Source organism: Hypanus sabinus, chromosome 26 (assembly GCF_030144855.1).
Source record: "Hypanus sabinus isolate sHypSab1 chromosome 26, sHypSab1.hap1, whole genome shotgun sequence".
Classification (NCBI taxonomy): Eukaryota; Metazoa; Chordata; class Chondrichthyes; order Myliobatiformes; family Dasyatidae; genus Hypanus; species Hypanus sabinus.
The window spans coordinates 11,725,639-11,797,727 of NC_082731.1; the positions used below are offsets into that span (position 1 = coordinate 11,725,639).

At 42.5% G+C, this 72,089-nt stretch overlaps 1 gene segment (V, D, J or C); it reads right to left on the reverse strand.

Moving 5' to 3' along the window:
• Positions 1-12,885: 12,885 nt before the first annotated feature.
• LOC132381572 (Ig heavy chain C region, secreted form-like) lies at positions 12,886-32,364 on the reverse strand. The segment is given in 8 exon segments: positions 12,886-13,372; positions 13,547-13,867; positions 17,784-18,101; positions 19,781-20,083; positions 21,118-21,438; positions 21,671-21,743; positions 22,797-22,883; positions 31,792-32,364. Coding segments are annotated over 8 exon segments (2,379 nt in total).
• Between the last annotated feature and the right edge of the window lie 39,725 nt (positions 32,365-72,089).

Genomic DNA, 72,089 nt, shown 5'->3' on the forward strand with positions numbered 1-72,089 from the left:
TAGGGTATATTGGCCTTCATCAACCGTGGGATTGAGTTTAGGAGCCCAAAGGTAACGAAGCAGTTATATAGGACCCTGGTCAGACCACATTTGGAGTACTGTGCTCTGTTCTGGACGTAGAAACCATAGAAAGAGTGCAGAGGAGATTTACAACGATATTGCCTAGATTGGGGAGCATGCCGTGTGAGAATAGGTTGAGTGATCTCGGCCATTCTTTCCTTGGAGTGACGGAGAATGAAAGGTGACCTTATAGAGGTGTGCAAGGTGATGAGAAGCATTGATCGTGTGGATAGTCAGAGCCTTTTTCCCAGAGCTGAAATAGCTAGCACGTGAGGGCACAGGTTTAAGGTGCGTTGACGAAGGTCCAGAGGAGATGTCAAGGATTTTTTTATGCAATGAATGGTGAGTACATGGAACGGGCTGCCGCTGATGGTGGTGGACACGGATAGGATCGGTTCTTTTAAGAGACCCCAGGACAGGTACATGGAGCTCATGAAAATAGAGGGCTACGGGTAATCCTAGGTAATTTCTAAGGTAAGAACATGTTCCGAAGGGCCTGGATTGTGCTGTAGGTTTTATATATTTCGATGTTTCTAACCGATTAGGAGTTCACCTGTGATCTCAGTGAATAACATTTCGGGGGTCTGATTAGTCAACCCCTTTTTCTATCTTGTCTGCTCCTTTTTTTTCTCTTCTAAAATATTTGGTTGTATTCAATTTCTGAGCCCTCTGGTGAAAGTTTCAACATATAATTCACAAAGGCGTACTGGTTAGAGAAATGCTTGACAGTAGTAGCTCGCGGGTTTAATTTCTGGCGCTGTCCTGTATGGATTTCTGTACATTCTCCTCAGTGACTGCATGGGTTCTCTCCGTGTGCTCAGGTTTCTACGTGCAGTTCGGTTGGCAGATTGGTCCATTCCACCCGCAATTCCGTTGGTAGAAAAATTGGTCATTGTAAATTGTAGTGTGTTTTAGCCACGTGTTACGGGGCGTTGCGGCTGGAAGGAGGATTTAAGTTTAATGAATCAGGTTCCGAGGCTTAGATAAGAAATAATAGAACTAAATACCAAAATATGCCAACATCACAGTGAACCTGAAGTATACTCCAGCTTCCTTGCGTACAATTGGAAGAGCTGTGGGGTTTGTGATGAGACCCATAGAATCAAAGTGACTGGCTGCTACGATGATGTGAATCTATATTTTGGTGCAAAGTAGAAAATGTAAATAATGACAATAATGAAACCTATTAGTACATATATCACTATTAAAAATGAAATTTGATAGAAGCTTTCGTGTAAAATTATAATTAATAGATTTAAAATGACGAAATGTTGGACGTACTGAGCAGGGTACGTCCAGCGACGCATACCGCTAAGAAGCTAACGTTTTCAGTCCAAAACTGTTCCTCTAGGTGGTGGTGAATTGGTTAACGTGACAGCCTTCAGCCGATTGCGCCAACTTGCCATGGTTGTTGCAAATGGCACGGCCGTGGAACGTCCCCAGCAGGCTAGGCTATACTAATGGAGAGAGAAAATCTGAACGAAATTACAGGTGGATTAGTGATAAAAGTTATCAGTTCTGATGCAAAAAGAAATAAAGTGGCGAGTCACATCAAGCTGGATAATTTGACAGTCCAGGCCGCAGAGAAGATGATAGAGTAGAAAGGGTGGAATAAGTGTACTTTGCCTGACAGTGTGGAATAATGTTGTGTTTACGTCCAGACAATACGAACAGAAAATGAAGGAAGGAAAGGTATGAAATAAAAGGTTGAGTTCTAATGCACAGAAACGGGCCCTTTCGTCCACTTTGTTCTAAAAGAACCACCTATACATATCCGACATTTGTCACATTAGTTGCACAACATGCGACATCTTGTCTATTCAAGTGATTGGCCAGATGTTTACTGTACGTTGTTGTTTAATGTTCTCCACCACTTCCTCTGGAATTGTCTTCGTTTCCACGTTAAATGTCCTTCCTCTTCTTCCATGCAAAAAAACATGACAAACATTCCAACTAACTATCCCAAACATACTTATCATATTTCATTTGATTATATATCTTTGATATCTCCTTCGCTCCAGGAAGAACAAACCAAACCCATAAAATTTCTTCTGACAAACTCCAGTCAAGGGAATAGAGAAAGCGACAAATGTCTTTTACATTCTGTTCAGAGCGTTCAAGTGATTATAATATAATGGTGACCAGTACTGCTCAGAATACTCCAATCCCGGCCAGGTGAATCTTTTGTGAATTGGAACCACGTCGTTCAAATTTCGTTAATCTTTACTAGTCCAGTGAAGAAAATTGCCACATCCCTTCGTTACTGCCACATCCTCTTGTAATTCCGCCTACAGGGAACAATTGACTTGTACACCAGTGTGTCTCTGCTCATCAGAAGTTCGTAGTGTCTTATCCTGGCCCGCATATTCTCTAATGTCATTGTATTTCACTTTCCAAAATTCATCCCCTGATCTGTCACAGGACTAACTTGCTTCCGCCAACGTTCTGGTCAGCTCTGCTACTGATATCCTACTAGTATCCGTTAATAAACATTTTGGGCAAACTTACTAATAAGATATTCTACGTCAAATTCAAGTCATTAATAAATGGCATAGTCAACAATGGTTTCAGAGGTGACCATTGTGATGCACCACTCCGGAGATTTACAATCAGAAAATCACTACGATCTACCTCCTATCTCCAAGCCAATGATATATCTAGTTTTCCGGTTTGCTTTGGAGATCGTTATCAAAGGTTTTACGAAGGTCCATGCACACACATTCCAAGAGTGAGACCTGGATGCAGCATTAAATAGAGAGGTAAATGGACGTCGCACATCACTTTTGAGAATGAAACGCAGATATTCTGCAAAGTGATCATCCAACTTCAAGTGGAGGATCCATTGAGGAGGAGGCCTCATCGTGAACGACAAATATATTACACTATATTAGAAGAAGTTTGAAATAAACTGAAACTCTGCTTTACCTGCATTATGTGGGTCCCTTGATAACGGGATGAAAGGACTTACGTTCTGTAGTGGCATGAGGAAATGTCAGAGTGGTATCTGGGAAGCAATTGCGGTGTATGGAGGCGCAAAGGACTTGGTGCAAAGGAAGTATACGTATTAGTCTGGAATGTTGTTGGGGTCACCGGAAATAGTGAGGCATGATTTATTGACAAGGGCGCGGGTAAATTTGAAGCTAAGGATCCGATTTACTTAAGTCTTGAAATAGAGGCGAAGTGATTCCGAAACCAAAGGGAAAGGTCATAATTAGTCCTCGAGAAGACGAGAGCAAAATGATTCGGAAAGCTATAAACTTTATGAGCTCTTTGTCAACGCATGAAGCAGCAATATTGTAGTAGGTAATAACGTAGTTCTTAGTTCAGGAAAGCCGGTTGATGGAGGTGGTGAATCAAAGGCTGTACCATCTTTTCCTCGAAAAGACGTTCCTAAAGTACCCCGGTTTCATCTGAGATCTCATGATAATACCTTTCATCAAGTTACGGTAAGAGATATTGAAGGATATGTTGTTCCATGTGAGGCTGGTTTCAGCCGCCAGGTAAATGTGTGTATTAGAAACGCCCGTTCAAAGAGCTGGCCATAGTGTCCGACTTTTCCAAAGTGGATCAACAACATCCTTTTTGCTAAGTGACAGCCATGATCGGGCTGCAAGCTAGATTAAAACATGGCGGTATTGATAGTCTCCTCTCCTTTCAAAGAAATTCACAGGCAAACAGCAATGCTTATCCTGGGGTCAATACTGCAATGTCGGACAAAGCCGCAGTGACCTACGCACAACTTTTCTCCTACAGAGATGACGGGGAGCAATATACTGAGAGGATTAAAATGTGTCGGTACCTTGAGTATAGGTTCGCCACCTTTCTTCTAAATATAGAAAACAGAGAATAGAAAAGTACTGCACAATGCAGGTCGTTTGGCTCACATTACTCTATCGACTTTTAAACCTACTCTAAAATCAATAGACCGCTGCCCTCCAGCATAGCGGTGCACTTTTCTTACGTCCGTCTATCTTAAAGTTTCATAAATGTCCCGAATGTACCTGCATCTACCACCACACTACGGCAGCGTGTTGCGCAGACTGACCATTCTCTTGGTAAGAAACTTAAGTTTGAGATTCTCCAATCAGAAACAAGAGAGAATCCGCAGCTGCTGGAAACCAAAGCAACACAACAGGCAAGCCCTCATCTATGGGGAAGAAAAAACACAGTCAACGTTCCGAGCCGCGACCTTTCATCAGGTCTGAAGAAAAGAGTCCAAATGGTCTCGGCCCTAAATATCAACTGTACTTTTTTCTATGGATGCTGCCTAGCTTGCTGAGTACCTCTTATATTCTCCATATTCCTTCCTCCAGTCATCTTAAAAATATATCTTCTCCTGTTAACCAATGCTACTTGAAAAAGGGCTTTTGGCTTTGCACTTCGTCAATGTCTCTTAACATTTTTTTACTCTATACAGATGTCCGTGATTCCTTTGTCCACTCGTTACTCCCCACTGATCTTCATTCTGGCATTTCCTCTGCCTCCCTCCCGGGTTCAGTTATCATCTTGCGTTTCACTTTCCCCTCCCTCACCTTTTAATTCTACTCGTCATCTCTTTTCTCCTGACCACTAAAGGGTTTCGGCCCGAAGCTTCCCTCTACACGACCATTCAGGGCCCTAAACAGTCCTCTAGATGAGGCAGCAGTTCACCTGTGAGACTGTTCGAGTCATTCATTGTATACCGTGCTCCCGCTGTAGCCGCCTTTACAACATAAATTGGGGGATCACTTTGACGAGCACCAACCCCCAATCCACAGAAAACAACCAGAAAATGGTAGCCAACGATTTTACTTCTGATCCCTATTCACATTCCGCCGTTCGTTAATGGCCTCTTTTACAGTCAAAATGACGGCGCTCTCAGGTTGGAGGAGAAACACCTCATATTTCGTCGAGATATCCTTCAAATTGGCAGCATGAACATCGATTCCTCTGACCTAGTATTTTTCTGACGTCCTCTTCCTGCCTTTTTCCCATGATCCACTCTCCTCTCCAATCCAATTCATTTTTTCTTATGTCCTTTACCCTTTCCGCCTATTACTTCCCCGATTCTCACTTCATATTCCTTCCTGCAGCTACCGACCTTCCTCACAACCTAACTTTACCTATCACCTTCTAGCTTGTAAATCTTCCCCTCCACTAACCTTATTCTGGGTTCTTTTTCCTTCCTTTACAATTTTGATGAAGGGTCTCGGCCCAAAATATCGGTTCTTTACTCCTTTGCATAGATGCTGCCTGATATGTTCTTCCATCATTTTGTGTGTGATAGTTCTATTAAGTCACCATTCTTCCCCCATTCCAAAGAAAAAAAGTCCAAACACGCTGGGCCTTTTATCCGACGATATGATCTCCAATCTCGCCAAATCGTGGTAAATCTTTACTGGACACTCTAAAGCAAACACTTTATTACTATAGCGAGGCAATCAGAAATGAACACAACACAATCTGGTAAACCAGAGTTTTATTACACTGATAATAATCTCAGAGTTTTATTACTCCGCAAGATTACCTCGCGGCACTTGAGCTCAATCCTCCGACTAATACAGGCCAACACAACATACACTTTCTTAACCAATTTATAGAGATATGCAGGAACTTAACAACGTGGACACCAAGTCCCCTCTGTTCCTTCAAGCTACAAAGAATCCTACCATTAACCCAGTTTTCTGTCTTGAAATTCGACCTTCTGAAGAGAACGTCCTCACAGTTTTCTATATTGAATTCCATCTGCCACTTCTCAGCTTAATATCCAATTGTAACTTACGACAACTATCTGCAATATATACAACACCACCAATCTTCATGTCATCTGCCAGCTGACTAAAGCACCCTCCCACTTCTTCACCTAAGTCATCTGTAACAATTCCAAACTACGGTGATGTCGTAACAGTCCCTTGCAGAATATCACTACTCACAGCCCTCCAGTCGAAATACCCTCCACTTACTTACGACCACAGTACTTTTTCTCTGAGCGAACTAACTCTGGCTTATTCAGCAAATGTCCCAGGATCGCCAGTCTCCTGACTTTCGTAATTAACCTACATGGATAACCTTGACAAATGCCTTCCTAAAATGTATATTTACTGTATCCACTGCTCAATCTTTATTGTTTCTTGTTTTCACTTTGTCTGAAATGTTAATAACTCTCGTGAGGCACGACCTCAACCTCACAAAGGAATGATCATAACCCTTAATCAGATTTGGCTTCGCCAAATGCTCGCAAACTCTGTCTCGAAGAATTAGCTGTAATAGTTTTCCCACGACGGACATAAAACACAACGCTTTATAATCCCCGGAATAATGAGTTCGATACATTTGCGTAACGACTTTTCTGTCTAAATCAGTACTTGGTTGGTAGTATTGCCCCAGCTTGCCACTTTCTCCACTTACATTGCATTGATTAGAGGACACTCCCAGAAAACTATGCTGTGATGGTAAACCTGCTGAGCACTGCAGAGCTCTTACATTAATTTCCCGCTTAATCGTATCCCTTATTTGTCAGATTCCAGCAAGTATGGACCTTCTATCCCCGCTTGTCACCCTCCATCCTCTGTCTCCATTTTCATCCAATCCTTCCCATCTGGCTACATCTGTATGATTCGTTACTTTACCTTTGTATGCCTCCACCTGTCAAATTAAAACACCTTCTCTCCATTTCCCACATTTATCTCAAGCTGTCCATGTCCATCAACCCGTCTAGGTAAAATTTTCACCTCCAGCGTTTTGGGTCAACTTCCCGCTCTCTTCTTCAAAGAGGCTGCTTCCCTCCTCCACACTCAGTTCTGATATACTGGCTTGATATCCGAAACTCTCCCCTCACAATCTTGCATATCCCAGCGAATTCCTCCAGTGGTTTGTTTCTGTGCCAGATTCCCTCATCTGCAGTTTCTTGTGGCCCGTTCCTATCTCTGTGTACCTCTCCTTGCGTTCTAATTCTCGAACGGACCTCATTCACTCTTACATCAGACAATCCTGGTTATATCTTGTCATCGTGGTCATCACGCTTTTATTCTATTAGGAACACTAATTACTCACTATGCTTTACAAGTCTCTTTACCTCCTCTCGAGTTCTGAAGAAGGGGTTTCTACCTCAATTGATCACCGTATTTCGCTTCCCACAGATATAGCCTAACCTGCTGAGTATTTCCAGCGTTTCAAAGTTTTCTATTTTAATTCATCGCAGTTTTGAAGGTTAAGAAAATATGACACATTTCTTCCAGATTAAGATACTCCAATAAGATAAGAATAAAATTAAAATATTCCTTAGCCACTGGCACTGAGGTTCGCATGGAATACTTTCGCCCAGGAAGCTATTCCTGCTGCGGGTGAATGATTCAAAGATAATTGTTTAATTTGTATTAGTCGTGTAAACTACATAGGTTGCTCATTCATCCGAATCAAGAATTATTTAAAGATGTATGAAAAACCGAGAGGAATCAATCACTTGTGATCTGTCTCTATACAACATCCTCACATCCAATTTTACGATCACTCTGTTCTTTGTTTGTGGAGTAGGTGTTGTTAGATTATATTCAACTTTATTATCATTGTGCCGAGTACAGATACAAAGCCAAATGAAGTGCAGTTAGCATCTAACCAGAAATGTAAACGGTAGTTTTATTTAGAAAATAACTGCGAATAAAAATTATGTGCTACAGCACACAAATATAAAAGTACTACGACAGTACAATATGGGTGCAATACTGCTTAGCGCTGTGATGTGAGTTTCAGCAGCGTCACAGCCTCAGGGATGGAGTTCTTCCTGTGCCTGCCGGTGCGGGAGCGGTGGCTCCTGTAGCGCCTACCGGTTGGGAGGAGAGTAAAACTTCCATGGTTAAAGTGAGACGCATCGTTGATAATGCTTTTCGCCCTGCCCAGGCAGCGCTTGTGGTAGATGCTCTCAATGGTGGGCAATTGGGTGACGATAATCCGCTGGGCAGTTTTCACCACACACTCGTGTGCTTTGCTCTGAAGATGAACAGAATTCTATAGTGATTTCATTATAAAATTGGATTACCACTTTCCATTCGTTGTTCAGTTGTCAATCCTGTCAACGTCACCTATGTTGATTAGCATAGCTCAACTTTATTTGTTAAATACGAATTTAGTAGTCCCACCATGCAACTTTCTAATTACAATATTCCTCCTGTATTTGGACACGCTGATAACCTGCTGGAAAATTACTTTGTTTTCCCATCAGCTTCCCAACTGAGAAGTGTCCCACCTCTTCCCCATCCATTGCTCCTCGGTTCTTCACCACGAAGAAGTTTAAGCATAAATGATCGTTTTATTTACCAGTTCTAGTCTCCGTCCCAGCTCTTAATTCTCTCCGTCTCTCTCTCTCTCTCTCTCTCTCTCTCTCTCTCTCTCTCTCTCTCTCTCTCTCTCTCTCTCTCTCTCTCTCTCTCTCTCTCTCTCTCTCTCTCTCTCTCTCTCACACGCACACACACACACACTCACTTAAACTGACAATGATAGATGCACATGTGTGAGCATGTGTCCATACACGCTCGCGCGCGCGTGCGCACACACACACACGTGTGAATCAAAGAATCTAATGCATACGTATTCAAATAATTAATTAAAAAGTATCATTCTCTCAGCTTCTTCCCTCTCGTTTGTCGCATTTTCCCTGCAAATCCCGCTGACGTCTTCCTGCATGGTATTTTAGTTATTTTATGCAGTGACATCACATTCATTCGCGTTATTAGGTATGGAATGTAAACACTAGGGAAACTTCTCCGAAACCCAACCATACATTAGGGAAAACCTGAATTGCTTATGTTAGAAGAATTAATTCACAACTTGCACCGCGATAAAATGTGAAATATACGTCAAACATTCTAATGTGTTTGTTTCGGCTACTGGACCATTGAAAGTTGTTATTACCTTAATAGTCGTTGTACATGCGCTGTAAATCATACTCATCATAAAGAGAATCACAAAAACGAGAAGCGTTGAAGGAGAACAAACATCTTCATCTAAGTTTGCGAATTCTTTTTCACCACCTGAATAGTCATCCAGGTCTACCGGAATTTCACCGACATCTGAAATCGAAATATATGTTTTCTTAGGAAAGCAACATACACTGATGACCCACTTCCCTTGAAGCACTTGTTTATCAGACCGTTCTGAACTTCAGGTTTCAATTTAAAATTCGTTCAATGGCATTTAATAGGTACTGGACTCCAAACTTAATTCGCAGCGTGCATGACCCATTTGGTTAGATCATATCCTAACTAAAGAAAATAGTTCTGTGCGGTCCTTGTCAATTTTACCTGATGTGTTTTTTTTTATAATTACTGACCACGTATCCACTCGATCCAGATTTCGGATAGTACAATCCCAGACGGTGAAATCCCTTTCTCTAGTTTAACTTCTGGTAAATGCCTAGTGCCTAGAATTGGAGTTGGAACTCATTAGGTGTTGAGGAAGTGGAATTCATCTCCCACATATAGGAAGTCGATTATATTCAATTGATGATGTAGAGCTCTATTCATCATAATTACAGCTAAATTCATGAAAGTGACATCAAATGAACAAGAGCACTGTTCCAACAGGCTTTTACAATATTGATCTCCCCACTCCTAACATATTCCGAGCAGTTGCCTCTGTATCCCATCGCCATAGAGTAAAGGGAAGAGATAATTCAATAAATACTGTGATATTCCTTTCTTCTGGCGAGCTTTGCTTTATGTAGTTGCTGCTTGACTTCCACTTGAGCGTTTTATTCTTCTAAATGCAAACTTAAACGTCGATATTGGTGACTGCTTTAGTCTGTGACATTTCCGTAATCTGCATGCGTGAATTTCCTTCTTCTCTTTCGAATATCCACGATGCTAACACACTGTTGTTTTAAATATGCTTTTCGCTTACCCTCTAAACTCAGCACCTGACACTTAACAATATTTGCTGGAACATAGCCCATTCATTCATTCATTCATTTTCCTTCGTAAGATCACATTGTTTACTATGCTGGCAATATTATAGCCATCAGTCAGTTGCATTTCTCTATACGGTGAGCTGAGGGGTTAATAATTGAGGAAAGGAGTGCTAAAGTGAATGCAATGGACCTCACCAAGTAAGACCATATAATCCTCAAAACTCAGTACCTGCAGCCGAGCCAAGATAATAAGATATTGACATATATCACCACTCAAGATACGAGATGAAAGATATCACATCTCAAGAAGCATATTAGGGTTCATCTGGAATTCATAAGGACCGATACAGTAACATTGGATTGATTTCAATGGCAGATGACCCACCGATACTTGCATAACTACAAGTTGCATCTCCTTGAAAATCTATTAACTATGGACATGCGATTGTCCATTGCAGCTTCAGTCTGTGCCTTATTTATTTTTAGTACCTTTGCCGCTTTCGAAATAAATTTGTTGCACATTATTTTTCATGTATTCGCCAGTATTTTTCAGAATTATTGCAAGGAGTTGAAGGTTCCTTGCAAGGAATTAAAGGACACCAGCACAGGGCAGAAGTAGGACTATTAGGATAGGTCGTCAGAGATACAATTGCCGGTTGATGCTCTATTAGTCTCGCGCTGAAAAGGAAAGTGCAGGGACGGGTGGAGCAGTTAGATGGATGACAGTACACACTAATTTGTAGTTATTTAGTATAACACAGGACCATTCACCGAAAAAGCATCACGGGTAATATTTAATAGCATATACCTTGCGGTTTTAAAATGCATGATCTAAATGTCGAGATGTAAGTAGCATATGAATAGAAATAGATGAGAAAAGTTGCAAACAGTTTTTGAATTATTTGCAATGTTTGGGACTTTCACATGACTGTCCAAAAAGGGGCTCACCTTCAGATATCTGGTCGGGCACAACAAGATTGAGAGGACAAGGACGAGGTTGTGGAGCTCTGAACTTCAAGACAAATATGTTCACAGAGAGACTTTGGTAGATCTTTAACTCGTGTGTGTCAATATGCATAGGGAAGATAAGCCAAATACCCTATCTGCTGGAACACGATGACACACTCTCTGTTGTATAAAAGGGCTCTCGGGAGGGAATTGCCACAGTTGTGGGTTCTCAGAACTAATGCAAAGATAAGCTTGTAGTGGCAGTTCAGTTGAGACAGACGTAAAAGCAGGTGTTGAATAAGTGTGCGTTAGAGCGAGCATGGATATCTGTTTCCGTTTCAACAATTACAAGGAATAGGGATGGTTGCAGGTGAATGAGTTTTGTATTCGCTGATGTCGAAGGCTTCGGTCTTCTTGAGCACTGGATGAAGTATACTCAGCGTCAAAGGTCAAATTGAGCTTGGACGACATTGCTATTTACTTAACATCAGGTATGTTTCTGCTTGAAATCAGCAACCAAGCATCATGTACTGTATTCATAAATATTCCCCACGGAAACGGTAGAGATATAATCCGGAAGTAAGAAGAGATATTATGGAAGGAAACTTCTTAGCGAATTCTGGATAGACTTAAGTGAAATCTAAAAGAACAGCAGTTTAGTTGATCTTTTTGAATGCGATTTTGGCATAAACATGATTTATAAATTTGCCGATAAAACTGCTCTCAGCAGAATCTCAGGCTGTGATGAAGAGACGTACAAGAGTGAGATTAATCAGCTGGTTATGTGGTGCCACAACAATAATCTTGTTCTCAACATCAGGAAGAGAAAGGAATTTATTGGCGACTTCAGAAAGGGGAGGCGAAGGAACACACGTCAGTCCTAATCGAGGGGTCAGCAATGGAAAGGGTGTGAAGTTTAAGCTAAAGGACGCCAATCTCTCTGAATATCCATTTAGATCCAAAAATATATAGGCAATTGGGAAAACGCCCGCCAGTGTTACATGTCATTTGAAATTTGAGAAGAATTGGTATGTCACCAAAGACAATTTCTGCGGAAATCTAACATTCTAACTGGTGGAATCATCATGTGGTATGTGGGCGCTACCGCAAGTGATCAATAATAGCAGCAGAGGGTTTCATCTAACTAATTCATGGACACGAGACCCCAACATTGAGAACATCTTCAAAAAGCCGATTCCTCAAAAAATTGGGAAATGTCATTAAGGGCTCCCACCACCTAGAACGTGCCCTGTTTTCACTGCTGTCACCAGGGATATAGGGATGGTACGCACAGGAGATTTTAGGAAAATATTTTGTTTCCTTCACCAATAGATTCTAAACAATCCATGAGCTCATGAACATAGCACACTCGCTTTGCTCTCTTGAGTATCGCATTATTGTTGTAATTTTTAATAAGCTTGATGTATTGGATTGTGCTGATGCCACAAAATTCACGACATATGTACATGAAAATAAAATCCTCATCCATATTCCGAGCTGTTGTATGTGGACCTTTTGCTTTCAAAGTTCAGATGAGAGGTATAGATGCGCGAAGGCGTCCATCCGTCAAATTAGATCACGAATCTCATCTCTACGAACTGGTCGGATCTGAATAACCTCAGTAGTTTCCCCTATATCGTTGCCTGCCCCGTCTCCCTGCCATATTTGCAATATGTCAGAAGGAAATAGCAGTATACCAGATGCATTAATGAAGCTAATATATAAAACCGAGTCATGGATTACTCTTCGTTGCAAAGATAAGAGAACACACCTGGAAGGTAAAAGGTTTTCATTCTGAATTTATTTCAAATTAATGTGGCATACAGAATATATTACTGTCTGCTATCTATTCCGTTACTTACTAACATTTCCGAAGTACTATATTTTTTGAATTACTGTAAAGCTAAAATCATTCTAATGTTATCGAGAGCTCATCACAATGTTACCGAACAGATGACATTAATGGAATATTTCACTTGTGGGATAATCTGAAGAGTGAATACTATGCGTGGTCTTCTGTGAATCCGCAAAACGAAAATTCAAACAGCTACGCAGTAAGCAAGAAATACTTCCAAAGTATTAGTCATTGAATAAAGCAAAATTAGACGCACGATTTAAAGTTGTCAGTTAGTACAAGTGACACGTTAACTAAAGTAGGTTTACCGTGGGATTTATTAATACTTCTGACTAAATTTGTTGGTAGCGACGGATGTCCAACCAAACAGCTATAGGTGGTTCCCTTCTCCCAGTCTTCTGCGCTGATCCTCAGTTTGCTGGTGACTGAGTTAGAGCCGTTTTCCTTATCGCTGTTAAACTGGATGAAGTATCCCGAATCCAAAAGGGTGTCATTAGCCATCCAGCCGACGTATATATCTTCCGGATAAAAACCGGTCACGAGGCAAATTAGGGTAGCTGCTTCCTCAGCTTGAATCTCCTCAGCTGCTGGGTACAAGAGGTAGACTTTCGGACGGTGCACTTCAGTAACTGGAATAGAAAAATATATGCTCAATTAGTTTCGTCTGTGACGTGCAGATTACTCCGTAATCCTCCAGATTAGAGATTTTATTTACCATTCTATTGACTGGTTCATGAATGTCGCTGACCAGCAGTTTGTTTAATGCACTATGTGGCCTCAACACGGGGTTTAATTGCGCTTACCCTTGTGATTTTTGGTGGCGATTGTCAGTGGTGTTGGCAGATCACGGTCTTCTACGAAGCAGAGGTATTCGGTTCCACTGTTCCACTCCTCTACACTGACTTTCAGTTTGGTGACGATGACGGATTTACTTCCCCTCCTCTCTGGAACGCGAGTCTCTACTCCGTTCATTCTTTGACTTCCATTTACTCGCCAGGAGACTGTGACATTCTCTAAATCTGTGTAAACCACTTCGCACACAATGGTTGCTCTCCGAAGCGTCCAAATCTCTTCAAAGGAAGGCTTTTTTATGATGACATTAATATCAGCCTCATGGCAGTCTTCTGGCAAAAAAGTGGGAATGGTTATTTTCATGTTATGATACATGACATGTGGGTTATATCAACTGTAACCAGGCCACAGAAGCTCATAATCCCACTTTCTATGCATTTCTCTGTGTTATTTTCTGCTTCGCCTTATCAGATTGATTCCTCTATCTTCTTTAGGTGATATCCTAAATAGTCCTCCCATTTATTTATACCACAACGCAACGATTACATTGACATGAATTTAACCGTGGCTGCATTCGGGAATCCGAACGTTCACCCTCAGATCAACAGAATACTGAGGGAAAACGTGGCTCGTTGGCCTGGACGTGGCTGCATTGGAAGAGATTCACATAAAATGAGCAAAACGTTTGTCTTTCAGTTTCTATTGTGATTGTTGAAACAAATTGACCGAATAGGATAATTAAGTATAAAGCTATACTCAGTAAAAACTACAAAGTTTGAGAGCATTGTCTCCATTATGTACAGAGGGGAATGCTGTTCAAAATAAGGAAACAAAATATGAAATATCTATAAATCCTAATAAGAGCGCTGTTGTGTGTTCAGTACACCAACAATTTATGAACCCAGTACTGACTGCTATCTCCTCAATACTTTCCATAATATTTTTGCTGGAACGACTTCACTAGAAATAGGAAAAAGTGCCAGTAAAGTGAAACCGAAGTGGCCAAACTGTCTGTGTAGGTTACCACATGCCACAAGATATAATAGAACCACGTGTTCACAGCGAGCTCTTGCCACATAATTGATTTTGAAAATTACGAAAGTCTACTGCAATGTTGAGCCGACAGCTGCAATATTTACGATATCATGATATCTAATGTTAGGGAAATACTGTCGGAGCAGCTTAGGTGAATAAGAGCAGTCCATTTTGTGCATGTTAAACCGTACACCAATCATGTAACAGAAGCGAATGAAATAAGAGTTTACGGTCGTAAAAGCAGCGATTGGTACTGGGGCTTCGGCTACTCTTAGTCTATTTCAATGATATAACTATTGGATATGCTGTAATATGTCTGTTTGCTGGGACTACAAACTAGGCGGCATCGCGATCTGTGAGAAGGATTCCAAAAAAATTCAGAGGGGTGTGGACAAAAAAATAAATTGCTAATACCTAGCTGATTGAATGTAAGGTGGAAAACGTGAGCATATCAACTTGGGAGAAATGAATAGTACGGTAGTGCAAATATGAGGAAATCTGCAGATGCTGGAAATTCAAACAACAACACACAAAATGCTGGTGGAACACAGCAGGCCAGGCAGCATCAATAGGGAGAAGTGCTGTCGACGTTTTGGGCCGAGACCCTTCGTCAGGCCTGACCAAAAGGAACGATAGTAAGAGATTTGAAAGTAGTGGGGGGAGGGGAAATGTGAAATGATAGGAGAAGACCGGAGGGGGTGGGATGAAGCTAAAAGCTGGAAAGGTGATTGGCGAAAGTGATGCAGAGCTGGAGAAGGGAAAGGATCCAAATTGAGAAGCCCGAAAACGGATCCTGAAGCCAACTGGAGTCAGTTGGTGGCGGAGACACTTTCCAAGGAAGGATATGTGGCTGTAATAGCGGGTCTGGGTCAAAATATGATCGAAAAGTTTAAGGGCCGAAGGAATTATAGATGGGGAGCAGTGAGAGATTGTTTCACTGAAATCCCGTCGAAGAGAAGATTTAAACTTCTTCAGTGTGGACATCACTGGCAGAGGATTCTCAGTAGAATTTAAAGAGCAAACACAAGGAAATCTGCAGATGCTGGAAATTCAAACAACAACACACACAAAATGCTGTTGGATCACAGCAGGCCAGGCAGCATCAATAGGGAGAAGCACTGTCGACGTTTTGGGCCGAGACCCTTCTTCAGGCCTGACCAAAAGGAACGATAATAAGAAATTTGAAAGTCGTGAGGTGAGGGGGAAATGGGAAATGATAGGAGAAGACTGGGGGGGGATGAAGCTAAGTGCTGGAATGGTGATTGGCGAAATCTGAAAAGTGTTGGGGTTCATCGTGGTCTGTGTGCTCTTTTATGTAAAGAATTTAATATCAAGAGCAGGTTGTTTCAATTTCTTTCTGGAACTAATAATCGTAGAAATTCCATTTTCCCTTGCCACATAGACCATCCCGCAATAATACGTTAACAGTTTCATCTGATGAGGAGTTGTGATTAGATTTGAGCAATATGTATTCATAAGCAACCATCTGTCCTTATCATGGAAAGGAGTTAACATTCATGAAGTTCCTGAAGGGTATTTAAGAACTGCCCTGACAATCTAATACAATGATGTCCTTGTGCCTGTATAATGATTTTCATGGTTTCCTTGGTGCAATTTATGACTCCAACCGACAACACGACGACAAGGCAGCGCAGAAGTAGAGCGACGTTATTACAGGCCGGAGCGTTCTGGATTTCGGAGTTCAATGCCCGTGTCATTCTGCAAGAAGTCTTTAAGTCCTCCCCGTGGAATGTATTGGTCGTCCCGGATGCTTCATTTTCCTCACACAGGCAAAAGACCGACAGGGTAGTCATTGTCCCATGATTAGGATAGGGTTAACCAGCGTTGAGCGGCTACTGGGGCGGCGTGCCACGAACGGCCGGAATGGTCTATTCCGCGCTGTAGCACTAACTAAATGTATTGCACTTCGCAGTATAATGGGATCTAATTGTCCAAACAATTGATGCAAATATGTTGACTTTGCATTTTCCTGTAAACTACATACCGGCTTTTCCATAAAAGCGGCGATAGTCTGAACTCCCTACAGCGTGGAATGAACAGTCACCGTAGACATTCGTGGATAGCAAAGTGTGTTGTTGTGAGATTAGGGCCGAGCATCATCAACAGCTTGCGAGATAAAAATAAACTTGCCATAAATGAGGAATCACTTTCCACACCGAGAGAGGCATATCTGTTTTCCTGTTCCACGGAGGAATGGTTTGCATGCGAATATTTCAATGTAACGTAAGTTCAAAAAATAAGGGATGTGAGAAAAGTTTCAACTCAGATATTGTTTCACATGTCCTGGTCGGATGTTCGCTAGTTGTGTGGACGATTTCAATACTTACTTAACACCAGTTAGTTGGGCTCACATTTATCTATCTATCTATCTATCTATCTATCTATCTATCTATCTATCTATCTATCTATCTATCTATCTATCTATCTATCGATCTATTTAATATGTAGTTATTTATTAACCTACTTTCTTATTTAAAGATATATGTAGCATACGCCCTTCTGACCATTCGGACCGCACCACCAACAACCTCCGATATAACCCTGTCCTAATCGTTGGACAATTCAGAATGACCAATTAACCAAATACCCGGTACGTCTTTATACTGTGGAAGGAAACCGGAGTACCAGGAGGAAACCCACGTATTCTATAGGATGATCTACAACTTCTTACAGCGGACGATTCTCACCCAATTATTCACACCGACCATGTTGGAGACTTACCACTAAAGCACCACTCTATTACCTGCGAGTTATTAAAATGCTAATTCATATCTATTGATCGTATTGCACTTGACTTTAATCAAACCTGTTTACAAGCGTGGTCCATTGGTGTGTGATCTTAGAGCATAATTACAAATGCCAAGAATGGCTCCGTTCATATTGTCATTCATCGATTCATATTTGCACACGTTCTTCCAGCTTTACCCTATTGAGGTCCTATTGGTGAGGTACTTTAACATTATAATTCAGTTCGTCTCCCCATGTTCAACAGAGATTCGATTATATAACACTAATTTTAATTGACGCTCACATATGTTACCTTATCGGACCGACGGAGAGGTCTGATTACTAATAAAGTACCACAGTAATGATCGTTTCCATCTGCTCATTGCCGACCTTTGAGTAGTTTTATCTCTTGACTGGGAAGTAAAGCATGGAATGGATGCGTGCCTTTTGACAAATTGTACTTACTTTTCGAGGTGCTGATGTTTGCTTTCACAATAGATTGTGAAGGTGGGTGCGTGACGACACAGGTGTATGTTGCGTCCTTCTTCCAGTCGTCTGCAGTCAAGTAAAGGAGGCTTCTCGTGCTGAAGGTCATGTCCTGTTGAAGTGCAGTTGGGAGGCTGGTAGCGTTAGAGTAGAATGCGGCTCTGTCCTTCTGCCACAAAACGGTTATGTCATCGGGGTAGAATCCCGTTATCATGCATGTGAGCGTAGCGATACCCGCAGATTGAACCTCCTCTGGAGACGGGGACAAAAGGCGTACCCCTGGTTTCAGTGGTTTGGCTGCAAGAGAAGGCCAATCAGTCTTAATCTCCAAAACAAGTTAGACAAGTTTCCAAACTATGCGCTGGACAAGTTGTTTAAGAATCCATGGTGAACAGTCTACTTGTTAGTCAGCTGTTAAGGATAATGGTGGTGATAACTTTCTGCACAGAAGTGTATCACGAGCGGCGTACCACGGTTCTAAGAGCTACGTTGTTTGTGATATAACGATATGAATGTGCATATAGAAAATATAATTTCTGAGTTAATGGATAAGACAAAACTTGGTGGTGTTTTCAAACGCGATGATGGGTGTTAAAAGCTGTGGCAATACAGATCAAATACAATGTTAGAGTTTGCGAATGCAGATTGAGAAACGCGTTTCGATGCAGTTTGAGAACTGAAGAAGGGGTACGCCATGAATAGAAAATATTTCATTATTAAGGAAGGTTTATGAACAGAGAGATATTGGGGTTTAAGTCCATGGTTCCCTGAAAGTAGCAGCACCGGTAGATGGTGTGTTTTCAAAGGAACACGGCATACTTGCTTTCACAGGTCAAGATTAGCATATGAAATTAGGGACGCTCTGTTTTAAATTTACCAAATACTGGTGCACTAGATTTTTAAATATCTGGTCGCCTCGTTGCAAGGCATTGCGCTGTAAAGAGTGCATAAGAGATACAACAGTATGTTAACTGGAGAACGTCAGTTAAGGGGAGCAATTAGAATCGCTGGGCTTGTTTTTTCTGGAGTGAAGGAAACTGAGTAGTGACCCTACAAGACCCTGCAAAATTATCAGCAACATGGGTAGGATAAGTAGACAACAGCATTCGTGTGTCTAGACTATGAAATCCAAAGATGGCATATGCTTAAATTAAGTGGAAAGAGCTTTATAGGGTACCACAAGGAAAGCTAGTACAAACGAGACTGTTGATATTTTAATCACGCTGGAAGTGGACACGCTCACTGCATTTGACAAACATTTAGACGATCACTGAAATAGTAAAGACATACAAAGATTTTTTTTCTGTTGCTGAAAATTGGATTGAGTTAGATATGAAACATCTTTGAACATTGGGTTCGGAGGGCCAACTGTATTTCTGTGCAGTATGATTTTATGACTTCAACTTCTCAGAAGAGTAGTAGAAGGATACAATTATTAGAACGCCTGCTGCAAGTCTCCAGAAACCTGGTTTCGGTCTTGACCTGCACTACTGGAGTTTATATGGTTGCCGTGTGGCTGTGCGCATTTTGTTTTAGGTTCTCCGATTTCCATATCGAACACCATGCCGGTGCTAGCCACGTCGACTTACCATAACTTACTCTTCAGTAGAGTAGAATCTGAGAGGAATTGTTGAAGCTACGAAACAATAAAATAGATTGAAGTGGAAATGTTTGAATGAGTGTTGAAGCGGGTTCGGATTCAGTCGACCGAAGGGTCTGTTCCAATGCTGTTAACATAAGCTTTCAACATTTCATTCGACGAACTCTTGGGTGGAACGCTATCGGTGCACCATTTGTCAGAAAGCCTGTCTTCCCCTGAATAAGATTATACATTATGATTCTAGCAGAGGGCAACTCGTTCACCATCATGCCTGTTTTCCCTGAATACTGCGGCCTGGCAGTTTCTGCTCCTCTTTCTGCATCTAAAAACAGATTATCGTTTTTACCAACATTGTGATTGTTGGTATTGTACCCACCTTTTGAGTTTCGTGTCCGTTTTGATAACGGAGCAGCTGATTGATTGTCCTGCACCGAGCAGGAGTATTCTACCCCGCTGTCCCACTCGGCCACGCTGCTGGTCAAACGGCTGACTGTCACGTACTGGCTCCCGATCTTTGCTGCTTGTTCTGTTTCAACACCATCGGCCCGTTCCGTTTCACCTACTGTCCAAGAGATGGAAACCTCAGCTGGAGTTGTGGCGATCACTTCACACACCAGTGTGGCAGTTTTGTTTTTCCACATTTCTTCAACGGTAGGATCTCTGAGAAACAATGCGAATTCTAGAAGATATAATTGAGAGGACTCATGACGAATCTGAAGTTTAGCAAGGATTTCAATATAGTAATAATCTGCTACACGTTTAGAGCTTAAGGAGTAATTTGTTCAATTTAAATCATGCTTAAATCGTCATTTCGTGCACACTTGGATCAGATCATGACCGCAGGCTACTCTTCTACACTGAAAGAAAGGAAAATGGTTGAAAATGAATAACATATCTTCATTCATAGATTAATGTGGCGAAGGATAGAGAGAGAAATGCAGCCGGCCATCCCCGGAAAGGACGACAGTGATAAAACACCGGCGTGGGGAAGGGGCAGTGGCTTGTAGCAGAGCAGTCAATGGGATGCAGCGAGACAGAGAGATTGACTGAGGGAGGACAGATCACAGGAAGATAGAAGGTGGAAGTGAATGTTAGGTGGAAAGAAATGCTAAATAAATATTCAGTGTTCAATCTATTTATGCAAGAATGATGGACCAATTTAGCACAAGGTTTAACTGTTTGATAAGTAAAGTGGTTGCCTCGACTAATTTCTTCCTTTCATTTACCTCTTTTGCAACATTTTCATTATTGCATGCTGATCCCAGCCACAGATATAACATAGCAGTAAAAATTAACGTGCTGTTAAAATTGAAAGTTAAAGGGGATCACGGAGGATTTTATATTACTGCCCCTTTCCTATGCTTATTTTTTTAGGATGTCCGGATTCCTTAGAATCATCTCAGAGATACAAATTCTATTCGATCCATTAACATGATCAGAAATCAATATTCACTGATGCGCCATGACGTCTGCTGACTACACTTCGCAGGACTTTCTTGTAATTCTTATCTCTGATATTTAATGTTTGCTGCCTAAACATTCCGAATCACACTCTTATCTTTCCCTTATCCAAATTTGATACTGACACGCATCTCAATCTTTAGAAATCTGTCTATTTTTAAATCTTGTCCGTAGATCATTACAGCCCAGGAAATGAAATACTGAGGAGGGAAGTGAAAATACTGCACCTATGAATTGGGAACTCATTCTTACCTGACTCAGCTCGTATTTCTTTGCGAATGTTGCTGCTAGTTGCAGAGTGGGATACACTACACGAGTGCACAGCACCACTGGCCCATTCGTTTACAGGCACTTTGAGCACACTTGCTGAGGTAAACGTTTCGTCTGAACTTCCAGTGGAAGAAGTGGTGGTAAACCCGGACTGTACGGCTTGTCCGTTTTTCTGCCAGGTCACTGCAATGTTTCCAGGTAGGTATTCGCTCATGAGACAAATCAATTCAACAAAGCCCTGTGCTTTTTGTTCGGCAGTTGCAGAATAAGCAAGATTGATGTTTGGCGGGGTCGGTTGTTTTGCTAAAATTAACAAAAACGAAAGTCTTTGAAATGATTGGATCAATTTTACGTTGTTCTTCCGACAATCTGTAAGGCATAAGACAACTACAATATTCCTTGCGTCATAGGAATCTCTACACGTCAAGAACTAATTAGCATTTCTAAGACCTTTTGGCTGAAGGGATGACTGAAGCTGAAATATTTCCTTCAGCGTAGTGGTATCACAGCTTACGGTTATTTTATTTTTATATACCTTGAATGGTACTTCGAAATTTCGGCTGATTATTCTTTGTCGTATCAAAGCTGTCGTTGGCCATACGAATTGACTAGAGGAAAGAGATTTAAAATCTGGCTGTCAGAATAAAATTTCTCACTCCATGTCAGCAAGACCAAGGAGCTGATTATTGACTACAGGAGGAGAAAACCGCGGGTCCATCAGCCGGTCATCATTGGGGTCAAAGGTGGAGAAAGTTAGCAACTTCATATTCCTCTGCGTTATCATTTCAGAGGATGTATCCAGAGTCCAGCTGGTAAGGGCCATTAGAAAGAAAGCACGGCAGCGCAACTACTCTCTTAAAAGTTTGAAAATATCCGGTATGTCATTTAAAACGCGACAAACCTACGTAGATGTGCCGTGGAGGGCATACGGACTGGTTGCATTACGGCCTGATATGGAAATATCAATGCCCTTGAACGGGCATTCTGCAAAAAATGGTCGTGAATACTGCACAGTTCATGACGAATGCAACCTTCCCCACCATTAAGCCCATCTGTACTCCGCGCTGTCGCAGGAATGCAGCATTTATCTTCAATGACCCTGGGGTTCCAGGCCACGCTCTCTTCTCGCTGCCGCCATCAGGAAGGAGGTACAGAAGCCTAGGTACCCAAACTAATTGGTTCGGAATCAAATATTACCCCTTCAACATCAGGTTCTTGAACCAGAAGGAATACGTTCACTCAACTTCATTTCCCCAGACTTTGAACTGTTCCCATAACCTCTGGGCTCAGTTTAAATATATATATATATATATATATATATATATATATATATTCATCTCATGTTGACGATATTTATTGTTTATTCATTTTACTTGATATTTTTCTGTTTGATTTGCACAGTTTTATCTTTTGCCATTTGGTTGTCCGTCTAAATGTGTGCTGGTTTCGTTGATTCTATTGTGTTTCGTGGTGTTTGCTGTGAATGCCCGCAAGAAAATTAATTTCAGGGTTGTGTATGATGACGTATATGTACTTTGAAATTTGATGATGATGATGATATGTAGGCTTGTTAAATGATAATCATACATGAAACGTCAGCAGTCTGTCCATATTACAGAATATAGTATTTTATAGTTCGCACAATTTTAGACTAGGTTTACCTGAACGGGACAAATCTTATCTTTCAACTTCAGCACGTTTCCATTTTTTTCAAACTGCAAGTTGCTGTTGATGATTGCTGAGGTGCACTGAATGTGGGAATCAACAATGGCAAGTTGACAGTGTATCTACTCAGATAGAACAGGCAATAGGTAACATGAGTTTATGACATGAGTTAAACATGAGTTTAAACTGAGTTGGCAAGGGGAAGGAAACCAGGGTGTTAGGGTCGAGGAAGAGGAAAATAGAAATAAGTCAAGGAAGTCCTGCTGTTAGGGAGGATTTAAACTAATGTGATAAGGGGATGGGAACAAGTGCAGAGAGACAGAGGGGTGTAAAATGAGATTAGAAGCAAAAAGTAGTAAAGTGAAAAGTAAAAGTGGCAGACAGGCAAATCCAGGGCAAAAAACAAAAAGGGCGACTTTTCAACATAATTGTATAAGGGCTAAGAGTGTTGTAAAAACAAGCCTGGAGGCTTTGTGTGTAAATGCGAGGAGCATTCGTAACAAGGTGGATGAATTGACTGTGCGGATAGTTATTAATGAATATGATATAGTTGGGATCACAGAGACATGGCTCCAGGGTGACCAAGGATGGCAGCTCAACATCCAGGGATATTCAATATTCAGGAGGGATAGACAGGAAAGAAAAGGAGGTAGGGTAGCGTTGCCAGTTAGAGAGCAGATTAACATAATAGAAAGGAAGGACATTAGCTGGAGGATGTGAAATCTATATGGGTAGAGCTGCATAACACTAAGGGGCAGAAAATACTGGTGGGAGTTGTGTGCAGGCCACCTAACAGTAGTAGTGAGTTTGGAGAATGCATTAAACAAGAGCTTAGAAATGCGTGCAATAAAGGAACAGCAGTTATAATGGGTGACTTCAATCTACATATAGATTGGGTGAACCAAATTTGTAAGGGTGCTGAGGAAGAGGATTTCTTGGAATGTATGCGGGATGGTTTTCTGAACCAACATGTCGAGGAACCAACTAAAGAGCAGGCTATTCTAGACTGGGCTTTGAGCAATGAGGAAGGGTTAGTTAGCAATCCTGTCGTGCGAGGCCTGTTGTGTAAGATGGATAATATGGTAGAATTCTTCATTAAGATGGAGAGTGACATAGTTAATTCACAAACAAAGGTTCTGAACTTAAAGAAGGGTCGCTTCGAAGGTATGAGACGTAAATTAGCTAAGATAGACTGGCAAATGATACTTAAAGGGTTGACGGTGGATATGCAATGGCAAGCATTTAAAAATCGCATGGATGAACTACCGCAATTGTTCATCCCAGTTTGGCAAAAGAATAAACCAGGGAAGGTAGTGCACCCGTGGCTGACAAGGGAAATTAGGTATAGTCCAAAGAAGAAACATACAAATTAGCCAGAAAAAGCGGCACACCTGGGGACTGGGAGAAATTCAGAGTCCAGCAGAGGAGGACAAAGGGATTAATTAGGAAAGGGAAAAAAGATTATGAGAGAAAGCTTGCAGGGAACATAAAAACTGACTGTAAATCCTTTTTATAGATATGTGAAAAGAAAAAGATTGGTTACGACAAATGTAAGTCCCTTATAGTCAGAAACAGGTGAATTGATCATGGCGAACAAGGTCATAGCAGACCAATTGAATAACTACTTTGGTTTTGTCTTCACTAAGGGGAGACATAAATAATATTCCGGAAATAGTAGGGGACCGAGGGTCCAGTGAGATGGAGGAACTGTGGGAAATACATGTTAGTAGGGAGGTGGTGTTAGGTAAATTGAAGGGATTAAAGGCAATTAAATCCCCAGGGCCAGATGGTCTGCATCCCAGAGTGCTTAAGGAAGTAGCCCAAGAAATAATAGATGCATTAGTGATAATTTTCAAAGCTCTTTAAATTCTGGATTCGTTCCTGAGGATGTGGCTAATGTAACCCGACATTTTAAAAAAGGAGGGAGAGAGAAACCGGGGAATTATAGACTGGTTAGCTTGACATCGGTGGTGGGGAAAATGCTAGAGTCGGTTATCAAAGATGTGATAAAAGCACATTTGGAAAGAGGTGAAATCATCGGACAAAGTCAGCATGTATTTAAAAAGAAAATCATGTCTGAAGAATCTAATAGAATTTTTGAGGAGGGAACTAGTAGAGTGGATAGGGGAGAACCAGTGAATGTGGTATATTTGGATTTTCAAAAGGCTTTTGACAAGGTACCACACAAGAGAATAGTGTGCAAACTAAAAGCACACAGTATTGGGGGTCTGGTATTGATGTGGATAGAGAATTGGTTGGCAGATAGGAAGCAAAGAGTAGGTATAACCGGACCTTTTCAGAATGGCAGGCGGTGACTAGTGGGGTACCGCACAGCTCAGTGCTGGGACTCCAGTTGTTTAGAATATATATTAATGATTTAGACGAAGGAATTAAATGCAGCATCTCCAAGTTTGCGGATGACACGAAGCTGGGCGGAGGGGTTAGTTGTGAGGAGGATGCTAACTGGATGCAGGGTGACTCGGATAGGTTAGGAGTTGGCAAATTCATGGCAGATGTAATTAAATGTGGATAAATGTGAGGTTATCCACTTTGTTAGCAAGAACAGGAAAACAGATTATTATCTGAATGGTGGCCGAGTAGGAAAAGGGGAGGTGCAACGAGACTGGGTGTCATTGTACACCAGTCATTGAATGTGGGCATGCGGGTACAGCAGGCGGTGAAAAGGGCGAATGGTATGTTGGCATTCATAGAGGGAGGATTCGAGTACAGGAGCAGGAATGTCTTGTTCCCCCCGGCGATATAAAGCTACGGGAAACGGCCATTATCTCTTGGAGACGGACTTGTGTATTACAATACTGTGCTACGTGGAAACCCTCAGGCAAAGTGGGCTGGTTGAGGGAGGGATTGCCTCACCCCATCCTGATTGACATCTGAGACCCTGTGAGTAGGGATAAAAGAGGGTCTGTGGGAACAGCCCCTTCAGACGCACCAGAAGAAACGCTAACGATCCCGTAATAGTGGGTAGGCCACGTACGTTCGGTTCTATTTGCCCCGGAACCGGTGCCCTTTACCACGGAAAAACGGCTTTTAGCTAACAACGGGGAAACCAACTCCCAACGACTCGAAGGATTGACATCATAAAAGGACTGGGCAAGTTTTAAGCCCGTCTTTCTCTCAAACCAAAAGGCTGCAGCTAACAGCGGCTTTTATATTTCCATCGGACAATACATCGTCCCCTAGACAACGATAGAGCTATTTCTTATTGATTATTATTATACCCGCGCGTTTAGATTTAGTATTGACGACGTATATTATCTGTATGTTTGCATTGATATTATTTTGTGTATTTTATCAATAAATACTGTTAAAATAGTACTATCAGACTTCAACGGACCTCTCTATCTTTGCTGGTAAGTGACCCAGTTACGGTGTTCGTAACAGTGGAAGGACACTTTAGGGTTATATTTTAGTGTCAATCGTCAGAATATTCAGGGAGGGCAGAGGTAGGCAAAAAGGTCTGTGCTCAAGGCCAGAAGAGATACCGAATGAAGGTCAACATAATCAATGTATTCCTTGAAAGCAGAGCACAATAATATGGAGTCTCTAACATCTCGCTGAATGCTTTAGTCAATTTTAACATTTAATTAAAAGTTACACTCCAGATCTTAATGAATGACATTCTAGATGTGTCAGTGTCACTCAAAACACCAATTATAAAGGTTTACATTGTTAAACAGACCGTGCTATTGGTACAAAATATAAAACTGGCGTCATTGAAGCAGTATGCTAAAATATGGGTTGCAATGGAAACGTCCAACAATTCTGACAACAGAAAATATGTTTAATCCTGGTCGTCTAGGCGCTCATTAAATGTATGGATTTGTTAGAGCATGATATATGTTTCTAAATAGAAGACATTTTTCTTCTATTCCAGCTAAATGACAAGTTTTTTTTCGCAACGAGTATATGTTTTAACAGCCCCTCGAAGTATCAAGTTATTAATCTGAACTGAAACCTATTTCATCTTCAAAGTTCTTTCCTACTTGGGTCTGCGACAATTGTGGAGTAAATCCACACTCAAATATGCAAGGATATGAGGACCTCGCACTTATATCAATACAGCAGGTAATACTTTAAAGTAACCATCGGACGGGGTTAGGGTGTAGCAGGTCGGGGGTAATTTGTGCGCTTCGATTTGTAAGAATACACCAAGTTCAATTTTCGTCTTTTTAAACGAGCGAAAGTATTATCTAGGGAGGATAAAAACGTGTACTGAAATTCTTCTGGGGTGTCTTAGTCAATAAACGTGTTTCTAACGAAATGCTTATACTCCAAAACTACATTATCATATTGCCCTTTTCTGTTTGCATCATTTAAACGAGAATATAATTATACTTCATTTCGGGAAAAAGTACGTGTTTCTGAAAATGTAATAAAAAAAAGTCACTTACCTGGTTTCACAGTCAGCTTTGTGCCAGCTCCGTCTTGGTGACAACAACACAATGATTAACTTCCTATTCAGTGCAATCCAAAAAGTAATCATTAAAACTGAATTGTTGACGGAGGCTTTCCACAATAATACACGAACAAAGGGCTGACCAATATATTCCGGTTCCTTCAGTTTCACCCGCTCCTGTATTTATTCAGTGTACTGTAAGAGCATATGATAATAAAACTGGAATTTCGCTGTTTGAGTGCCAGTGACTGTAGGTAGAATTCAATCTAAAGGAGAAGCAGAATTGTTTGTAAAACTATGTTGAGTAACATCTATGAACGTAAAGGCATATTTTGTAATCCCATTTGCAAATAGATAATCTTTAAAAAAATAAAACTGTCTCGGAGGTTTTTGCTATGGCTTAGACTACTGTGTCACATTACTGGCACATCAGTTCACATGAGAACAATAACCTCCTTGTTGGAAATAGCGTATAAATCCGTCAGATAATCCCATACGTCCATGATGTGATGGTAGGGGACATGAATGAAATGGTTGCACAAGCCTGTTTAAATCCCGTCGATAATAGCTCTCAGTCAGGTAGATAATAACAAGGCTTTGTTATTAATACGATGATCACATATGTACTTCAATTACACAAATACATAGAGCAAGGCTGTGCTTTGTGTACCAGTCTCTGGCAGAGATAAAGAACGTTTGTCTGAAAGCAGCTTTTGTCCCGAAAGAAATATCTTGCACTAGTGTTGCATTAATAACTGCCGAGGTGATTTTTGCATGAAAGGGACTGAAGTTTCATCACTGTGGCACACACCTGCTGTCACAGTGGTTGATTCAATAGCAAAAAGGTCTCTATTTACATAACTCTGGGAGAATATTGATGTTGCACCTCCAACTGTGTCCACTTGGATATCAGCGGCATTGTGACTGTTTCCAACTTACTACTTATGTACGATCGCTCTACAGCGGAATCAACTACTGCTCAATAATTTTCTTTTCCATAAGAACGAAGCAGTTAGAGATTCTCGCGTGAAAGATTTTCAAACATTTTGAATTGGCGTGTGCTCAGCTTCGTTACTGTGGTCTTGAGCTTTGCAAAAATATGTGCCTGTGTCTTCAGCTATTAGGTTGCTGATCTTCAGGGAAAAGAACGTTGCCTGCTTGTTGACTGATTCCGCATATCGTCCTCCAATAGATATCCTATCCCAACGCGATCGTCCCGGTCTTTGGATGAACCATGATGTGCTATACGTGCCACAGCTACCATCTCTGAAAACACAGTTAATGATCAGAGTTTCGCCTGGTCGTTTTCTTGCTTCTCGTGGTGTCTGTTCTACCCTTCCACTGAAGGCATCTGAAGAGAGGAAAACATATTTAATCATCGCATATCTGAAGCAGAACAGAATTTAACATAAAATTTGTGGACGCAACGGCAAGATAGTAACCATTATTCTCCTTAAAACTGAACTACACTTACTTGGCAACCAGGTTAAAAATATCAAAATACATAAAATATTCATCGTTCCTTCACGACCTGAAAACCTGTTTAAACAGAGAAGGTTCTAGACACCAGCGCAGGCTGTCTGTGCAACCCTCTGGAGAAGCAAAGACTTTATAAGCGTTGCGAGTCTGGCCTCATTTGCATAATGCAGAACGAAGGCATATTCACTACGATTATAGCTTGGATAATGATATGCATTATATCCGATAATTACATCGGTAAAATATATGGCGCATTAACGTGAATGTATAGATAGAAATTTAGAGAAAGATCTTCATTGTTTCCTTCCATCGTACTGAACGTATTTCTCTTTGCTCTGTTATATGGAGAGAGCTCCGCAAAAATATGTTGAAGGTCTAAATGTCATTATGACACAGAAAATACCCTAAAACCAATTCAGTTTATCACCACGATTAGCTAAAGATTATTCCTATTGATGCAGACAAACTGAGCATGTCCCTGTCTCCCTATCTTACTTCCTCTATTCACCATTGGTAATCAACATGAATCTGATGCCAGTCGTAGTAACAAAATCTGAGCCGAAGTTTATTTTCATTTTGTAGTTTCGTGACTTTGCTTGCAATGTGCGTGGATAGTAGCAAAGCAAAACACAAGATACTGGAGGAACTCGACTAGACAGAAAGCATGACGATGAAAAAACTCAGATCTGCCTATTTTTGGGTAGTAATCCGGGTCATTTCTGATCAGAAGACAGAAAGGGTATGGATTTAAGGATGAAGATCGTATCAGATTGTTCATTGTGAAGGGATTTGTCAAATTCGAACAACATGGGAAACTAGGAACCACGTTCCATCATGAAGTCAAAAGGAGAAGAAGATGGGCAATGAATTTAAATGGAATACGTAAATTATAGGGAAGACTGAATCGCGGCAGACGTGGCAAATTGAGTCAAGATGATAAAGAAAGCATGCTTCAGGTTTAGGGATATAAAATCCAACGGTGTTACGGAAAAAATGTAAATAAGCCAGAAAAGAACTCGATAAGAAAATTTGGAGAGTGAGAGAGAGAGAGAGAGAGTGAGAGAGTGAGAGAGAGAGAGAGAGAGAGAGGGAGAGAGAGAGAGAGAGAGAGAGAGAGAGAGAGAGAGAGAGAGATAAAGAGCCATATTTTATAAGTCGGATACATACATCAAGAGACTAAGATAACGTGGCAGAGTATAGAACCACTCAAGGATAAAATACGAAGCATACTTTTGGAGAGCGATTCTGAGCGTTCAGTCCTAAAGTGTGCTTTGCATCGGTTTTTACCAAGGAGAGAGAATTAACGGGTAGTGAGACCAGAGAGGAGCATGATAATTTACCAGGACATTTTGAGATTAGGAATATCTTTAAAATCATTCATCTTGAAGTGTTTGCAGGGCCTATTGAAGTATTCTAGAGAAAGGCGAGAACGGTGATTGCTGGTGCCATAACCAACATTTTTGTACAAGTTCAAGTTGAAGTTTGTTTATTGTCATTTGAGTGTACATATATACAGCCAAACGAAAGAACGTTCCTCTGGACGACGGTGCAGCCACACAACATACATCACACACAGTACAAAAAAAGCAAAGTATTATACTATAAATAAGTTAGCAAATTATAATTCAAAATGTATGTAGTAATGCACAGCACAGGTAAATAGTAAACAGTACAGTAAGCAGTCCGCAGTCCTAGAGAAGATACATAGGTGTTGGCAGGGTATTCATATTCTCACACCCTGACGGAAGCAGCTGTTGTAGGGGACAATGTTGTTCCTTTGTTCAGGAGTGGAAATGGCGTTAATCTGGAATTAATAGATTGGTGGATCTTATTGTTGGTGGTGGGTGTATTAATGTAGTGGATACTTAGAAATAGAATTTATGAGCATTTGGAAAAGCATAGCCTAACTAGGAATCATCAGCTTAGCTTTGTGCGAGGCAGGTCATCTCTTAGTATCAGTATTGAAGGTTTCAAGAAGGCGATTGAGATGATTGATGAAGGTAAAGAGTTAAAATATGTCTTCGTGGGATTTCGGGAGATATGCGACAAGGCCACTCATGGGAGATTCGTACAGAAGATTAAGAAGCATGCTATCCATGGTGACCTGGCCGTTTGGATTCATGATTGTGTTGCCTACAGAAGATAGAGTGCAGTGCCTGATTGATGGTTCTGGATACGTCACTAATGCTGTTCCGTACCAGAACCTCCAACGATTGTAATGATATATATAGTGGCGAGCATTTGGTCCATAATGACAGACGAAAAAATATTCCTTAAACTCGTTTAATCCAACAGCCGATTTTATTGGGACAAGCGCAAAAGCTGATCGGGCGCTATGACCCGGACAGAAACACAGTCAGTCACCTGCAGACGGGGAGGTATTTATTACATTCCTTGGTTACAGTCACTGTGACCCACAATCACACATGCAAATAACTGTACGACCTAAGCTAGCACCAGCCGGTCACGGTTCAGTGCGATTGCATTCGGCCACTCAGGTAACAGGACACGGTATACCACATCGGAGATGTAATCGAGCGGCTCTCCCGGTCCCTTCTAATGGCTTATAAACTTGGCGATAGTCCCTTCTTTCGGCTGGGGTAGTAGACCCAAACTGGGGTCTCCAGCTGGTACTGCTGCATTGGCGCCCTAGACTGACTCCAGCTCGTTCTGGGACGTGCAAGCATCTTTGCAGTGCACGAAAAGCTCCACGTCCTGCCTGTCCACTGGCCAATAGAAGTGTTCGGGGAACTTTCCAAACGTCTTTGCGACCCCGAAACGGCCTGCCCCAACAACCCGTGCACGGAGCGTAACATCGTGGCCACCGCTAGAACAGCAGCCCGTCCCGCTTTTCCAGCGTGCCCACTGAGAGAAAAGGGCTTTAATCTCCGGATATAGAGCGGAGACCTCTGTCCACTCCGGCCATCGTTCCGCGCTCAGCGATCCCCTTACCCGGTTCAACAGAGGATCTCTCACCTGCTCGCTGTAAAGCTGCAGATCAATGGTGGCGAGGTCTACATCGCTGCCAGCTGCCACCTAAAGCGCCGCCTCAACGCTTGCCCCTAGTGTTGCTGTGTTGCCTAGGGCCACCTCACGGTGTGCTGCACTGTGGCGGGTCGTGATGAGACCGTGGTGCTTTTTGCCGCCCCCGCCCGATCCGCTTTCTGAAGGTGCCCTGCCGGAGAACCACGACTTAGGTGCGGGAGTATTGCCCACTCTACATCCACGCGCGCTCCCCAGCGGGACAGCAGGTCCAGGTCAACGAAGCAGGACTCCCGGATGTCAGTCATACGTACCTCGTATTCTGCTGTGTTTTCCCCACTGCGATAAGAAGCCACCTCTTCCCTCACGGCGCCGCACAGTTGCCAGTAACCGTAGCCCGCTGGACCGGCGTGGTTGTCCACACAGGCAGGGTGGATGGGCCGTTTTGTGAGGAAACCTGGGTAGATAATGGTGAGGATTGACACCGTGTCCACTAACGCAAAACCTCTGATGCCCTCTACCACGCAGCCCACGCAAAAGACTTGTTCTTCACCTAGACGTCTCACCCGGAGAGGCGACAGCCGACGGATTCTGCTGGAGGTTTCGAGCAGCGCTGCCTGGCTGCGCTGGGCTATGGTGTGGCGCTGCTGCGGAGCAATCTCAGGCCATCTGGCTTGCCTGACCATACCGTTAACAAAAACCGCTCCGTGACACGCGACGGGACCTGAGCGGTGCTGGTCAGAACTGTCCCACGGGCTTCTCTTCGGCGGTTTTCTCCTCCACCTCGGCGACACAGGCCCAGTCTCGCGGCGTGCCGGGTGACCCTAGGATGCCTTGGGGAGTGAAGTTTCTTCGCCCTTCTGCCTCTGCCAGCGATGATGGTGATGTCAGGGGGACATAGTGCCGAAGACGTGCCAGCGTGAGCGCCTTTCCAAAGGCGTGGAGGGCAAGTTCTTCCTGGGCCGCGGAAGGGAACTGGGGTTAGACATGTCGAACATAGTGGCGGAGATCTGTTGCGAACGCCCTGCCCAATTCTTCTCTCACTGTTTCCTCCAATAGCTTCCGCCCGAAAGGTAGCTCCGGCGCCGCTTGGATAGCGCTATAGTCATGCTGCTCAGCCGGCGTTAGGTCGAGCAGGGCCTGCAGGGTGTCCCCTTCTAGTTGCAGGACAAGGTCCACCGCCGTTTTGGTGGGACTCCACATTGTGCCTTGCGGCAAATTTGCCGCGTCAGGCAAGTTTTCAGGCGGCTGATAGCATTTTATCTGAGGAGCTTCAAGGAAGCTTCAGATAACGTGAAAACTGAGGACTGGTGATCCTCCTCTTCCTCCAGCGGCGTCAGTGGAAACTGCCGTCTTCCCATTGCTGGGTTATCTTGGGTTCCCCCGTGCGGTCCAGGAGGAAGGTGGGTGGGTGGGTGGTGTGCTCTGCCATATCTCCCGGGTTTAGGACACTGGGTACGATCGCCCCGTCGGGGTCCCTGGGGAAGACATAATGCTCAGTTCCCAGATCCTTCCTCCGGGTCGGCGTCCCATCCTCGGGAGCTCAGCCCGGAGTAGCAGGGTAGACATACTTCACAGTCCCTTGATTAATTCCCCGGGTTTTAAGGTGTTTCATCCTATGTCGTAGATCTTCAATCTCGCCGTCAATTCCTAATCCCGCTCCTGACCCCAATATGGCGAGCATTCGGTGACAGACGAGAACTGCTCCTTTATCTCACCAGCCGTCTTTCTTGCAACAAACGCAAAAACAGACTGGCCGGTCTGACCCAGTAGCATACTGATGGTGGAGGTTATTATTATACAGCCTAGTTACAGTCAATGTGATCCACAAACAAGCATGCGAGGAACTATATAACCCAAGCTAAAATGTAACGATAAATGAACTTGAACTTCCCATCATAATCCTAAGAAAGCATTTTAAAACAAGAATAATAAATTGCTCTGGCCACTAGAAATGCTGGGGTGGGCTGTCCACCAGGCCCAGTTCGACCTCGCCCCACCGGCCGGAGCCCTACGATATATATTCATATTCAAGTACATTTGTTGAATATAGGGATTATACATCCTTTAGATTTTCGTGCTTCCCGGTAGCCACAAAGCAAGAAATCTGAAAGAACACAATTTAAAGTAAAAAAGAATAAGCATTAAAAAAGAGACGAAGCAACGCACACAAAATGCTGGCGAACACGGCAGGCGAGGTAGCTTCAATGGAAAAATTGAAACAGTCGATGCTTCTGGTCGAGACCCTTCATGAAGACATGCTTTGTGTATTGCTTGGAACTCCAGCATCTGGGGTTTTTCTCTTATTAACGAAAGACCAAAACTCCGTGCACAAGAGCACGAAAAAAAAGTACACGACATGCGAACAAATGAAGCGCACAACAGCATTCTAAACCACAAATACCCTATCTTGTCAGTCTGTCTGGGCCAAGATTTAAATTGACCCTACGACGGAACAGCGAAGTGCTCTGACGCCCTGGAGAGAGGACTGGACATCGCGGAGAGTGAGCGGAATCCGTTCTCGCCTCGTATCTGGGCAGGCGTTTTTAATTCTACTTCGCACTGGGGCCCAGGTACCGCTGACTGGAAAGGCCCTGGGCCAAGAGCACGCTGCCCCGCGAATCGCTCCGGCCCTGATTTCGTCGCCCAGCACGAAGCCGCTCTTAACCTCTAAGTCCGCTCGGCCTTTCCTCCGCCTTCCTCGTGATGGAAAACTGGCACATTGCTTTGACTCCAGGGATAGGAACCGTCCCCAATCTCCTTACCTGCCCAGCCCTTCCTGTGCACGTCGTGTCTACGCATCGCCATTAATGTACCGACTCCCCGGCCGGTATTCCAGACAGAGCTCATTAGCAGACAATGCCGACCACCAGTGCCAGTGACATCCAATTTCGCCGAGGTCAGGATATAAGTGAATGGGTTGTTGTCCGTCCACAGCCCTTTTCAATGCCAGCAACTCCAACTTGTGTATGTGTGTGTGGGTGGGGGGTGGGGGGGGTTGTATAGCTTCGCTCAGAGGGTGACAGACTCCAGCAGTTGTCAACCCTGTGCCATGGTCCCGATACAAACCTCCTCTAAGCCCTGTCTGCTGGCATCCGTGTGCGGTACATATGGCAATCGGGGATCTGCAAAAGCTTTTTCGTCAGTAGCTCCTTTAGCAACTGAGCGGCCTCTTCACATTTCGGATCCCATGCCGCTCCTAAGAGCTCCGAGGGGCTAAAATAATCTTTAGCAGCTTCTGTTTTCGTCCTTCTCCCTCTTTTCTCCAAGGGAGCCAACAGCACAGAAGCTGATTTAAGTGGTAACTCACTTTAGAGTTGTCCTTCACGAACCTCCGATAGTTCCAACAGAATTGAAAGAACGAGGGCAGGGCGCTCACAGACTGAGGCCTTGGCCATGTGGTCACCACCTCTATGTTAGACGGATCTGTAGCTACTCCATCACATGTGCTCCACATAATTGACAGACGTCCTGGTACTAGTCCAGGGAAAGTTTTAACCTGCAGCTTTCAGGCAGCCCAGCACCTTTCAGTAGCCTAACGTCATACTCCTTCAAGATGGACCGGAACACGATGAGATCATCCAGGTACAGCAATACCTTAAGCAAATTCCTATCCCCCGGCTTTCTCCATGCCCTGGGCTATCTTTTCAAACTGGAAGAATCCCAGTAACCGTCTTCTGTTTGTCAGGATCACTCATGCGTATCTGGTAATATCCACTCCTCACGTCCAGCACACTGAATCACTTCACACCACCCAGACAGGCCAACGCGGCCACCATTCTCGGAACAGTATACTGGGCGGCAAGTGTACCCCTGCTCAGAGCCCGATAGTCCACATGCATCCGTATCTTCCTATTCTTCTTCCTGGCCACCATTACTAGTGATGCATAAGGGCTTCTGGACTCCCAGCTTCCTTCAGCTTCCACAAATGCTGCTGAAGGTCCACACCTCTGCAAACGCCATTCGCAGCGACCCTGTCTCTGAACGCTGTGTTCTCTGTCTCCCGAATGGTGTGGCGAATGCTCTTGGAACAATCCACATCAAACTCGTCAGTGGAAAAGGCATCTTCCAGCTTCAACATCTTCTCTATCAATCATCCCCTCCAAATTCCAGGTACCGGGGAGTCCCCAGAGTTGAATGACTCGGCTGTCAAATTTCCCTTTTTTGGAGAGAGTTTCTTCCCGACTTGTCTCACAAGAACACTAGACATTACCGTCACCGGAAAGAGGTGCGGCATTGACATAAGCCGGCTAAGGGTGCCCTCCCTCTCTGGGATGTTCCTAACAATCACAGTCATCCTGTTGACTTGTGCAACCGAGGACTTCTGCAGCTCGAATCTCATCAATACCCCATCATGTAAGGACGTCTTCTCTTCGTGGTCTTCTGGAGCATCCACCAAGAGGTCCTTAACATCAGGCATTCCTGGAAATTTGGGGTTTCCCTTCACTTGAGCTGCTACTTCAGACCGTAACACGACTGGTTTGGACTGGGTGTACCACACAGTCCCTCTTTTATGCTCATCATCCAGCCCAGTGCGGCCACACACTTCCTCAAAAGCAGCTCTGAACATAAGGTAAATGAACAATGTTCTCTGAAAACTGTCTCCAACTTTCTCCTTGCAGGCTCCCATTAGCCTCCTCACAATAGGAGGATTCGTCCCCACAAGAACTGAAACTTCGGCCTTTTCGAATGGGTCCGGACAAACTGACACAAATGTATCAAGGACCTAAGCTACTCCCACATCTGCCTCCGAAAACTCCAGATTCAAGGACAAGTGACCATCATATGGGTAGTCATCCGTACTAAGCCTCCAGATCACGAGCGCACTGAATTGCGTCAACGGTAAATGCGTCAAATACTGGTTGTAAAACAAACGGTACAGCAGAGTAACCCGAGAGCCTGTGTCAAATATGGCTCTTGCATAAATACCCTCGATCCGTAGCGATACACTGGAGCTTGGCCCCACTCAGCCTTCAGGAATAGGATATTTTGCTTTGGAGTTTTCGTTGATATATTGATTGGAACGTATTCCGCCCACTCCCCCGCCAAGAAGCCAGGCCGTTTCCTCACTGGGTTCTAAGTTTCCGACGTTTTTCTCCGCTTAGGTAGCTGGGGGCTTACTCTCGGAAGATTTCTCGGCCTTCACACTCCCGCCTGAAGTGTTTCTCTTCCCCATCGTTATCGCAGATAATACCTGTCGCTCCCCTTCTCGCGGGACCCTGTTCACTAGCAGCCCTCAGGGGGTTAGACTCCCAGTCGGCTTTGTCATGCGGGGTGGTCGCACCCGCAGATAACAACATGGATATCTCAGTTCAAAACTCCGCTACAGTTCCCTTATCATCCACGAGGAAGGGCTATCAGGGATCTCTAGCAACGGAGGCTACTACCGAGGAATTTACCTTGCTGACGGAGATCCGACGCGCCTCCGTCGCATTTTCCTCCTCTCTTAATTCTCTGATCAGCTCAAAACAAACGAGGGAGTGGGGCGTGTCTTCTGAGATATTGGGAGACCCCAAGCGATCATGTCATGCGTCTGTGCACCTTTCAGGTACAGAGCAATCTTGGAGGTCCATGTCCACAGCTCACTGAGAGTTGCAGCACAATTTGATAGGGTGGTAAAGAAAACGAATCTCATGTTTGCCTTTATTAGTCAGAGATATGTGTTCAAGCCTCAGGAAATAAAGTTACAATTTGATATGTGCAGAAGAGGTTTATAAGCATATAAAGTGCCGGAAGCCGAAATATTTTCAACAGGATTGAAATGTGTTATACTAGACGGCTTGCATTGATGGTGAGAGGGAAATTTAAAAAGAGAGGTGCGGGCCATTTATTTTACATAGAGACCGATGTGGGTTTGGACACGTCGCTCGCATCCTCAGGCTTTACTTCATTATGAAATGATATTTTCTGTTAATGGCAATCGAATGAATAAATTGGATAGATGAGGGAACCAAGGTCAGACACCATGTTTCTGTGATAGAGCCATGCCTTTTCAGTGACACCATTTAAGGTGGCCGAGTATTCCAACAAAAATACTTTATTATCACTTGAAAGGAATGTGCTATCCATGTCAGAGCAATAACCAAGTCGCAGAAAAAATTGCAGCCAAATTGAAATCGATATTCATAATTTTTTCAGTCTAACAAGAGAACATATGACGGTATTGCCATGACTTTATGCATGTGCATTCGTACTGGCAGTTCAGGGTGATTCTTGATTCCCGGTAGCATGTTCTCATCGTCTGGATCTAAGGAGTTGGTGCTTAAAATCAGCTGTTGTGGAAGAATAGTCCAATCAAACAACGTAACGTGCTGAACGACGAGTAAATGACCGTTGCGCCCTTATCTTAATTCGCCATCTATTATTGTCCATCTGTTGTTCACCGAAAACCGCAACATCTAGGGTCGGGCTTGCCCCGTGCTGCTTTTAGAAGGAGGCGTTCACTTAATTTCAAGAAGTAAAACTATGGGATGAGACACTGAATAAAATTATTGACAGATAGAATAGGTGGGTGGAGGCAGCAGTAGTTTTGTACAGCTGTTTCAGTGAGCGGAGCTGCCTCCTGCACTGCGTTGAAAAATCAAAGCCATAAGCATATTCATTCGGCATTCACTTGGTGATGTTGGACGAAAGTGAACATCTGATTCAATTCAGTCTTTAACTTTACAATACACATGATTTGTACAGTGGCCTCAGAAACTCTTCAGATATGATTTTATAACCGATCACCAGTACGATTAATATACACAGATTCCCAATATTGCGTGTGCGCTTCACGTACACGCCGATCTATACATTAAAATTCTGTTTCTCTAAATTATTTTGGAATTAAGAATGGGAAACACCAAGACGGCAGATGATATTTTAAAAGATATTTTGTGTCATATTTCGTCAGAGGTTACATTCCAGAACGAGTCAGAAGACAAAAATTGCAAAGAAGGAGGGAATGCAGTTCTATTACAATCGGCAGGTTAGTACTGAGCCAGTTGTTGGAGCACATGATGGCAAGTCTCCGTGTTTGATAAATTCATCCAAAAGTCTGAGAAATAGTGGCTGCTAAGATGGCTTTTGACTTTCCAAACAACATTGGATTGTCGCTGTGAACTTCGTGAATGAACCTGAAGTTCAATAATGGATTGCAATTCAATGTATCACGTATGTGAAGGAGGTCATCGCATTTGTTCAGCCTTTCTGATTTCTATATGACAAAACTGCTATAAATGTTGTCCTAGGCCAATCAACATCTCTGCTGTATCGTCAAGTCTTTGAAATGAGTCCCTGGTCCTATGGCAATTGATGGGTCAGTGGTGAAGCAGATAAGCAGCTTCAAGTTCCTGGGTGTCGCCATTTCAGCGGAACTATCTTGGCCCAATACCTCATTTGTAATGGCCACTATTCTCAAAAATCTTGTGCTGTGCAATTCTTTTCCCAGTGACCACACGTGCGGAGTGAATAATTTCTTCAGTACAAACAGTATAAATAACCCGTTTCTAAAATCTGTAGACAAATCATCACGTACTCCACGCTATCAACACCATTGATTCCGAAACCGGTAAAGGAAACGTTCATAAAATATACTTAAATGCCAAAGAGGTAAAGAGTAACAACCTTTTGTGCGCATTTTAAGATTCCTTTGTGCGCTCATAGCAAAAGATGCATTGGTGCGCACACGTGCATACCTTACGGGGAACATTGGCCAGCACATTGATGAAATTACAAATTAGGAATTTGCGGAGATTTGTGATATCACCAAATGCACTCGCAAAATTCTTCGGATGTACTGTGGAGAGTATTCGGACTGGTCGTTTCACCGCCTTGCGCAGAGGTTCCGAAGTGCAGTATCAAATGAGGTTGCGAAGGGTTGAAGGAAGACTCAGTCATCTGCTTCACAGACGGATACATGCCACCATCACGAACATTTCAAAAGGCTGTCTCTCAAGAAGAAGGCATCCATCATTAAGTACTCTCACCATCCGAGATGTGCCCTCTTACTATTGCCATTGAATAGAAAGTATAAGAGCCTGAACACCCACCCTCAGCTATCACATTTCTGAATGGTCCTTGAACCTAGAAATACAACCTTACGACTCCAATTCAATGTGTTTATTTATTGCAGCTTATGTAAACGTTATGTCTTGCACTGTACCTTTGTTGTGAAGAAACACATTTCACGACATATTCCTTGTCAGTGATAATAAAGCCGCTTTCCATTCTGATTCGAATTTCAAAAAGAGTGGAATTGAAACCCAACGAATGGAGCCTTATGTTTCACCCTGGTGTGCAAAAAATGTTTTGTGTTGCTGTCTTAAACAGCTGTGATAGTTTTACAAGGCTCTGTTGTAATTGATCGGAGTGAACTGAAGATGTGGTCCGGAAGTCTGGAAAAATTCAACGAAGGAGTAATGAGAAGTCAGGGCATATATGTACTGAGTAAGATAAAATGAAGGGCTCCGATTTATAGATCAAACGTTGTGGAAAATTTGGAACAGATTCTGGTTCTTTCCCAAATGCTGAATCTTGCAAAACACAGTTAGGTAAAAAAAAAATGAAAGAAGTTATTAAGGATAAAATTGGATAACACAAAAATGAGAAAATTTAATGTGTGCAGTTGTGCAGTTGTGACATGGCACCCAGTACCTGTGCTTAGACTTCTGACCGAACAAAGCAGTCAAGTCCTACACTTTTTTCAGCACCCTGTCTACCTGTGTCACAACATTCAGGCAATTGTACCCTCGAAATGCATTACTTCGCACGTGTCTGAGATATATTCGACTTATTTAATTTTGAGATATGCCCAGTTTCCCAGGAAATCTAGAGAACGAACTTGGGTAAATGTCTTCATTTTCCATTTTGTGCTAATTTTCCTGTTAACCATCTTAGGCATATTTCACGGATGTTGCGCTGCTGATCATGCAAATCACCAGGAAATGTCCCCAACGCGCACCAGAAACTCTGCAGGACAGATGCTGCATGGAAGGACTTGCTTTGGAAAGGCGATAAAAGCATCACGCACGCACTATTCTATGCACTGCGATCACGTTAATACGCATGCTCTATGCGCTTAGCATATTGTGTGTACTCATTATAATGAAGTAACCGGGTTTTTTTAGGAGTATTTGTGATAGAAAGATGTCTAGCAAATGTTGCAAGAGCCGTGATATTTTCTGTTACATTTGTGGCAAGTATACGTTAAAATGTCAAAGATGGAGCAGGACTCCGCTTGTTAATAAGACATATAAGCTATACTTTGGGAATAAAATTCGTGATCAAGAGAAAGCCTTGTCTCTTCACATTTGTTCCACAACACCCGTTGTACGTTATAACTTGGCTCAGAGGCACTTGGAAGTCAACGGCGTTCGCTTTCCCGATGATATGGCGAGAACAGAAAGATCATGTGACAGACTACTACTTCTGTCTAACCATTGTGTCTGGTTTCTCTACTAAAAATAAGAAATCCATCGAATTTCCTTGCAGCGGATCGTGAGGTCAGCTGAGAAGATCATCTGGGTCTCTCTTCCTGCCATCACCGACATTTACACTACACGCTGCATCCGCAAAGGAAACAGCATTATGAAGGACCCCATGCACCCCTCATACAATCTCTTCTCCCTCCTGCCGTCTGGGAAAAGGCTCCGAAACATTCGGGCTCTCACGACCAGACTATGTAACAGTTTCTTCCCCCAAGCTATCAGACTCCTCAGTACCCGAAGCCTGGACAGACATCTTGCCCTACTGTCCTGTTTATTATTTATTGTAATACCTGCACTGTTTTGTGCACTTTATGCAGTCCAGTATAGGTCTGTAGTCTAGTGTTGCTTTCTCTGTGTTTTTTTTTTACGTAGTTCAGTCTAGTTTTTTGTACCGATCATGTAACACCATGGTCCTGAAAAACGTTGTCTCATATTTACTACGCACTGTACCAGCAGTTATCGTCGGAAAGACAATAAAGGTTGACTTGACTTGAATACCTCATTCTCCCTTCTGCCATGTGCCGTATGACGAAAGTCTTCCAGTAACGAAGCCAGCATTGACATGGAGTCCAGAGAAGGCAAACGAAGCTGCCACGCTCTGAGTATGGAAAAAATACTGATACAGATTTTGAACCTTTTCTGTTGAGAGAGCCTCATCTGATAACTCAATCTGAGTTAAGTGACCTGGTCAGAGACTTGAGTTTGTTATATACAAAAGCAGAATTACGGGGCTTAAAACTGCAAGGAAAGAATCTGATGTCATCAGATACAAATATTGCCTGAAGGATTTCGATATTTGATACAGATGATTCCCAGAATAACTGATGCGAAGATTAATGAAGCTTTTTTTTTGTTGGACCACAAATCAAACAGGCCATCAATGACAGGCAATTCGGAAACAAAATTTTAGCTGGACCAGAGAGAATCGCATGGAAGGCACTCTAAGGGTGTTACTGAAAAGTTTCTTGGCAACTCCGGTGCATCAGTGCTGACTGACATGCTTAAAACATACGAAACCATGAGGTGCGAAATGTCACTAAAGATTCATTTTCTCCATTCCCAGTTAGTCTTCTTTTCTGTATTCTTTTGCGCTGTTAGTGGCAAGCATGATTAAAGATTTTTTGTGGGGCATTGCGGGCCAGAGAAACGTTATCAGGGAAAATGTGATCCGTCAGTGCTGGCCGATTACTGTTGGACACTTAATCGTGAAGCCTCAGACGCTGAGTACAAAGGAAAGTCATCATCAAAACAGTGAAGCCACTTCCAATTCCTATGGCACACAAGTCGAAGACCTCTAATCTGAATAGCAACCTTGGACGATATTTCATGCCTTCTACCCACCAAATCAATTGTACATCCATTTTCCAGTGCATACTGGATCCTATATGGTGCAACCAAACTTCCGGAGCAGTCTGACAGACAGGACCTTTTCACATTATTGCTAAATTCCGTGGAGAAATCATCTGCTCCCAATCATCTTAGACACCTTCTCAAAAAGCTCAGTCAATTTCGTGAGATACAACTTTTTACGTACAAAGCCATACTGCTAGTTCTGCAAATTAGCAGATTGATCAAAAGAAGGACAAGTAAATACAGAATGTGGAGTTTGAAGCTTTCTTGGTAGCCGAAAGGTATGTGTAACAGTGGATAGGAATTGTTCTTTGCTACCATATACCTTCCCCTTCAGTCCTGTGGCTCTTCCACTTATAGTGTCCCATCTTAACACGTCATTGCCACTCTCCCATCCTCCTCACTGTTACTTCCCTTCCATCTCCCACCTGGGTTCACCAACCACACGCCTGTTTGTGCTTCTACCCTCCCCACAATATTTTATGCGGCTTCTGTCCTTCTCCTTTTCAATCTTCATAAAGGTTCTCGCCCTGAAGTTTCGACTGCAACACACGTAAAATACTGGAGGAACTCAGTTAGTCAGGCAGCATCTCGGCTATGAATAAACACTTGACGTCTCAGGCTGAGACCGTTCACCAGGACAGGAAAGGAAGAGGGAAGATGCTGAATATGAAGGAGGAGGGAGGGAAGGAGAACAATAAAAATTGAAGGCAGCTGGGTGGGGATGGGGGATGGACCTGAGAATTTGGGAGGTGATACGTGCAAAAGGGAAAGAGCTGGAGAAGAATTTTGATGGGAGAGAAGAGTGGATTACGGGAGAAGTGGAAGGAGGGTGGTCACCATGGGAGGTAATAGGTTGCTGAGGAAAGGAGGAAAGAGGCCAGAGTGAGTAATTGAAGAAGAAGGAAGAGGAACTGAATGAACTACCGGAAATTCCAAACATCGAAGTTCATGCCATTTGGTTGGAGACGACCTAGACGGAGTACCTGTTTTGCTTACAACATGAGAATCGCCTCATCATGGTAGAAGAGCAGGCCATGGACCAACGTGTTGGAACAGATATGGGGATCAGAACTGAAATGATTGGCCACCCAGAAATTCCACTGTTAGCGTTGTAGCTGAAGGGCTCACAAAGCGGTCCATCAATACGTCAGATCTCACCAATGTAGAATAAATCATTTCCAGAGTATCGGACAGATTAAACACCGATTTGCAGGTGAGGAGTTGCCTCAACTGGAAGGAATGTTTATGGCACTGAATGGAGTTGCTGGAGGAGATCAATAGGCAGGTATTTCACTTCTGCCGTTTGCAGCGTAAGTGCCACGGTGGAGATTAGGGGTTGGGGGTGGGGAGGAATGAATGAACAGAGAAATCACGGAGGAAGTGATCCTTATGGAAAGTGGGAGTAGGGCGGCGGAAGGTTCAGATGTGTTTAGTGGTAACGTCCCGTTGAAGATGGCTAAAGTTGCAGAGAATGATGTGCTGAATACGGAGACTCAGGGGTGGCAGATAAGAAAACTGCAATTATTATCCTGTCAAGGTGACGGTAAGATAGGGTGAGCACAGACGTCCAGGAAATAGAGTACATAATGGTGAGAGCAGCATTAATGGTGGAGGAAATATCTTCTGTTCACTACCCGCCATAGATACCACCACAACTGCTGAGTTCCTTCAGTAACTTGTGTTGCGTTTTCTTCTTAACTGCCCTCTTCACCTTTCCTGAAAGCTCCGTAACCAGGAACGCAAAGCTTCCAGAAGTGTCATTTTTTTTACAGATAAGTATTATCTAAGAAGTTATTCGTCGTGTTTCCAATGTCGCAGTTCATCTGCGTTTTTACTATTTTTCTGTGAAGGTACATAACACATTTTTACAGAACAGACCGTAGTTTAATTCTGAAATGCAAAAAGTACAAAACAAATCATCAGTATTTACAGCAAATTACAAAATAAATCTTTTCAGAACCTCAATTTTGGTCCTCTCTGTATAATTTCAAACTGCTAAATATTGACAGGTATGCAGCCATTTTGATTCTGATTATTTTCATTGCAAAAATAAATCATAGGGTCTGCCCCGAGGCAATATATAGCATAGAGCTTCCAAATTATAAAGGAACTAAAAGAAGGAACTAGCACTTTCACAGAAATTTATTTCGGCATCCATTTCAGAAAACCTCAACATTTGGTCCAGAACAAGGTGTGTTATCTTGCCATTGACAAAGAATGGCATAATACTTACAATTATTCTATATTCCAGATGAGTTTGTTTAAAGTTAGTGAACTTGTAGGTCTTTGGTATAATTGAGAGCACAGGATCGCAACCTAACTTTTGGGTGTTCCAACCCTTCCGAAAGCCCTTCAGTCAGAATCATTTCTCATGATAATATATCTGACTTCCATGTCAGGTAAACTTGGAGGGAAGTTAGGATATACCTTTACCAAACAAACCAGATCTAAAATTTCTTCCTGGCAAATGGGTACAAATAGACTTTGATGATCATTGACTGATGTTTTAAGAATGGATGAATCCTTTTTATGGATAAGACACGCCACTGACAGTCACAGATGATTAACAAATAGAATTTGGAATAAGGCATTCATCATAACCTCCAGAGAGTTAGTGAGCTTTTAGTATTAGGCTCTGGATATTAACATGACAGGACAGGTGGCTGCTTGGCGCCACCAGCTACCACTCGGACAGTTGCGCGTTATTTTCCTAAAATATATCAGCATATTATCTAAGATGAACATTTTTGCAAACTTTGTTTCAAATCATAGGGACATACGTGCATTACGTACCAACAATGCTTTCTTTCTACTTACAGACGGAGTACAGTGTAAGTAAATTAATTATTGTACTAAATCTCTTTGGTGTTTTTACTAACTGGGGAACTATGTATGACTAAATTCTAGATTCTAAGATTCTGCAGGTGCAAAAATACTATTATGTAAATCAGGGGCAAACCCACGCCATGCACGCATTTCTATATCCGCAATGAAACCGACATTGCTATTCGGAATATGAATGAGTTATGAAAACCGGAATAGGAGCAGGAAACAGCAAAAGGTGCAAGGCAGTGATAACAAGGGCAAAATAGCCATTAACTCCTTGTGAGTAGAATGGCAAGATAAACAAATGATTTCAACACCATCTTGTGAGATTAGGCTGTAGCTGTGGAGATGTAATGACAAAAGTCAGCAGCCTAGTGGACAGTTTTTAGAGGTGCAGAACAGCAAGAATGCTTTAATCTGTCAGTATTTGTTCCTGTAATGTAGAGACAAATAGACTTCCTTAATTTATGCATCGAATTTAAGTTATGCAGTTTTGCCCGTGATCAGTTGGGCAGTTTTGAGTACCCATTACAGAGCCGTTCTCTTCGTCAGAGTGCAGTTTCCATCCTACCCTCCATCAAAGAGATATATAGTGGGAGGTGTCATAAAAGGGCCAGTGAAATCATGAAAATCTTTCCCACCCGGTTCATGGAGTGCCTGTACCTCTCCCATTAGGGAGGACAATATGTAGAATTCACAGAAGGACCAGCAGACTCAAAAACAGTTAGTTTGCACAAGCAGTACGGCCGATCAACAGCTGCAACCACAAACCACCGCTCCACACCCCAACCACAACTACTTAAAAAATGTCCTGTCAGTCATCTTACACTCAAACAATATCGTGCATCACACGATGGATACAATCAATTCAGTTATATAGGCTACCTTCCATACTTATATTTAATATGTTATCACTATTTATATTTTCTCAGCTCAAGCTGGTAAAACCTGAGATACGTGCATAACCAAAGACGCTCATAGAAACATAGAAACTAAGAAAACCGACAGCCCAATACAGGCCCTTCGTCCCACAAAACCGTGCCGAACATGTTCAGACGTTAGAAATTACGAAGCTTACATATAGCCCTTTATTTTTCTAAGCTCCATGTACTTATCCAAAAGCCTCTTCAAAGACCTTATCGTACCCACCTCCACCATCATTGCCGGCAGCCCATACCACGCACTCACCATTCTCTGAGAAAAATTTACCCCTGATATCTCCTCTGTACCGACTCCCCAGCACCTTAATCCTGTCTCCTCTTGTGGCAACCATTTTAACCCTGGGAAAAAGCATCCCACTATCCAAACGATCAATGTCTCTCATCATCTTATACGCCTCTATCAGGTCAACTCCCATCCTTCGTCACTCCAAAGAGAAAAGGTCGAGTTCACTCCGCCTATTCTCATAAGGCATGCTCTCCAATCGAGGCAACATCCTTGTAAATCTCCTCTGTACTCTTTCTATGGCGTCCACATCCTTCCCGTAGTGAGGCGACCAGAACTGGGCACAGTACAACAAGTGTGGTCTGACCAGAGTCCTATATATCTGCAGCATTACCTCTCAGCTCCTGAATTCAATTCGACGATTGATGAAGGCCAATACACCGTAGGCCTTCTTAACCACAGAGACAACATGTGCAGCTGCTTTGAGTGTCCCATGGACTCGGACCCCAAGATCTCTCTGATCCTCCACACTGCTTAGACTCTTACCATTAATACTATATTCTGCCATCATATTTGACCTACCAAAATTAACCACTTCACACTTATCTGGGTTGAACTCCATCTGCCACTTCTCAGCCCAGTTTTGCATCCTTTCCAATGTCCCGCTGTATCTCTGACAGTACTCTACACTATCCACAACACCCCAACCTTTGTGTCATCAGCAAACTTATAACCCATCCCTCCACTTCTTCATCCAGGTCATTTATAAAAATCATGAAGAGTAAGGTTCCCAGAACAGATCCCTGGGGCACCTTATCAAATACCTTGCTGAAATCCATATACACTACATCGACTGTTCTTCTTTCATCAATGTCTTTAGTCACATCCTCAAAAAATTCAATCAGGCTCGTAAGGCACCACCGGCCCTTGACAAACTCATGCTGACTATTCCTAACCATATTATATCTTCAAATGTTCATAAATCCTGCCTCTCAGTACCTTCTCCATCAATTTATCAACCAATGAGGTAGACTTACTGGTATATAATTTTCTGGGCTATCACTACTCCCTTTCTTGAATAAAGGAACAACATCCGCAACCCCCCAATCCCCCGGAACCTCTCCCGTCCCCATTGAGGATGCAAAGAACATCGGCAGAGTCTCAACAATCTCCTCTCTTGCTTCCCACTGTAGCCTGTGTACCTCTCATTCGGTCCCGGCAACTTATCCAACTTGATGTTTCCAAAAGCTACAGCACATCTTCTTTATTAATATCTACATGCTCAAGCTTTTCATTCTGCTGCGTCATCACTACAATCTCCAAGGTCCTTTTTCATATTGAATACTGAAGTAAAGTATTCATTAAATACCTCTGCTATTTCTTCCGTTTCCATACACACTTTCCCACAGTCACAGTTGATAGGTCCTATTCTTTCACGTCTTATCTTCTTGCTCTTTACACACTTGTAGAATGCCTTGGGGTTTTCCTTAATCCTGCCCGCCAAGGCCTTCTCATGACCCCTTCTGGCTCCACTAATTTCCTTCTTAAGCTCCTTCCTCCTTCCTTATAATCTTCTAGATCTCTAACATTACCTAGCTCTCTGAACCTTTTGCAAAGTTTTCTTTTCTTCTTGACTAGGTTTATTACAGCAATTGTACACCACGGTTCCTGTACCCTACCATAACTTCCCTGCATTATTGAAACGTACCTATGCAGAACTCCATACAAATAGTCCCTGAACATCTGCCATATTTCTTCTGTACTTTTCCCTGAGAACATGTTTCCAGTTTCATCTTCCAATTTCCTGCCTGAGAGCTTCAAAATTCCCCTTACTCCTATTAAACGCTTTTCAAACTTGTCTGCTTCTATCTCTCTCCAATGCTATTGTAAAGGAGATAGAATTATTATTATTATTATTATTATTATTATTATTATTATTATTATTATTATTATTATTATTACGATTTCAGTTTGTTGTGTTTTGTACTGCATTGGATTCCGAGTAACAATTATTTCATTCTCCTATACATTTGTGTACTGGAAATTGAATTAAGCAATCTTAAATCTTGAATCCTGAATTTTGATCATTTTTTATTGTTTATTGATTAGACCTCATCTTAGAAATTAAACTAGAAGAGATCTGAAAGGATATTAATACCTTCGGTGATACTGAGCGCAAAATGAGAATATAAGCATAGGTAATGGAAATGTGGTTCTCTGCAAGACTGCTCAGTCATTCCAGAGATACTGGGTGTTCTGCACTTGATTTTGCATTTAGTTGCTTGATCACCAGAATCTTTCATATTTAGAGGTGGAGCCAAGTGATTCCTGAACTTTTCATCTAAGGATAATGGAGATTAAGAGATATTTCATGGACGTGTTCGATGTTATTTAGTCATTTGACTGAACAAAAAATGAAGAATCATGTTTGAAATTTTGAAGAGCTGAAGACCAGCGGGAAATAATGGTAAATATTTGACAATAAACCAATGGGAATATTGCATTTACTCCGCGAGTTCTTATATTCTGGCAAGTAACAAGAAATTCAACAACTGTTTTCAATTGATACACGGTTTGAAATTAAATTTTCGTCAGTACAGAATAGGGGAGGGGGTGCTGGTTAAAACGGCACTGTAGATTTCCAGAAGAGATGCAATAAGACAGATTAGCCGTACAGTATGTTGACTCATTCCGGATTTCTGGTCATCATGGCTTAGCTTCGCGAACGAAGATTTAGGCTGGGGGCTGCCCATGTCTGCGGCAGGCTGGCTGGTTGCTCACGAGGCCAATACGGGACAAGCAGACCCAACCGCAGCGGCTGCTCGGGGATGACGGTCGTGGGCGTGTCCTTCGGTCTGCGCAAAGGTATTTTTTAGCTGGAGTGTAGTGTGCGCGGTACTGGCCCCATTCTTTACACCCGGGGTTCATCTGCCCGAGCCTAGCAAGCTGGTGCGGTGACAGCGAGGTTTCTATGAATGCAATAAATCGCAACTTCTAAGAATAAGAATCCACAGTGATTTGCATGTACGATATCTATGCTTTGCTTTCATTTGGTTCAAGGGTTATAAATTTTATTAGAAACGAAAACAGCACCGCAAATATGTGGACGCTGAACAATCAGGTACGTATAACCACACCGCCTCAAAATTCATCCAGAGCAATTAAGAATTTTATTCACAAATCATTTGGCTAAGCTTTACAATACAGTTTTGATGAGATCTGGCAAACATAAAACCTGGCAAGTCTCAAGCTGGACAATCAGGTGCCATTTCACCGGTGTCACAAGCATGTACAATCATATTATGTCACACCATCATTGAAGATAGGGATGTTCTTAGAGCCTCGCCGACTGAAAATAATTTAAAATTCTCTCCTTTATCTTTCTGATTCAACAGCAAGATGCATGGGAAAACAAAAAAAACATTTTAAAGGTTGTAAGAAATTACTTTATTCGAATTGTTTAACGAATAATCTCTCTCTCTCCCGATTGTCACCACATTCAAATCTGACATCATTTCGTTCTGCAAACTTGCATGTTGTGCTACAGATCTTGGCATTTATCGAAGCCCAATCGCATTTTATTCTTTTCTTACACGTCACTTCATTGATACATTATACCATAAAGCAAAATACTGTATTGCAAAAATATAAACTACAGTAAGTACAAACTTAATATCAAAAGGGTTATTATAATTTAAGTTCCATATAGGTAGTAAATCATACTATATAGTTGGGATCTGATGCTGCAATCGGCTAACATCTCCCTTCAGGCAGGAAGCTAAATGAAACTGCACTACAAGCAGGACTAGTATGAAAATTATGGAAAGATTTGAAGGGATTCTAACCTAAGGCTATATCTGGACATTGATCTCACAATTCCAAAACTTATTCCCAAAATCGAAGTCACATAATGATTCATTTGCTTTGACAGCATGCGGTTTTATTCCACAGTGTGCTTAGTCCATCGAGGTCGAATCCAATGAAGCGAGGAAAACTTTTTTGTAGAAGAATGGCTTTTATGAGTCTTTCCCCGCATTCGGATGGCATTGTCCCTGGAGCATGGTCCCTGTTGTTGATCGGATTTCATCCAGCATTCTAATTTCACCTAAAGTAAACAATACATTTGTTTATTATTAGTTTTAAACCATTCTCATTCGATTTTTTCCCCTATTTAAACATGAGGTGTTCTGCCCATTGTAATGAAACACAGTAACTTCAAACACATCTCCGTTTGAAGCAGCCTCCCCATTATTCTCAAGATCATTTGGGATGTACACCCGTACTTGCCTTCCCCGGGGAAATCCTTCTATCGTTCACGCCTCTTCCAACGGTTCCAACGTACATTCTGGTAATCGATGATCCTTTGGAAAGGGCTTCTCATTCAGGCCATACAAGGCTTGGAATAGTGCAGTCAGCCTCCACTGTAAGGTGTGGTTTGATGTCCATAAACTAATCTGCTGTTTCGAAAGATCATTCATCCTCTCACTCAGTCTGATGCTTAGGGTTAACATGGTCCCTGATATGCACAATAAATGCTTTTCCTGGCAGCCCAGTATTTCACAGGTTGTCCTTCAAAATGAAACCCGTTAACCGATTGCATTTTGGGGATCTTCATAGCAAAAATTAAGTTCTGTCATCACTCAACCTATGATCCGGAGCAACACACAGACAAAATTCTGGAGGAACTCAGCAGATCAGGCAGCATCCATGGAAAAGAATGAACAGCCGACCTTTCGGCCCGAGACCCATCATGAGGATTGGAAAGGAAGAGAAAGATGCCAGAATAATAAGGCGAACAAGCTAGAAGGTGATAGGTGGGTAGAGGAGGGGCAATGAGATGAGAAGATTCGAGGTGATAGGTGGTAAAGGCAAGGGGATGTATAGGTAGGAAATTAATAGGATACGAAGGTATAGCAAAGGAGAACGTGAAGGAGGAGGGACACCAGTGTGAAGTGACAGGCTAAAGAAGCCAGAGAGATAAATTGAAGACGAGGGATGGGGAGCAGAAGTATCGGAGTCTGGAGAAATCGATGTTCATGCCATCAGGTTGGAAGCTACCTGGATGGAATATGAGCTGTTGCTCCTTCAATTTGAGAGTGTCCTCATCAATGAAGAAGAGTCGTCCATGGACTGACAATTCAGAACGGAAATGTGGATAAAAAATGAAAATGGATGGTCACTGGGAAATTCAGGATTAGCAAATGAGGCAGAGAAACTGAACAGTGTTGTCTCTGCAGTTCATTAGCAAGGAATGCCGACCCCTCAATAATCACCACTTCAACAGTCTCCAGCTGTCCTCCTCTACTCTGACACCCTCTTCTGGTTTTCCACCTAATAATGTTTTCATTACTGACGAGACATCATTCGGCTCAGATTCAGCACCACATTCTCCTCTTTAGACCTTAGACCGTCTAAAGGCCCTGACTTCCACTCTCTCCCCAGCAATCCAAGCCTGACCATCAAACCCGCAGATAAACGGGTGCTGTTGTGTCGTGGCATAGTGAAATCTACCTTGGTGAAGCCTGGTGACAACTCTCAGCACCTCCTCTTACTTGCCCCTTGAAAAGGACCTCACTCAGGACCATCAGGACATTATCTCCAATACTATAATTAACTTCATCAACTCTGAAGATTTCCAATCCACTGTCAACAAACACATTGTTTACTTACCCCGCAATTCACGTTTCTACTTCTTACCCAAGATTCACAAACCTGACTCTCCATGTGGGCCTATTGTTTCTGCCTGCTCCTGCTCCACGAAGGTACATCACCAGCGAAGGGAGGAATTGTTGCATTGCCCGCTGCAGTGGACATGGCTCACTCCAGGAAGCTGATTGTAGTGGATTAGCCCGAGGGCTTTTCGATACACCAGAAGGACCAACATGCTGTCAGAATGGGCAAAATCTGGAGCACGGTGTTTCATGAAAAAGCTATTTGTGATGCTCAGATTTACCTGGAACATCTCGTTCGCCTGACCTGGAACATCTATGATTACATGCCATAGGTTGTACTTACTGAGAGAGTTATCCTTCGTGAGCCTGACTGCAGTTCACATACTGACAAAGGCATTTGTTAAGCAGCACTCGAGGTATTGAGTGCCTCGATGAACAAAGAAAAAAACTGTGCACTGCAACATTATGGAATAATTGTAGGAGACTTCATTCAGCCTTGTTTGGAGAAATCTCTGGCCACTTATCATCACCATATCACCTGGAGTACAAAGAGTCTCAACGCATTTGGCCACTGTCATACTATGATTAGGAATGTCTACCATTCTATCCCTAATCCGCATTTTGGGAAATCTGATCATCTGGCTGTTCTCCTCCAATATGCATACAAACAGAGGCGAAAGCACAAAGCTTCATAGATCCAGACAACAATGAACTTGTCCTGGGAGATAGAAGACCAGCTGCGCGATTGCTTTGAGTCAGTGGACTGGGCCGCATTCAAGCAGTCTTCAGAGGATCTGATCGAAAATGCCATGGTGTTCCCAGGCTTCTACAGATAGTCATATCCGAGGTTGTCTGGGTTCACATAAAAACGTTATTTGGAGTGAGGTGTTCCCATCAATGAGATGAGATTTGAGGTGTGGGTTATACAGGAGTCCTACCCTATAAAAAGTGACACATAGGGTCAGGTTACTGACAGAGCCTGCTCGCTCAAGAAAGAGGCACGATGCCTCAATCAAAACAACTTTCAGCGGACCTTAGAAGAAGAATTGTGGAGACGTATGGAGCTGGAAAAGGCTACTAAAGCATTTCTAAAGACATGAGTGTTCATCATTCCACAGAAAGAGATACTGAAGGAAGTACTGTTGCTACTCTAGCTAGGAGTGCGCATCCTGCAAAGCTCAGAACAACAGCACATCGTGCAATGCTGAGGGAGGTGAAAAGGAACCCAATGAGAATAGTTCAAGACCTGTAGAAATCTCTCGAACTTGCTAAAGTCTTTGTACATGTGTCCACTATAAGAAAACACTGAACAAGATTGATGTTCTTGGAAGGACACCACAACAGAAACAGCTGCTATCCAAAAAAAAAGAAAAACACATTGCTGCATGTCTGAAGTTTGCAAAAGACCACCTGGATGTTGAACATCGCTTCTGGGACAAGGTCCTTTGGACAGATGGGACAAAAGTTTACCTTTTTGGCAGAAATGTATATTGCTAGGTTTGGAGAGAAAAGGGCCCTGCACGCCAATACCAAAACAACACCCCAACTGTGAACCATGATTTGGGGCTGATTTGCTTTCTCAGGACCTGGGTAGCTTGCAATCATTGAGGGAGCAATGAATTCAAATTTCTATCAAGAATGCCAGGGTAGCAGGGAGTCACTTGCAGCTTCATAATGTCTTCACAATGAGGGATAGATATGGATAAGAACTGGATGTCCGTAGTGAAAATAAGGCGATTATGAAACCAACATTTGCAGAAGGGATGGAGAGTATGTAAAGTGTTACGGATGTAGGAAGGTAGAGTTATTGTTAGAGATATGAACGAACCAAGTCAGCAAAATAGAGACGAGGTATGCAGATATGAGTTCCGTGGGTTCTTTGTATTCTGAGGCTTTGTCCTCTGTTCGAAATTATCCACTGTAGGAAACACCTTCCCCAATTCTGCTCTATCTATGGTCATTCAATATTCAATATGCTTAAATGAGATCTCCCCTGATTATTGTGAACTCCAGCGAGTTCAGACCCAGAGCCATCAGATGCATATCCTACGAAACCACTTAAATTCGGGATCATTCTCGTGATCCACATCGGGATCCTCTCAAAGTGTATGATTTATTTGCGAAGAGCCTGCCTATGTGTCTTGAAGATGTCCTCTGGACAAGGCAACTTTGGTAACAGATCCTGCCTCCACCGCCACCAGCAAAATAGACAATGCAGTTTACTTTAAATAATAAAGACAGGAGATTCTACAGATGCTGGAAACCCAAAAGAACTTGCAGAAAATGCTGGAAAAACTCAGCAAGTCAAGCAGCATTTATGAAAATGAAAAAACAGTTGACATTTTCAGCTGAAACCCTCTTCGGGACAGGAAAGGAAGGGGAAAGACCTCAGAATAATAAAAAAAAAAAGTGGGGGTGGAGGGAAAGGTGGACTACCTGTAAGGTGGTATGTGAAGCAAGGTGGATAGGAAAAGTAAAGCACTGGAGAAGAAATCTGATAGGAGATCAGGGTGAACCAAGGGAGAAAGGGGAGAAGGAGGGGCACTAGGGGGAGCAGAAGAGGTGAGAAGCCTCTCAGAAGGAATAAAAAGATAGGGGGTGGGAAAAGTACAATAAGGAGAAATTGATGTAAAGGCAATCAGGTTGGAGGCCACCAGGACAAAATATGAGGTGTTGCCATCCACCCCGAGAGTGGTCGTCTTGTGGAAAAAGAAGAGGCCAGGCGATGACATGTCAGTGGAGAAATGGGGATAAGAATTAAAATGATTGCCCACTGGTAAATTCTGCTTTTGGGTGATGGAGTGTAGATGCTCGAAAAAATGGTCCACCAATTTACGTTAGGCCACAACAAATTCATAAGTGAAATGTTACCCCACCTGGATGGACGGTTTGGGCCCCTGAATGGAGATAAGGGAGGAGGTGAATGAGTAGTTATCGCATTTCTGTATTTACTTTAAATATCCATTCCCGAACTGTACGGTTTTGTATGATTTTAATTCTGACTGTTGTGAAATGACAAATGACAGAAGGCTGCCTGTAATTTTTCTTTGATGGTTTTTCCTCCCAATATGACAATGAAATATGACAGTGATAGCTTCTAGTGGATATGTAGTGTGTTTACATCATATAATATCTTAAGTAGCACAGCTACCTTCACTCCTGTTTTTTCAAGCAGATTAAACTTTTTTGCCTAAACAAAAGCCTGCATCTTTGCAGCTGGTGCGCTGAATTTCAGTATGCCTTTGGAGTAGCTGATGAGAATGGATAACTATGGAATGTACATGGGTTTCCCACCTCCAGAGCTACAATTAAACATGGTCAATGAACTATGAACTTTTTGCTGCTTTCCAACCACTTAATGCAATTGATGTTATCAACAATGCAGCTCATACTAATGGGGCAGATGAAATAACTAAAGGGAATAAAAGAGATAACTTTGCTAAGGCAACAGCAGAATATTAAGCTCATGTCACATTCTAGTGTGATCAGGCTGCCAATACTTTACAAATTCTTTTCATGAACTAATACAATTATGGTTGGAGGTGTAAAGCACTCTTTCCCTCCAGGCTGCCATGGCCCATAACCTTGCTATTAGGCTACCACACACTATGGCATATCACCCACAGTCCAACGGCCAATGCAAGGGGGTTCATGACTGCTTAAAGCCTGCTCTGAGGGCTTCCCTGACTGATGAGTGTCAGCACGATTGTCTCCTGTGGGTCCTGCTGGGGCTCAGAACAGTTCCAAAAGAGAACCTCCAGTCATCCGTGGTTGAGTTAGCATTTGGGCAGCCATTACAAGTTGCAGGTGATTTCATTCCTGCTGCCATGACCATCTTGTTGACATCTCAAAAGCATTCTACCAAGCTTAGTAAGTTCAATTCCTTTTCACATATTCCTGGGTTCCTGTTGACCTACATTCCACCTTGTTGCTTTTGTTTGGCATAATGCACAACACAAACCCCTTAGAATGCCCTGCAATGGCCTGCTCTGCATTTTGAAACAGGGAGAAAGCAGGGAGAATTGATAAGAGGAGTAAACATGAATGTAATTTGGTATATTGTCTTAAACTGGCCCAAAAAATTTTGGAGGGTTCTGCTACCATGCCTCTAGTGTCACTACATGATGATGAGCATGGCAATGCACCTCTGGACAAGCCAGAAGCAGCTTCTGTTCCTCCACCCATGCAACACAGGACTCAAGTGGGGCAGTTTGTCCAAGCAACAGACTGGCACACAATGCTGGTTTTCATGAATTCTGGGGGGGGGGGGAAGCGGGGTGTGGGGCGGGGGTGGTTACCCATGTAGGGTAACGTAATTGTGGAAGAATACATAGTTCAGAATGACTTGCATTGAATTGGGGTTTCGCATCAAGAGATCAAGTAATTACATTAACATTTGCTGAACTGTGTTCAGTGTTTGGAGTACAATGAAAGAGTTACCATGTTTTTTCTTAAACATAAATTAAATCCACATTTGTTATTATGCTTGGTTATCTCCATGGTTAAAAGTTTTTCCAGCTCAGAGAAATTATGGCATAACTGCTGATAATTTCTGTTATGAGAATTTATTCCTTGGTTTTGGATTCCCAAGAATATCTTAAGTGAAAACTGTCCTCACTTAATGGGTAAACTTTTTTGAGATGCTGAAAATCGTGCAGTGTAAGCCTATTTTCACCAGTCCTTACCACCCTTAGAACTTATGAGGCAGCTAAAAGAACGAATGGGTCATGAAATGAAGGTTTACTAAATTGTCTGATAAGACTGAGCAAAGGTGGTCAAAGGTGCTTCCAGTAGCCTTTGTGCCAATCACTGCACTTCAAAATACATAACAGTCTTATCTCCACATAAAATAGTTTTGAGAGGTACCATGTGCTTGCTAGTTGTCCATCTTTTTTAATTAAACAGATGGGCATCCATACTAAGAGTGAACTGTGATATAACTCTAAGACAAGCTTTTAAATGTTCACATCAACAGGTAATTGAAGCCCAGCGTTATCATTGGAAAATTTGAATATGGTTTTAGAGCTGTGCTTAGCCACACGGTCAGGTGTAAAGAAAGGAGAGCAGCCATGTGATGCACCTATACTGATGGAGATCATGGAGGAGATGATTTTGTCAATCTGAACTGACTGAGGTCTGCAAGTGAGGGAATCCAGGATCCAATTGCACAAGTAGGCATTGTGGCCTAGGTCTTTGAGACTATTCATTAGTTTTGAGGGATGATGGTAATGAAAGCTGAGTTGTAATAGATAAGTAACATTCTGGTGTATGTATCTTTGCTGTCTGAATGTTCCAGGGCTACATGAAGAGCCAATGAAATATCATTGCTGTGGACCTATTGGTGTGGTACACAAATTGGAGTGGATTCATGGCCAATGAGGTAGGAGCTGATAAGTTTCAACACCAGCCTCACAAAACAATTAATCACCATGGATATACTTGCAACCGGCCAATAGTCATTGAGGCATGTCACTATACTCTTCTTGGGCACCAATATGATTGAAGCCTACTTGAAGCAGGTGGGTACCACACACTACTAAAGTGAGAGGTCAAAGGTATCATTGAACACACCAGCCAGTTGGTCAGCACAGGTCATAGTATTCAAATCCTTTCAATGGATCCACCTTCCGGAAGGCAACCCACACATTAACTTCAGAAACTGTGACCAAAGGATCATCAGGAGATGTGGGGGTTTGTGATGGTTCCTCCATGTTCTGATGGTCAAGATGAGCAGAGGAGGCATTGAGCTTATCCGTAAGCAAATCCCTGCTGTCCCCTACATCACATAATTTAAATTTGTAGAAGATTACAACATTCAAACTCTGCCTCAGTTGTCAAACATCCTTCATTGATTCAACTTTGGTCCAGAATCCCCTCTTCGCCCCTAAGATGTCTTTCTGGAGATCATAACTGCACTTTGTGTAGCATTCTTGGTTTCCTGACCTGAATGATCTGACCCTCAGCAAATTTTGGATTTCATGGTTCATCCAGGGCTTCTGACTGAAGAAGACTCTGAACAACTTCATGGGAACAGTCTCACCTAGAGATGTTTTAGTAAAATCTGTACAACCCTGGCTAGTAACCTTTGATATAACTGTTAGTTAATTCACAGATGATAGTAAAATAGGGTGATAGAATTATGGAACACTGCAACACAGAAACAGGCCCTTTGGCCCATCTGGTCTATGGCAACCTGTTATTCTGCCTCTGGATAAAGGCAGTAATCAGGAAAGATGAAGGTGATGTAACTTATTTGGAGTCTTCTTCCTAACTATATTGTAGAAAAATCATCACCAACAGTGAATAAGTGTAAGAACATATGGCAACATTACCAGTCCAGGCAATGGCTTCTATTAGACAATTATTCTGAATGTTGATTCAGTGACATGAGTAAGCATGAAGATAAGAGCATAAGACCATAAGATATAGGAGCCGGATTAGTCCATTTGGCCCATCAAGTCTGCTCCAGCTCTCAGCCCCAATCTCCTGCCATTTCCCAGTGTCTCTTTATGCTCTCACTAATCAAGAATGTATCAACCTCTGCCTTAAATATATCCAATAACTTGGCCTCTATAGCCACCTGTGGCAATGAATTCCGCAGATTTGCCACTGTCTGGCTAACGAAATTCCTCCTCAACTTTATTCTAAAAGGACAGCCTTCTGTTCTGAGGCTGTGTTCTCTGGTATTAGACTCTCCTACCATAGGAAACATCCTCCTACTTCCAATCTATCAAGGCCTTTCAACATTCAATAGGTTTCAATGAATTGGACAGTGACTGATCACCGCACAGGAGCATGAGAAGAGAACTACCATTTCACTAAGGTTCACACTCAGGATTAAAAAGACAGAACCTTGTGGCAAGTTTTTGGAGTTGGACTGTGACCAATCACTGAGCAGGACTCTTTAGAAATAGCAAATAAAAGTAACACAGGCAGAAGCGTAGATATCTTTGCTGTGAGTGGGCCAGTGTTTGGAGTGCCTTTGGCTCATCAGGCTTTTCTCTATATAGAGAAGTTTCTCTATGTCTTCTTAGTTCTTCATTCCTTGCCTGTTAGGGCACAGTTTGTTCAGTGAGAATGCCTCTAGGACCCATGTTTTGATCTGTGTGTGAAATGTGGGAATTTTAGGAGACCTCCAGCCTCCAGAATAACCACATTGCAGCAGGTGCACTGAGCTACAGCTCCTCAGGGAACAGATTAAGGAACTGGAGCTGCAGCTTGGTGAACCTTTGGCTCACATGGAAAATGAGGAAGTGATAGATAAGAGCTACAGGGAGTTAGTTACCCCTAGGATGTAGGAGGCAGGTTTGATAAACGGGTGACAATCTGGAGAAGAAATGGAGATAGGAAACCAGTACAGAGTACATCTGTTGCCATACCTCTCAATAATGAATTGACTTTGGAAACTCTTGAGGGTGATGACCTGCCGGGGGGAGCTGCAGTGAACATGTCTCTGGGTGCTGTGGCTCAGAAGAGAGATGAAGAGGACTTCTGTGTTGATAGCAGATTCCACTCTTGGGCAAACAGAGATGAGATTCTGTGGACGTGATAGACACCCGGATGGTAAGTTGCCAGGGTCGAGGATGTCTCGGATTGGGTGCAGCCAGAAGACTTGGGTACACATTTGCACCAATGACATAGGTTGGAATGGTGGTGAGGTCCTGAAGAGAGATTTTAGGAAGGAATGCACAAAGATGAAAATAAAGATATTCAGCTTGTAATCTTTGGGTTGCTGCCTATGCCATGTACCAGTGAGGGTGAGATTAGGATGACTTGGCAGATGAATGCGTGGCTGAGGAACAGGTACAAGGGGCAGGGGTTCAGATTTTTGGATGATTGGGATATTTTCTGGGGAATGCACAGCCTGTAGAAAAGGGATGGGTTTCACCTGTACCCAAGGAGAACATATATCCTTGCAGGATGGCTTTCTGGAACTGTTCAGGAGGGTTTAACTTAATTTAGCAGGGCAATAGGAAATAGAGTGATAGTGCTGAAGATGAGGTAGATGATAGGCAGTTTGTAGTGAGACTACTAACAAGGGAAAGTTGATGATTTGTCAAATTTGAGTTGACTACATGAATTGCAATGCAAAAGATGTACAAAATCAAGAAACATGAATACAGGGCTGAAGGTGTTATATTTGAATGTGCGCTGTATACAGAATATGGCGGATGAATTTGCAGCACAGTTACAGATTAGCAAATATGACATTGTGGGTATCACTGAATCATGGTTGAAAGATTATAACTGGGAGTTTAACCTGCAAGGATACACATTGTATCTTAAGAACAGGCAAGTAGGCAAGACTGGTTGGTGTGAAATGAAATCAAATCTTTAGAAAGAGGTTACACCAGGTCAGAAGGTATTAAATCGTTGTGGGTACAACCAAGGAACTGCAAAGGTAAAAAAAAACAACCTTGGGTGAGAGCTATATTCAGACCTCCAAAGAGTAGGAAAGATGTGGTCTCTAAATTAAAAATTGAGATAGAAAATGCATACCAAAAGGACCTGGACCCATTGCAATTTGTCTATCATCACAAAAGGTCAATGGCAGATGCAATCTCCATGGTGCTTCAGAAGGCATTAGACCACGTAGACAACAGAAACATCTATGTCAGGATGCCGTTCATCTACTATAGCTCAGCATTTAATACCATCATTCCTACAATTCTGATTGAGAAGTTGCAGAACCTGGGCATCTGTACCTCTTTCTGTAATTGGATTCGTGATTTCTTAACTGGAAGACCACAGTCTTTCCAGATTGGTGATAACACATTGTCCTCGCTGATGATCAACACTAGCAAACCTCAGGGGTGTGCACTTAGCCTACTTCTCTACACTCTGTACATACATTATTGTGTGGCTAGGCATAGCTCAAATACCATCTACAAATTTGCAGACAATTAAACCATTGCTGGTAGAATCTCAGGTGGTGATGAGAGTGTGATATGCCAACTAGTGGAATCATGCCGCAGCAACAACCTGGGTCTCAACGTCAGTAAGACAAAAGAGCTAATTGTGGACTTCAGGAAGGGTAAGACGAAGGATCACATACCAATCCTCAGAGTGATCAGAAGTGGAGAGAGTGAGCAGCTTCAAGTTCCTCGGTGTCAAGATCTCTGAGGATCTAATCTGGTCCCAACATACTGATGTAGTCATAAAGAAGGCAAGACAGGGGCTATACTTTATTATGAGTTTGAAGTCATTTGGTATGTCAACAAATACATTCAAAAACTTCTGTAGTTGTACCATGGAGAGCATTCTGACAGGCTGCATCACTATCTGGTATGGAGGGGCTACTGCACAGGGCCAAAAATGCTGCAGAAGGCTGTAAATCTAGTCAGTTCCATCTTGGGCACTAGCCGAGAAACTACTTAAGACGTCTTTAGAGAATGGTGTCTCAGAAAGGCAGCATCCATTATTAAAGACCTCCAGCACCCAGGGCATGCCCTTTTCTCACTGTTACCATCAGGTAGCAGATTTAGAAGCCTGAAGACACACATTCAGTGATTCAGGAACAGTTTTCTCCCATCTGCCTTCCGATTCCTGAATGGACTTTGAAACTTTGGACACTACCTCTTTTTCTAATATACAGTATTTCTATTTTTGCACATTTTTTAATAATCTATTCAATATATATAATTGATTTGCTTGTTGATTTATTATTATGTTTTATTTTTCTTATTTTTTTCTCTCTGCTAGATTATGTATTGCATTGAACTGCTGCTGCTAAGTTAACAAATTTCACATCACATGCTGGTGATAATAAACCTGATTCTGATTCCTAACATCTGCATGATGCCTTTCTTTGTGCGGCTCATGATTGAGCCTACCAGGGGAAGTCTGCATTACCTGTGCTGTGATGGTTGCTTACAACTACAGGATTGACCACCATCTAATCTGACCTGTCATTACAGTCATTCTGGATCCAAGTCAAATATAACAGCAGAAATGTGGCATCAGAAGATCAATTTTGAAGAAATGACTGACCACACAAAGACTGATTTCCTCACAGAGTGACAAGGAAATGGTCAGTTCACCTCAATGACACAGGGCTAGCCATCAACCACCACTTACATTAATCCCATTCTTTCCACACTGCCACCAGCATTCTCATGTCCGTGCACTTAACTGCACAATGGACCATTTATAATTGGTAATTAAACTGGCAATCCTCCCATCTTTGGGATGTGGTGGTGGGCGTGGGGACCTGGAACACCAGGATGAAACCTATGGAATAACAGAGAGAACATGGAAAGCTCATACAGACCTAACCGGAGCAAGTGATTGAATCTGGGTCACTGGAGCAGGGAGACAGCAGCTCCATCAGCTGTACCACTCTGCCTCGCCTGTCAGGACCCGTCAGAAAACCTGACGACTTTTTTTTCAAATTACACAAAATTGCAGTAGTCCACCACAGCGTACATAAGCTGAAGATTAAATTTGCTGATGACTCAAAACTTGGTGGACTGGTAAATAGTGAAGAAGGTTTTATAATGAGGTACTCAATTCAGCTGGAAAGTGAAGTGGAGCAGTAACAGATAAAATTGCATCCAGAAAATTGTTGAAGAACGCATTTTAGAAGCTGGTAACAAAACACACAATGAATAATGAACCATATGAGTCTTGGTGTTCACTGAGACCTAAATATGCAAGTGCAATATTTCCTGAAAATATTAACACAAGTGAAAAGGATACTGAAGAAGACATTTGGCATGTATGCCTTCAAAGGTCAAGACATAAGAAACCATATGTGCATTATGGTTTGTCTATACATAGTATTATGTACATTTCTGATTGAAACACGGAATATGGTCATATTTGAGGGTGTGCTGAGGTGATACATCAGGATGTTGTCTGGAATGGTGGGCTTCAATTACAATGCAAAATTGTGTAAGCTGGGTTTGTACACATGGAAAATAAGAGTCTGAGAGTTGACCTGACAGAGGTTTGTAAGATTATGATAGCCATATTTCAGGGAAGATTCTAGAATGGATTAAGCAGTGGCTGACTGACAGGAGCCGAACAGTGGGAACAAAGGTGTTGTTTTCTAGTTGGCTGCCAGTGACTAGTGGGGTTCCACAGAGGTCTGTGTTGGGACCAGTTCTTTTTTGTTATATGTTAATACTTTGGATGACGGAATGGATGGCTTTGCTGCAAAGTTTGCAGATGATCCAAAGATAGGGACAGGCAGTTTTGAGGAAGGAGAGAGGCTACAAAAGGACATAGACAGATTAAGGGAATGGGCAAAGAAGTGGCAGATGGAATGCAGTATTAGGAACTGTATGGTCATGCATTTTGGTAGAAGAAGTGAAAGTGTTGACTGTTTTTCTAAATGGACAGAAAATAGAAATAACTGTGGTGCAAAGGCTTGGGAGTGCTTGTGCAGGATTCCCTAAATATTAACCTGCATGTTGAGTCTGTAATGAGGAAGACAAATGCAATTTTAGTATTAATTTCAAGAGGACTAGAATATAAAAACAAAGGTGTAATGCTGAGACTTTGTAAAGCACTGTTAGGCCTCACTTGGAGAATCATGAGCAGCTTTCAGCCCCTTTATCTTACGAAGGTTATGTTGAAACTGGAAAAGATCCAAAAGAGGTTCACAAAAATTATTCCAGCTTTGAATAGTTTGTCATATGAAGCGAATTTGATGGCTCTGGGCCAGTATTCACTGGAATTCAGAAGAAGGAGGGGTGACCTCATTGAAAACTATCAAATGGTGAAAGGACTTAATAGATTTGATGCTTCCTATGATGGGAGAGTCTAAGACCAGATGACTCAGCCACAAAGTAGAGCAATGTCTTTTTAGAACAGACAAAAGGAGGAATTTCTCCAGCCTTCGAGTGATGAATCTGTGGAATTCATTGCTACAGGCAGCTGTGGAGGCCATGTCTGAATGGATCTTTAAGCTAGAGGTTGATAGATTCTTGATTGGACAGGGCATGAAGGGATACGGGGAGAAAGCTGGAGACTAGGGCTGAGGAAAAATGTATCAGCCAAGATGAGTGGTGCAACAGACTTGACAGGCCAAATGGTCTAATTCTGCTCCTATGTCTTGTGGTCTTATATACAGAACAGAGAGTTGGTGAGTTTTCCCTAGTGTAGATGAATATAAAATGAGGGGGTATCAGCTTAAGACGTGAAGCTTGAAGGAGATAAGAGGAGCATATTTTTCCACATAGTTGTCTGGAAGATGCCTCCAGTGGCAGTGATAGAAGCAGATAGAATTACAACTTTTAGAACACAGGTACTAATTACAAAGGTAACCAGCATACCTCCAGAGAAATAATATGTAATTCATGCACTTAATAGTCAAAGCCCCAGATCTAAAGAACAGAAAGTGGTGAAAAAAATAACCACCATCCAGCAACTAGCTGAATATCACATGTGTATTCCTCAGAGCTGTCAAGAGCACCTACAGCCCAATGGCCCCTACTAACCGAGAGCCAAGTGGATAACTCATCAAGGACAGAATAAAGAAGGCTCAACTGAATCTGTCTCTTTGGTGCTTTAACTCTATCCCATGATTTTCTAACCAGCCAAATTTCATGACCACCGCAATCCAAGCGGTGCAGCAAGGTATCTGGAGTAAATAATATCCCTGCTGCTGAAACATGGAAGAGAGGAATCTCTGGCTTGAATTCACAGACTCCTCAACTGCATCTGGGAAGAGAAGGATATGCAAGGGGCTGTCAAAGTGCCCAAGTTTGATCAACGTCACAAAATGAAACCAATCTGAATACTTTAATTACAGAAGGGTCCTTTTTCTTTCCTCCATATTGAAACTCCTCTGTTTTCATTAATGTCTGTAAAGAAAAAGAATTTCGGGATGTATATTGTATACGTTTTACCCTAATTACACGTATTGAAACCTATTGACCCTATTCAACCTCCTTCTTGTGCCTGAAGCTCTTAAGTAACAGGTTAGATGCTGTCCATCAAGATCTACAAAATGCATAATCACCCAAGGTAAACACAGGGATTAACAACAATCACCATACTGAACTTTTCCTAACATCACTTGAGTATTCAGTTCTGCCAACAGAGGGTAGTGGAAAATTATTTCAATTCTCAGAAATTCATCTCCATTCTAATTCAGGTACATGATCACACACTCTATGATACCATCACAGAGCCAATTCCAATCGACTATAGGGTCAAACAAGGCTATATCATCACTCCAGACTAATTAAACATCATTCCTCACTCCCAACAATCTACTCACTGGAGAACAGCACATTTAGGAATAAATGAGAAACTGTTGAACCTTGGTCCCCTCCACTCCAGAACCTGAGTGCATTAAACCTTAGTTCCAGAGCAGCAAAAATTGCATGACTTGTGTATATGAAGCAAGCTTGAAGCTCATTCAATTAGGATGGCGAGACTAAGTCCTCCATCATGTTGCTCTCTGACTTAAGGAATTCCTCCTCCTCATAGGAGATGTCCTATTCTGAAGATGTGCCCACTGACCCTAGGCTCTCCCAATATGGGAAATATACTTTCCACGCCCACTCCATGCAGCTCCCTGACAACAATGAACTACAAATCAAGTTGTTTAATTATATACATATTTGCCATCAAATGAAACATATTTCTCCAGAGTAGGGTTTCCAGCCAGTAGCACATATAACAACCTATAACTTATGAAAGTAAGAATGAAATCCAGATGAATTATGCATACATAAAGTGCATAAATTAAATATTGTCATGTAACGAATTGATTAAACAGTAACACCACGAATGCAACATGATAGGGAGTTCAGAAGCCTAATGACCTGAGGGAAGAAACTGATTATTCTTGTTTTTATGCATTGCAGTCTCCTGCCTGATGGTAGAATGTCAAAGAAGATCCTGAATGTATGGGCGGGTCCTTTATCATGTAAGGTGTTATAATTGGGTCAAACATACGCAATTCACAACCATCAACATTGAGTTGGGTACTGCTAGTGCAATTTTTATAAATTCTTTCTGATATTTATTCAATTTGGGTTTTGATTTTATCCCTTCAATATCACCTAATAAAAATAATATTGGATTATGTGGAAGTTGTGTTCCAATAATTTGTTCCAATAAAACTCTTACATTTGTCCAAAAAGGTTGAATTTTAGAACAAGACCAAGTAGAATGTAAAAAAGTACTGATTTCTTGGTTACATCAGAAACACTGATCGGATAAATTGCAGTTACTTGGAAATCGGATTCATACTTAAGTATAGATCGTTGGAAGAATGAAATTTACAGCAGTATTCCACTTGAAAAAATTACTTATAATTTAAGAGATAAATATGAAACATTTTTGAAAATTTGGCACCCTTATTTACAAAAGACAGGATTAAATATATAGTTGTTCTGAAGATAAAATAATTGGTTATTTGGGGAAAGAAATAAATATATATACTAAAGCTATTACGAACTCCGTGGAGCATGTGGGGATCTTCCAATATCCAGGCACTCTTTCTTTTTTTCTTTCTTTCTTTCTTTTTTTTCCATAGGGATGTTCGGGGAGAGGGGCTAAGGGGAGGGGGGAAGGATTTTTTTTTTTTTTTTTTTTACATATTTTCTTTTTCTTTCTGTAATTATTTGAAAACTCAATAAAAATGCTTAAAAAAAACATTGAGAGGGTTTCACTTTAAGAGGCTGGTCTGACACAATCATGTTATTACGCAAGTCTTTTAGCGCTCTTGTTGAGTAGTTTTCAGAGTTCAATAAAATATGTTATGGGTTTCATTAAACATAAATCGCCTCACCTTATTTTATTTGTGGAAAACTCATTGGTGACCCCAATGCCCTGGGATAATTCAGGAGTTATTGAATCTGTTGGATAACACAGTCACTTTGAAATTGCCAGAATTTCATGAGCAAAATGCCATCATTTGGTTTGTGCAAGTGGACACCCAGTTTGCCCTTCGAGAAATCTCTGCAGACAATACGAAATATTTCTACGTGGTAGCTTCGTTCTGCCATTCCATGGCTGCTAGATTGGTGAGTCTGCTTAAACATGATAAATATTGATCTGAAAAATCTTCTGGAGGTGGGGCAGTCAAAATGCTTGTGACTCCTTTGCTTCCATGTTTGGAAACAGCTCAATCTCTTTCTTTAATGTCTCTTTTCCCCTTTTTAAGATTCTTTTGAAGACCCTGACCGGGAGTTACACTCTGACTTTGGTTCTTTGTGGGAATAGGACCTGCTCTCAGTGCCCCACGACTGGCTACTTTTTGATATCCCAATGATGTTGCTTGGAAGGCGAGCGCACCTTCTGGGTTGCAGATTTTCGTGGCTCTGGTGACATGCTGATTCTAGGCTGGTGCGCCTGACTGAAGTATTGTGGGAGAACGTGGAACATTGGGAGCAGCGGTTTAAATGCCGGGGGCTGTGTGTCTGGAGAGCTGCGCCCTTCTGGTGCCAACTCTCTGGGCGCACAGCTCGGTAAAAATGATGCAACAGACATTTACTATCGTAAATCGGTGAGCTGTTTGTTATATTTCTCCTCTCGCTGTGAAATGGGGCACCTCTTTTTCCCTTATTAGGGAGAGAAAGAGCCTGTGGTATGTAAAATTACTGGGTGAATGAGTAGTATTTGGGGTTCTGCAAGTCTGTTTTTATTGATGCTTTCTGGGCATTTGAGTGTTCGGTGGAGGGCAGTGATGCTTTATGCTGGTGGGGGTGGGGCTATCATTGCCTTGTTGCTGCTTGTTCATGGGAGGAGTGAGCTGAGGTTCTAACATTTTAACTTTCATTCATTCTTTGTGGCACTTATCTGTTTTTGTGGATATTTTCAAAGAAAAATAATTCCAGGATGCAGATTATATATATTTCTGACATTAAACTCACCTTTTGAAACATATTGAATCAGTTTTTACAGTCTTTTGGGGTATCGGCACCTGAACGTGTCAAAACTTTGCTCTCCTTACCTCTTCTCAGCGATGGTAAGTCTGTGAAGCTAATGGACTACATGTTGTTCCTCCTGGGAAATCCCCATCCTTGTTTTAATTTTAAAGAACACTTCCTGCGCAAATGTCTGATCAAGTTTGCGTAGCCCTCGCTAATGCACTCAGGATAGGCTATAGGGAACTTGCTAAAATGGTTGATAGTTCACACTCAGCTAGGCAGTGGGGCATCATTCCTCATCCTTTCTCACAGTTAGCCCAGTCAGCAAGGCCCACACATAAGGACACCCATGCTGCGAAACAGATGATGCTGGGCCTATCCTTTTACCGCACTCGCTTTAGTAGTAATGCTAGGTATTGCTGACTGCCTTGCAGTTTTGACAATGCCCACATATCAGGACATCAGAGGTCTGTGAACACTGTGGGTTCCAGTTGCCAGCAATTACTGCTCTCCAACTATTCTAAATACAGGGCTAAAGTTAGTCAGAAGATAACACTGATTGAAAGCATCGAAAGAGTAATCAAAAGCTTGATTTCCAAGGCAAAACATGCAGTCCATTAATGATACAGTGAAAATAAGGCCTGCACAATCAGCCAGAATTGGGGAAATCAGTGGCCACATTGTGTCAGTGACATCTCTTTGAACAGCTTTTTCCTCATTTAAACAAAGGGGCTTCCCTTTGTCCACCATCAACTCTGCTCTCAAATGCACCTCTCGCATTTCCCACACAACTGCCCTCACCCCATCCACTCGGGGTAGGGTTCCCCATGTCTTTACCTACCACCCCAAGAGCCTCCAGGTCCAACATATAATTCTCCGTAACTTCTGCCACCTCCAATGGGATCCCACTACCAAACACATTTTTCCCTCCCCCCCTCTTTCTGCTTTTTGCAGGGATTGCTCCCTACGCGGCTCCCTTGTCCGCTCGTCCCCCCCATCCCTTCCCACCGATCTCCCTCCTGGCACTTATCCTTGTAAACAGAACAAGTGCTACACCTGCCCTTACACATCCTCCCTCACCACCATTCAGGGCCCCAGACAGTCCTTCCAGGTGAGGCAACACTTCACCTGTGAGTCGGCTGGTGTGGTATACGGCATCCGGTGCTCCCGGTGTGGCCTTTTATATATTGGTGAGACCTGACGCAGACTGGGAGACCGTTTTGCTGAACACCTACGCTCGGTCCACCAGAAAAAGCAGGATCTCCCAGTGGCCACACATTTTATTTCCACGTCCCATTCCCATTCTGATATGTCTATCCATGGCCTCCTCTATTGTCAAAATGAATCCAAACTCAGGTTGGATGAACAACACCTTATATACCGGCTGGGTAGCCTCCAACCTGATGGCATGAACACATATTTAGTTGTTTGCCTGTTCTCCGTCTCCCTCTGGTGCTTTCACCCCCCCCCCCCCCGCCTAATTTCTTTCTCCTGAGGCCTCCCGTCCCATGATCCTTTCCCTTCTCCAGCTCTGTATCACTTTCGCCAATCACCTTTCCAGCTCTTAGCTTCATCCCACCCCCTCCGGTCTTCTCCCATTATTTCGCATTTCCCCCTCCCCCCACTACATTATCTCTTACTATCTTTCCTTTCGGTTAGCCCTGATGAAGGATCTCGGCCCGACACGTCGACAGCGCTTCTCCCTATAGATGCTACCTGGCCTGCTGTGTTCCACCAGCATTTTGTGTCTGTTGTTGATTGAATTTCCAGCATCTGCAGATTTCCTCGTGTTTGCTCTCTGAACAGCTTTTCACTTAATTCCACTTTGACATTCTTTCACATGTTCCTGCAATGTATTCTAACTCGATACTTACCCAAATTGCTTTTATAGGTCAGTATTTGCAATCACTGCCAACAGATACTAACAAGTTCTCGAATAAATCTCTGACTTCCTTTCTCCCCTTCAGCATTTCTACTGTCTGTGCTGCCCCCGAGTGTTTGATCTATGGAATGACAGGCTGCATTGCTGGGTCCCATACCATCCATTTGTGGGACATGTTGCTCAGGAACTTGGGAGATATATGCGTTTTTTATTTTCATGACGACATTTTTTTTTTGCTTGCTATTTTGAATGTGTGTATGTTTTGCAACTCGGTCCCAGAGGAACACTGTCTCGTTTAGCTGTATTCATGTATGTTTGAATGATAATTAAACTTGATTGAATTTGACCTGATTTGATTTGATGATTTGATCAGGATACTTTCATTGTAAACTGGTTTTGCTCAGTGGTTTCAGATTTACATTCAAAAGCTTAGTTATGATGGCGCTAAATGGCGACTCTATTGCTTGCATCTTTGGAAACAGCTCTATTTTCATCTTTAATATTTCGTTTTTTCCCTTTCCGGGTTCTTTTGAAGACCCTGACCTGGAGTTACATGCTGACTTTGGTTCTTTGCAGGAATGGGACCCACTCTCAGGGTTATATGACTGGCCATTATCCAACACGCCATGGATGTGGACTGAGAGCTTAGCTCGCCTTTGAAGGCCTGGGACCTCATGGCTCTAGAGACAGGTGGATCACAGGTCAGTGTCCCGACAGGAGATCAGTGTGTCATGGGAGTTGGAAGATCTACAGCTCTGGATCTAGAGCTTGGACACAATGGACTTTTAACACCGTAAACCAGTGAATTGTCTGTTACGTCTCACCTCTTGCTGTGAAACATAGAGAGACTGAGAGAGCCTGTGGTATGTTGAATACCTGGTGAACGAGTAGTCTTTGGGATCCTGCAAGTCTGAGTCTTTGCTGTTGTTTTGCTGGACACTTGAGTGCTCGGTGGTGGGTGCTGTTTTGTTTTGCTGGTGGGGAGAGGGGGAACTGTTGCTTTACCTGCAGAAGGAAGGGGAGCTGGGGTGGGGGGTGAGACTTCAGGGTTCTAACATTTAACTATCATTCATTCTTTGGGGGCACTGCTCTGTTTTTGTGAATGGTTGTGAAGAAAAAGCATTTCAGGATGTACAGTCGGCCCTCCATATCCGTGGAGGTTTGGTTCCAGGACTGCCTGCATTTACCAGATTCCACGGATGCTCAAGTACCGTAAATTAAATGGCGTAGTATTTGCATATAACCTATGCATATCCTCACATATACATTAAATCATCTCTAGATTACTTATAATATCTAATACAATGTAAATGCTATGTAAATAGTTGTTATACTGTATTGCTTAGGCAATAATGACAAGAAAAAAAAGTCTGTACAGACGCACCATCGTAGCTTTTCTGGGAATGCTGATTGTGCCTCGGCATTAGCCGATGCTGATTCTCCCGTGATCTTTAAGTTCATGAGGCTGTGGTGCTTTACATAGCTAGCCAGCCAGCCCTTACTAAGCTCCTTCCAGTTGCTCAACCCCCTCACAGTAGTGCTCATAGAGGCTGTGCATTTGGCATGCATAATTTTGCCAGCAACAGGGATATGCTTCTGTGACGCGTCCTCTGGTTGCACACTTAATGCTTTCTCAGTCTTTGCAAGCACTTTATCATGAACCAGAGAGACCATTTTTGCCATTGTATGGGTAACACTAACACCTCCACAAATTTCAGCTTCTTTCTGCTTTATTGTGTGAATGCTCGAGTTGTTCTTACCAACCTCAGGCCCACTACAGCAAGCGACATTGCACTTTTTAAAGGATCTAAGATTTTTATTTTCTCAGCAAGAGATAGCACTTTACACACCCTCTTAGCCTTTGAGGAGTTGCTTTGACCACTTAATTGCTTTTTAGGAGCCATTTTGTTCACAGAAAGAAAGGGTGCACACAACACAATTAGTGACTAAAGGAGACGTGAGGTGAGCAATGCTCAAACAACAAGTGCTGTAGAGAGAACTTCCAGGTTTTTTTCTCGATCCTGATCCGAGGTTGGTTGAATCCACAGATGCGGAATGTGGTTACGGAGGGCCCGACAGTAAATTGTATACATTTCTCTGACATTAAATGTACCTTTGAAACCAATTTTCAGAAAAGATGCAGAATGCAATTGTTGAAAATGATTATCAACCTCAATTTTGTGGTTTATACTCTTAGAGCTGGAAGGAATAGAA